Source organism: Terrapene carolina, unplaced genomic scaffold, assembly GCF_002925995.2.
Source record: "Terrapene carolina triunguis isolate 2854851 unplaced genomic scaffold, T_m_triunguis-2.0 Scaffold391, whole genome shotgun sequence".
Lineage (NCBI taxonomy): Eukaryota > Metazoa > Chordata > Testudines > Emydidae > Terrapene > Terrapene triunguis.
The window spans coordinates 1-57,605 of record NW_020664742.1 but is presented as its reverse complement, the minus strand read 5'-3'; the positions used below and the strand labels follow the sequence as shown (position 1 = coordinate 57,605).

The 57,605-nt window shown below is 52.1% G+C and overlaps 1 protein-coding gene across 3 annotated transcripts; it reads left to right on the top strand.

Annotated features, from left to right (window-relative positions):
* Positions 1 to 11,589: 11,589 nt before the first annotated feature.
* Positions 11,590 to 43,436, top strand: FTCD (formimidoyltransferase cyclodeaminase). 3 transcript variants are annotated; one of them, XM_024204075.3, is made up of 14 exons: positions 11,590 to 11,773; positions 16,640 to 16,823; positions 17,608 to 17,736; positions 18,581 to 18,669; positions 26,396 to 26,575; positions 30,575 to 30,712; positions 31,658 to 31,789; positions 33,993 to 34,054; positions 35,927 to 36,056; positions 37,782 to 37,943; positions 39,260 to 39,303; positions 39,855 to 39,993; positions 40,934 to 41,029; positions 43,266 to 43,436. In XM_024204075.3, the coding sequence occupies exons 1-14, from the start codon at positions 11,720 to 11,722 to the stop codon at positions 43,350 to 43,352; spliced, it is 1,626 nt and encodes a 541-aa protein (XP_024059843.1). In that variant the 5' UTR covers positions 11,590 to 11,719; the 3' UTR covers positions 43,353 to 43,436. The 3 variants fall into 3 exon arrangements, with proteins under 3 accessions (XP_024059843.1, XP_024059842.1, XP_024059844.1); XM_024204074.3 differs by having other exon boundaries at positions 16,557 to 16,823; XM_024204076.3 differs by lacking the exon at positions 37,782 to 37,943 and having other exon boundaries at positions 16,557 to 16,823.
* The last annotated feature ends 14,169 nt before the right edge of the window (positions 43,437 to 57,605 follow it).

Here is a 57,605-nt window from a genome sequence, read left to right as displayed (position 1 = left end):
AAGAAATGCTTCAAGGTCTTTGAAACCAAACAGTTTTAGTAAAGCTATGCTTTAAAAAATGTGGAGAGCACAATGTGTTCACACAAGGAAAACACAATTTGGTATACAACTGAACAATAAGCAACACAACACCGGTAACACAACTGTTGAATAATAACACAATGTGTTTTTTTATTTTAAAACAAAATAGTTGGCCAGCTTAGCCCACGATATTGTGTTTTCTATATTTTAGTGTAAAATCTGAATGTTTATGGTGTGTAAGTAAAGACCCAGCCCAGCTCTCTACTAATTAGGTCAAATATTGTAAATAAAAATATAAACCAACTTACAGACCAGGAGTCTTCCTAATGGCACAGGTGTGCCTGCTTCTCCTTGCACTTTTTCCCCATCTGGCAACATATGTGAGCAAGACTCAACCTGATCTCATCTTCAATTTTCAGCCAGCTCAGGGTGTAGACAGGGCCTATGTGCAGGCAGAGAGTAGTTCTGTGCCCCACAGCGTGGAAACCCCTGTACTACAGGCAGAGCGTATCTACCACAGTGTGAGGGGCTGGGTGCTCTGAATACAATTCTGCTGAAACCGTAGCTATGTATCCAGGGCGCCCGCCCTTCCTGCTGCTCACACGACTGTGGTGCCCCAGCTCGGGTATGTCTCCTCCAGCTCATAGCGTTGCTGTCCCCTTAGGAGTCGCCCCTTCCCACCTCCAGCGTATCAGATGGGGTACTTAGCAAAGGGGGCTTCCTTCTCCCTCCCTGGGGTGCTCTAGAGTTCTGCCTTGTTGCCTGTGCCAATGTCGCTTGGTGCTGGGAGCTGCCTCCTCTGAACATGCTGCAGGGCTGTCTGCTGGAGCTCTGTATAACTAGCCTGGTACGGCCTTGCTAAGCGCTGCCCCTGCTACGTGCCCTCTGGTCTGAGCTGCTGTCGGGCACGGGTGGAGCTGGTCCCCCCAGTGGCTCGCAGGGAAAAGGCAGGTACCTCGTTCACACTGATGATCTACGGAGCCCCCTCTCTCCCACCTATGGCCAAATACTACTACCAGTTAGCTCTGTTCTTCAGTCGCTCTCAAAGCGCTTTACACAGGAGGGCAGTGTCACTATCTGTGCTGCACAGCAGGGGGAAACTGAGGCCACATGACTTGCCCGAGGTCACCCCATGGGTCAGCTGGGACTAGAACCCAGGTTGCCAGAATCCCTGGCCAGTACGCTTTCCGCTTTCCACTGTCCACTGGGCCACGCTGCAGGTTCTGTAAGTTCAGGTTGTCTCTCTCCCACCTAACTATCCCTCAAGGGAGCAGGGTGGTGGCTAACCCGTGCGTCGTGCCGGGAGGCAGCCTGCTCGCTCTGTCCTTGAGACACACGGAGAAGAAGCTCCCGCAGGCACAGGCTGCCAGGGGTTCGGCTGAGCACGGAGGTATTTTTGGCATACTTTTCACCTTGAGGCAGCAGAGGCGTGTCAGTGAGTGGGAATGGCTGGCTGAGGATGGCTCCGTGGAAGACGAACATACTAATTGCATGGCTGTGCTGACTGCCTGCGCGGGTGAGCTCTGGCCCTGGGAGAGCTCCTGTCCGACGTCGTATCTGGTATGAGGTGTGGGATTGCGCCGTGAGCCAGTCCTGTGCTCTGAGCATGAGACTGTGCTCCCACCCTCAGCAGTGTCGGGCAGCATGAACAATCTCGTCCCGTTGCTGCTCTTGAATACTTGAATACTTCCTAACCGCCAGGGTGGTTAAGCACTGGAATTAATTGCCCAGGGAGGTTGTGGAATCTCCATCATCGGGGATGTTTAAGAGCAGGTTAGACAAACACCTGTCAGGGATGGTCTAGATAATATAGTCCTGCCCTGAGTGCAGGGGACTGGACTAGACCTCTTGAAGTCCCTCCAGTCCAATGACTGTGACTATGACTGTGGGGAGTGTGATCTGGGGGGAGGGGAGACAGGGACGACCTCTCCCCACTCTGCTAGCTGAACAGCGTTTGGGCACTGACCACGCTGCCCTCCTCAGAAAGGCTGCCAACCCTGAACCATCTAAAATCATGAGTTGTCCCCCTGCCCCCCGAAAGCCCCCATGAGATTGGCCCCCCCAAATCACGAGGCTTGTGAGAAAAGCTGACCCCATATTTATAGTCTGTCTCCTGATGTGTCACGTGCCCCTAGGCTGCCCTGATGTCTGAGAGACGGTTCAGTGAGTACAGCACTGTGGTCCCCGCTGCAGGAGCCCTCGCTAGCAGCCGGGGGACCGCTCTGTGCTAGGTGCTGTACGGACACAAGGGAAGCAGCAGTCCCCACCGTGCAGAGCTTAGACTCCAGAGCAGAGCGAAGGGGTGAGTTCGTCAGGTGGGAGCTGGCCCTGGCACTCCCCAGGCTCATCTCCCGGAGGGGCTCCCAGACTGCCACGAGACAGGTGGCTCTGGCCCAGCGGGGGTGTAACAGCTCGAGCAGCCGGCTGCTCTGTCTCCCCCCTGCAGGAGGAGGAGAGGCTCACAGCCGAGGGCGGCTGGGTGGAGAATTCAGAAGCAAACCCCCACCTGAAGAGTCAGGTGAGGCTGCGCAGGGCGAGCTACCCCCGACGTGGATTTAGCCCTGGGGCCGCTCTAGGAGGGCAGCAACCCAGGCTCGGCAGTCGCTGGCCAGGGCCGGCTGTATCTCTGCTGCTGGTCCCCAGGGCCAGGAGCCAGGGAGAGAGTCTGCTGCTCCGTTTCTCATTCAGGTAACAGCCCTGGCAATGCCCTGGGTGCTAACAAACCCTAAATGCACCCCCCAGCCCTGGGAATAGGGCCCCTGCCAAACACCCCCCATGGAGAAGTGGGGAGGGGCTGACAATCTGACCCCATGTCACCCCCCAGTGGGACTTGGGTCTAATCAGCAGGTCGTGGCCCAGCCAGAGCCTCCATGAGCAAAACTGGCCGACGTGCAGGGAGACGTGGCCTTGGTTCCCCCTGGAATGGCTCTGTTACCACGGCAATGGCTGAGGCGGTTTCAATCAGCCCTGGTGACAGGACTGCCTGGATCCCCCCAGCCGGCTCCAGCCAGAGTGGCTCCAGCCCGGAGCAGCATCGCCTGCTGGAAGAGGTGCGGACGTTCCCAGCACAGCTCGAGCAGGAGGTTTGGAAGATGCTGTGTGCCACGACCAGTCAGATTCCTACCAATGCTCTAGCCCCCGTCCATTCCCATTCACCTCCCTTAGCCCAGGGCGACCTGTAGGGCCAGCAGAGGGCTGAGACATAAGGCCCAGATCCTTGGCTGGTACAAACCAGCCTGCTCCCATTGAAGGCATGGAGTGAACCTGTCTTATGCCAGCTGTGGGAGGATCTGGCCTGTAGCCATGTTGCTAATCAAGGGGGAGTGTATGAAAGCATCGAGCGTTGCCGTGCGGTACAGGAGCGTCCACATGCAATCGCCAGCGTGTCCTGGCTCTGCTCAGCCTGCAGTCGGTAGGAGATGCTGTGACAGACGCTGGGCAAGGAAAGGAAACGCCCTGTACCCTGCACCTGTCTGACGGAAACAGCCAGCCAGTCTGGCGGGTACCAGAGCGAAGTTGGGCCTGTTGGGCCTGGGTCTTTGTGCACTAGGGTGACCAGATGACAGAGGTCAAAAAACGGGATGCGGGGGGAAGGGGAGCAAAACAAAAAAACAAAAAAAGCTGCCGTAGCACAGGAAAAACTGAGAAATCACGTGCAGCTCCACGCCCCGCCCACCAGCTTGCCTCTGCTCCGTCTCCACCTCCCCCCTTGGGGAGGGAGGGGGGCAGCACGCAGAGCCCCCCCCCACCAGAAGTACCTGCCAGGGGGCCAGGTGAGTCCCAGGCAGTGCTAGCCTTACCTGGAGCGGCTCCCAGGAAGCATCCAGCAGGCAGGTCCCGTCCCTCTGACTCCTAAAGTCACGCGGGTCGGGGGCGGGGGCAGGGGTGCTCGCTGCCGGCGCGGCTCGCTGCCGGCGCCTACAAGCCCCGCCCCTGCAGCACACAGTGGAGACCTACTCGCTGTCTCTGTGCGTGCCTGGGGAGTGGGGCTGCAGCACTCTGCAGGCTCCTGCCGGCCGGCGGGCGAGCGCCGGGAGTTCAGCTGCGCTGCCCCAGGCCCAGGAAGAAGAGGTGAGCGGCGCCGGCAGCACCGGCTTGTGTCCTCCACCAGACGGTCCCCCGATATCGGGACAAAGTGCATCCCGACCGATGTAAGGTCGGGATGCGGGACAAGTCCCCTAAAATCGGGACGTCTGGTCACCCTATCGTGCACTAACATTGTTTATACACTAAAAACACAGCGAGACACAAACACGAAGGTTTACGCGGAGCGAGAGGAACACGAGAGCACAGTTACACACAGAGAGAGAGAGAGGGAACATGCACACAAAGGGAGAAAAAGAGGGCCATGCACCAACAGGTATGCAAAGTGAGAGGGACACAATATACACAGGTCACAGGGAGCGAGAGGGACATGCACAGCCAGGGTCACAGGGAGAGTGAGAGGGACACGCACACACCCAGGGTCACAGGGAGCGAGAGGGACACAGAAAGGGTCACAGGGAGCGAGAGGGAGACGCACACACAGGGTTACAGGGAGTGAGAGGGAGAGGGACACAGAAAGGGTCACGGAGTGAGAGGAACATGCACATACACAGGGTTACAGGGAGAGAGAGGGAGACGCACACACACAGGGTCACGGAGTGAGAGGGACACGCACACACACAGGTTTACAGGGAGCGACAGGGACACAGAAAGGGTCACAGGGAGAGAGAGGGATATGCACACACAGGGTTACAGGGAGAGAGGGAGACACCTCCCACACCCCAACCCCCTGCCCCAGCCCAGAGCCTGCATCCAAACTTCCTCCCAGAGCCTGACCCCTGCGCCCCCTCCTGCACCCCAACCCCCTGCGCCAATATAGGAGGAGGATGAAGAAAAAAGAATGAAAAATGGGGGAGGGGGCGATAAGAGAGAATGGTCTTTTTCTTGGCTGGATCCCGAGGTGGGGACCCCAAAAATGAAGCTGCGCACAGGGCTCCACTAACTCTAAATCCGCCACTGCCTCAGGCTGTTCAAATTAACAATGATTTACACATGCAGGATTCGATGCCCACTGCCCGGCAATGCAACGAGCCATAATACATACTAGCCCTTTGAACCGGTTTCTGGCCCCACCAGAAACAATGAAATGAGCTTCCCACACTAGAGGGAAAAGATCACAACTCTAAAGCCAAAGGCAAACCTGTGACGCTTTGTGTGTGTGTCCCTCTCGCTCCCTGTGACGCTTTGTGTGTGTGTCCCTCTCTCTCCCTGTAAACCTAGGTGTGCGTCTCCCTCTTTCTCCCTATGACTCTTTCTATGCGTGTCCCTCTCTCTCCCTGTGACCCTGTGTGTGCGTATCTGTCTCCCTCTCTGTGACCCTTAGAATCATAGAAGATTAGGGTTGGAAGAGACCTCAGGAGGTCATCTAGTCCAACCCCCACCTCCCTAGATAACCCATTCCAGTCCTTCACCAGACTCCTAGTGAAAAAGTTTTTCCTAATATCCAACCTAGACCTCCCCCGCTTTGTGTGCTTCTCCCGCTCTCTCCCTGTGATGCTTTCTGTGCGTGTCCCTCTCTCTCCGTGTAACCCTGTGTGTGTGCGTGTCCGTCTCCCTCTCTGTGACCCTGTGTGCTTCTCCCTCTCTCTCCCTGTGACCCTGTGTGGGGTGAGGGGTGTGGGCTCTGGGAGGGAGTTTGGGTGCAGGCTCTGGGCTGGGGCAGGGGGTACAGGTGTGGGAGGGGGTGAGGGGTGCAGGCTCTGGGAGGGAGTTTGGGTGCGGGGTGCGGGCTCTGGGCCGGGGCAGGGGGTTGGGGTGTGGGAAAGGGTGAGGGGTGCGGGCTCTTGGAGGGAGTTTGGGTGAGGGGTGCGGGCTCGGCTGGGGCAGGGGGTTGGGGTGTGGGAGGAGGTGCGGGGTGCAGGCTCTGGGAGGGAGTTTGGGTGCGGGGTGTGGGCTCTGGGCTCAGGCAGGGGGTTGGGGTGTGGGAGGGGGTGAGGGCTCTGGGAGGAAGTTTGGGTGTGGGGTGTGGGCTCTGGGCTGGGGCAGGGGGTTAGGGTGTGGGAGGGGGTGAGGGGTGCGGGCTCTGGGAGGAAGTTTGGGGGCGGGGGGCGGGCTCTGGGCTGGGGCAGGGGGTTGGGGTGTGGGAGGGGCTGCACTTACCTCGGGCAGCGCGGCTCCCAAAGCGACTGGCACACACACCCCTCTGGCAGCGGCTCCTAGGCAGGGGGGCCAGGGGGTCTCTGTGCGTCACTGCCCGCAGGCGCCGCCCCTGCAGCTCCCATTGGCCACAGTTCCTGGCCAATGGGAGCTGTGGAGTCAACGCTCGGGGTGGGGGCAATGCGCAGACCCCCCCCCCCAGGGACCGCAGGGACATGCCGGCCGCTTTTGGGAGTGGCGCAGAGGGAGGGAGGCAACGTGGGCAGGGAGCCACCTTAGCTCTGCTGCTGGCATGTCTCTGCGCGCCCCTTGGGGGGAAGGGGGCAGCGGGTCTCCGTGCGTTGCCTAGGGTGGGGGCAGGGCGCAGAGCCGCTTCTCCCTGCCTGGGGCACACAGAGACGTGCCAGCAGCCGGCCGCTTCCGGGAGCGCGTGGGGCCACCGGGCACGGAATGCAGGCAGCCTGCCTGAGCCCTGCTGCACCGCTGGCTGGGACTCAGGGGCAGGTTTTCAGATGAGATTTGTCCTGCATTTTGGGAGGACATCCCCCTTGTCATTGGGGGCCCCGTGCCACCGCACTGTTCGTTTCATGGTAAATCTGCCTCTGGCCTGAGGCCTGTTAAAGATTTAGCCGGGATTAGGTAACATTTAACGATTAGTGTGTTTGCTCTTGGACAACTAGTGCAGTCAGCCCTGATCCCTGTCTCACATGAGTAGTCTTTACTCATGTGAGCAATCCCATTGGTCTGAATAAGGCTTACCCCATAGATAAGTGGGGGAGGAGGGGAAGCCTGGGCCGTTTACAGATGTGCTTTTTATCTTCTGTAGAGGAGTCAGCGTTAACTCTGTTTCCTCAGGAAGAGCCCTCAGCTTTTAGGGAGAAACACCAGCGCTGAGTTGCTGGGGCCTGGAGCAAGGGTGCTGAGATTCATAGATTCATTCATCAATTCCATGGCCAGAAGGGACCATTGTGACCATCTAGTCCAGGGGTGGGCAAACCTTTTGGCCTGAGGGCCACATCGGGGAATAGAAATTGTATGGCGGGCCATGAATGCCCACAGAATTGGGGTTGGGGTGCGGGAGGGGGTGAGGGCTCTGGTTGGGGGTGCAGGCTCTGGGGTGGGGCAGAGGATGAGGAGTTTGGGGTGTAGGAGGGTGCTCTGGGCTGGGACCGAGGGGTTCAGAGGGCGGGAGGTGGATCAGGGCTGGGGCAGGGGTGCGGGAAGGGATGCAGGTTCCAGCTGGGGGTGCGGGCTCTGAGGTGAGGCTGGGGATGAGAGGTTTGGGGTGCAGGAGGGTGCTCCGGTCTGGGATCGAGGGGTTTGGAGAGTGGGAGGGGGATCAGGGCTGGGGCAGGGGGTTGGGGCGTGGGGAGAGACCCACAGTTGCAGGATCCGAGCAGCGCTTACCTCAAGTGGCTTCCGGAAGCAGTGGCATGTCCCTTCTCCGGTTCCTACAGAGCGCCGGAGGGGGCCATTGGAGCACATGGGAGCCGGAGTGGGGCCATGCTGTGGCTTCTGGGAGCCGCATGGAGTGGCCCCCGACCCAGCGCCCCAGCTGGAGCGGGGCTGAGCTGCGTGGTGCGGTCCCTGACCCAGCGCCCCCGCTGGAGCGCCAGAGCAGGGCAAACCCCAGACCCCGCTCCCCAGCAGGAGCTCGCAGGCCAGCTTAAAACGGCTCACAGGCTGGATCTGGCCCACAGGCCGTAGTTTGCCCACCCTGGATCTAGTCAGACCTCCTGTACAGCACAGGCCAGAGACCTGCCCCACAATCATTGCTAGTGTAAGCGGGCGAATGGTCCCATTATTGTGGGGAACTTTCCTGGCTTCTGCACTACCCCGGTGAAATGGGCTAGCAGAAGGATCTGAGTCCTCGCTCCCACTCCCTTTACCCAGAGGCCTGCCTGCCCTCGAGGGCTCCCCTTCCACTCTCCTGGGGGGCAGAGTCCTCGCAACCCCTACAAGGCTAAGCACCGGAAACCTGAGGGGCTCAGCCCCCAATCTTGTTGTGGTCACTTAGGGCAGGGACTTGGGTGTCCCCACTCCAGGGTGCTCTCTGCACTGGGCACTTCCCTGGCCCACGGATCGTTACATACAGTTCAAAGCAAATACAATTTATTAAACAGCAATCCGTTTTTAAAAAATAAGGAAAACATGGGAAAGGTTAAAGGAAAACCTGTCACCCCGTTCTGTGGCACAGGGACACCACAACCAGCGTCTCTGGAATGTCAGGGCAGTTCACAGTCTGTTCCTCACACGTCCCAGGCCTCCTGCCCAGGCCCCGGCTGTGCTGCAGGTCGGACACTTGCTCTGGCGGTGGCCACACGCCCTCAGGCTCTAGGTGGCAGGACCCTTCTTCCCAGCGTCAGCCCCCCCTGTTGGGGTTACGATCCCCCTCCAAGTCTGGCCTGCAAGGCTTCTTGGCTGAGGGTTTCTTCCTGCACTGGGCCTGCTGCCCAGGGTCCCCCTCGCTCTGCCCAGCTGCTCCCCGCTCCTGGCTCCAGACTGCTCCAGCTCCACTCTGCCTCAGCACTGATGCTGCTGCTCTGCCTCCAGCCCCGGGCTGCTTTTCTGGCCCCTCTGCCTCTGGTTGCTGCACACACACAGCTCTCCTCCCAGCACAGGTCTGCTCTCTGGGCTGCTTCTGTGGCTCTGCTCCCAGCTCTGATCTGCTCCCTGGGCGGCTTCTCTCGTTGTTCTCTCTGGCTGGCACGACTCTGCTCCCCAGCTCAGCTCAGGCCCTGGCCCTGGCCCTGGTCTCTCCTTAGCTCAGCCCCACTCTGTCTGATCCAGGCAATTCCAGCTCACCCGGAGGATGGGACACTCCTGGCCTCCTGACTCCCTCATTGGCCTGCCCGCCATGTCAATCAGGCTGACCTGGGGCATTGGCCTCTCCCCATTCCCCCTGGGGACTGTCAGTCTCAGGGTCCTGATTTCCCATCGACCCTTCCCCTTTCTTTTGGCACTGGGAGCTAGCCAACCAAAAACCCCCACTGAGTTTTAGTAAGGGACCAACATTTCCAGTCTGTCCCGTGGGGCCCAGGGAACAGCTCTGCCTCTCCGCTCGAGCCAGTACTCTAATCAGCACAGCATTCTTCTTAGAGTGCCCATGACGGGTCATCCTCCTGGTTCCTTCTCCTGGCAACAGTAGCTCTTTCAGATCACTAATGATGTTCATCCCTAGAATCCCTGGGACTCCTCCCATATGGCTTCCTTCAGAGGCTTTGTCTTTCAGGATGAAGTTGCATTTTCCTGGCAGTGTCTGGCCCATGTAGTCTATGTCTGCTTTGAGGCATCCCACCACTGGGATTGCCAGTCCATTAACTGCTGTTAGAGGTACAAACTGTGTGTTGTGCATGGTCAGCTCCTTGTCCTTCAGATATTTTTGAAAATGTGACTCAGTAATGGTGGTGACTTCTGAGCCAGTATCTAACAAACATCTGGTCTTCACCCCTGCTATACATACTTCAGCAGTTGGACAGTCTCCAAATGCTCGCGTACAGAAGTCGCTAGATATGCTGGCGCTGCCCACGTTCCTCTCAACACTGTATGCAGAGTGATTTTCCACCAAGGACAGGCCTAGCAATCCTTCTGCCACTGCTTGGCCTTCTACAGTAGATGGACCACTCACTCCTGGCGCCCCATTGGTTTCGAGTGCCTGGGACTCTGCTCTCCTTCTCAGTGGACATTCTCGGCTAGTATGCCCTGGACTTTCACAAGTGTAACAAATGTACCTTCCCAGCTCGTCCTTCAGTGGGGATCTCCGAGATCCTGATGCCCTTGGTATTTTGGCATACTAATGGGATTTTTTTTCTTTTATCAACTAGGTCATCACTTTCAGCATCTTTTCCTGTTGGACCGCCTTTTGGACAGCTTCGCTTAAACTTTCCAATGTTAACTGTGTTTGGGGCAGGGTCTTTTCCCAGCTGTTGCATTCACTAGGCCCCCACTTTGTGTACGGGGGTTAGGCTTGGCCGTCTCTTCCACAGGAACTTCCTGTTCTTCCGACCACATAATGGCAGCCTGCGTGAGTTCATGGAACTTCTCACCACTCTCTTCCTTCAACCTTCTTTTAATTTCACGGCGGAGGGAATCATCCTGGAGCCCCGGACCAACTGCTCTTTTAGAACCGTATCTGGGTCTGGAACTCGTCGAGGGTCTCGTCGCTCCACTTTGCTCATTCTTTCCTGGAGATCATACGCATATGCAGGGAGTTTCACCGGGCTCCTGGTTTCTCTCAAAGAACTCCTTTAGTTGGGTTCCAATAGGTACCTTGTCTCCATACACTTCTAGGAGGAGTACAAACACCTTTTCCACATCTTTCTTGTCTGTCATTGCCATGAACTTTACTGTGGCCCTGGCCTGGCCCTTGAGGTGTTCCTCTATGAAGTCCACATGATCTTCTTCAGGTACTCTTACATGCAGAGCCGCCTTCACAGACTTGACCCACTCCTCTACCATAATGTCTCCTGGTCTAGTCAGGAAGTCACCAAACTCTGTGACCGTCTGTTCCCGTAGGACATAAATAGTAGGGGGTTTCTTAGCTTCTGATACCTGTTGGTCTATTACTGCCTTAGTCAGCGATAAGGCTTCTCTCTGTTCTGTTCTAGCTTGTTGTAATGCCTCAGCTTGGTCTGATAATCTGCGCTGAAGTTCAGCAAACTGGGCCCGTAGTTCTTCAATTCCAGCCATGGTAGGGTTCTCGACTAGGCCTGGACAGTGCTACTAGAACTCAACCAGTAAACCAAAGGGGTGGATCCTATGGATAGGATCCTGTTTGTGACGCCAATTATGTAAGCGGGGGAACGGTCCCGCTATTGTGGGGAACTTTCCTGGCTTATACACTACCCTGGTTAAAAGGGCTAGCGAAAGGATCTGAGTACTCGCTCCCACTCTATTTACCCAGAGGCCTGCCTGACCTCAAGGGCTCCCCTTCCACTCTCCTGGGGGGCAGAGTCCTCGTAACCTCAACAAGGCTGGGCCCAGGATACAAAAAAGAGGGGGGGGGAGAAGAGAGCCTATGAACTGGGGTAGAATTTGTGTCTTTTTCTGTTGTAACAGAAACATATGTTTGTATTTTATTTGTATTTTAGAACTACTGTTACACGGGTAAATAAGTATTGGCTGCTCTTAATGAAACTGAATCAGACAACAGCCTGACAACAGAGACTGAAGCCCAGGTTATAACAGAGCAAGACTTGCCCATTAACGTTCCAGGTACAAATGATCCGTGAGTGCAGGGGAGTCACTCCTGAGTGACACCAACGTAACAGACAGTAGACTCAGGCCAGTAACTAGAGGCCAGATGGGCTTCCCTGCCAAAAGTTTCCTCTTATTTGTTTAATTAAGAAACTCTCCTTCTATTGGCTGCAGTTTCGGGTAGTTAATGAGAAACCCTGGAGATTGGGAAAGGTCACTGGCTAGGCCGTATAAGGCTCCTGCTCTTCTAGTTCCATTTTTGCAGCCACACAGGTCAGAGCAAACACCCAGCATTACATAAACTGAACAACCCAGTGCGGCCAGGCCAAGGCACTCCCCTGGCAGGAACGAAACCAGCACGATGTCCAAACTGGTGGAGTGTGTCCCCAACTTTTCCGAGGGCAATAACAAAGAGGTAAGGGGCCGTGTGACTCGCTTTGTGGAGATAAACTGTGTGCAAGGGCCTTGGCTTGTTTGCTTTTCACCTGCCCTGGGTGCTGCTTTGTGTTGATTGCCTCTGGGCCGAAGCGATGGCGTTTGGGCCGGAGTTAATGCTTGTAACTTGTCCTCAGATGACAGCTCCTCCGGCACGTATCAGCGGCAGCTTACAGCGTGGCCCCCAGGGTGCAAGGCCCAAAGACCTCACCTCCCCCGGCGCCTCTCAAATGCTCCCATGGGAATCCGGGGTGAGACTCCCTGAGCTCCAGGGGTGGGGAGCAGGCCCTGCGGTGTGCATGTCACAGCCATGTGCTCCAGATCACCTCTGGGGAGACTTGCGGCTGTGGCTTGGGTCCCACATCATCCGAGCTGGGGCTGAGCGAGGATGCCATCCCATACCCCCTCCCCCGGAGCGCTCCTGGCTGGAGCAGGCTAATTTCCCCAGTGCCATGAGACCATCCAGCTCCAGGGGCTTTGGCACTGAGCAGCCTCGCTCCGGTTCTCCAGTGAGGGCAGGCTTGTGCGCTTGCCATGCCCTGCCCTTGCTCCATTGCTGCTGTTAGAGGTTTCCTTCGCCCGGCCAGTGCTGGAAAGGCCCAAGGCCAAGCTCACTGCCCTGCTCTTCCCGAAGAACAGCAGCTGGAATCCCCGCTCCCTCCTGCTGCCCTCTGGTCCCGGCGCAGTGCTGCGCCTCCTCCCTGAAGCTCCCAGCGTTAATTACAGGTGGGCCAGGGAGCACCGGCACTTCCCATTATAAGACCCCGATTCAGTTGCTTATAAGTTTGCCAAACTTTAACCATTTGAGCTGAAATGTTCCATGTTGTCCTCAGCCTGATCTTCAGTTTGACTTTTTTCACCCCGAACAGTTCAGTCGTTTCTGAGAAAATGGTCAGGGAAAAATACATCGGTTTGCCCATGTTAAAATATTCTGACCCCCTTTCTTATGAGGAGCTCCAGAGCCCCCGTGTTTGGAGAAGGCACTGGAAACGTGACGTTCCCGGCCATTGTGTCCGGAAGGTGCCTCTGCAATACCTCTAAAAATCCACCCCGATTTGGCCACCTCACAAGCTGCTGAAAAATCAGTTTGCGCACATGCAGCCTGAGTTCTAATGCCCTGCCGAGTCTGTCTGCACTGAGCATGCTCCACCCAGCGCTGGGCAGCCGTTTGAGGAGGAGACTGGGACACGGAGCCGGGCAGGGCACTGAGGCGGGATGGGGAAGCCAAGGAGACAGCCTGGGATGGGGAGCCAGCGTGTGTGGAAGTGACTGGAGAGCTAGACAGCTTGCACAAAGGGCTGGAAGAGGGAGAGCGGAGGAGTGGAGACTGGAACCGGCAAGGGGAGGAGAATTGGACTGGGATGAGGAGCCAGGTGTGGGGAAGAGGCAGGACTGGGACAAGGACAGGTTTCAGGGGATGGGGAAGAAGGGTCTGTGACCTCTAGAGAACATGTTCCCCTCCCCCCTCCCCCCCCCCGAGCCTGGGATCTCTGAGTCTCACCCTTCCTCTGCTGCCAGCAAAAATCTGTGAAACCCACTGGGTGTCTCGCCCCCCCAGTGCTCCCCTGGGCACCGAAAGAGGCAGGAGTCTGGTGGAAAAAATAGCATGTGATCATGTCATTGAAGGCGGTGCAATCCTGCGTGTTCACCAGGGGGCTCTGTTAATGGTCCACAGGCAACCTTGTTTCTGGCATTTCCGAACTTTTGAGTGTTTGACTTTGCAGCATTAGCATTTTTAGCATAGCTTTTGTGTGTAACTCTCATGTGTATTTGGAGGTGTATAAAAGGGGCATCAGGCCATTGCGCTAGGTGCCCCCACCATAAAGTTCAAAACCAGAAATAAAACTGTCAGCAGAAGACAAAAAAATATTGCTCAGGCATGCAGGAGTGAAATCAGGAAGGCCAAATCACACTTGGAGTTGCAGCTAGCAAGAGATGTTAAGAGTAACAAGAAGGGTTTTTTCAGGTATGTTAGCAACAAGAAGAAAGTCAAGGAAAGTGTGGGCCCCTTACTGAATGAGGGAGGCAACCTAGTGACAGAGGATGTGGAAAAAGCTAAAGTATTCAATGCTTTTTTTGCCTCTGTCTTCACAAACAAGGTCAGCTCCCAGACTACTGCACTGGGCAGCACAGTATGGGGAGGAGGTGACCAGCCCTCTGTGGAGAAAGAAGTGGTTCAGGACTATTTAGAAAAACTGGACGAGCACAAGTCCATGGGGCCAGATGCGCTGCATCCGAGGATGCTAAAGGAGTTGGCGGATGTGACTGCAGAGCCATTGGCCATTATCTTTGAAAACTCATGGCGATCGGGGGAGGTCCCAGATGACTGGAAAAAGGCTAATGCAGTTTCCATCTTTAAAAAAGGGAAGAAGGAGGATCCGGGGAACTACAGGCCAGTCAGCCTCACCTCAGTCCCTGGAAAAATCATGGAGCAGGTCCTCAAGGAATCAATTCTGAAGCACTTAGAGGAGTGGAAAGTGCTCAGGAACAGTCAGCATGGATTCACCAAGGGCAAGTCATGCCTGACTAACCTAATTGCCTTCTATGACGACATAACTGGCTCTGTGGATGAGGGGAAAGCAGTGGATGTGTTATTCCTTGACTTTAGCAAAGCTTTTGCTACGGTCTCCCATAGTATTCTTGCTGGCAAGTTAAAGACGTATGGGCTTGATGAATGGACTATAAGGTGGATAGAAAGCTGGCTAGATCGTCGGGCTCAACGGGTAGTGATCAATGGCTCCATGTCTAGTTGGCAGCCGGTATCAAGCGGAGTGCCCCAAGGGTCAGTCCTGGGGCCGGTGTTGTTCAATATCTTCATTAATGATCTGGAGGATGGCGTGGATTGCACCCTCAGCAAGTTTGCAGATGACACTAAACTGGGAGGAGTGGTAGATACACTGGAGGGTAGGGATAGGATACAGACCTAGATAAATTAGAGGATTGGGCCAAAAGAAATCTGATGAGGTTCAACAAGGACAAGTGCAGAGTCCTGCACTTAGGACGGAAAAATCCCATGCACTGCTACAGACTAGGGACCGAATGGCTAGGCAGCAGTTCTGCAGAAAAGGACCTAGGGGTTACAGTGGACGAGAAGCTGGATATGAGTCAACAGTGTGCCCTTGTTGCCAAGAAGGCTAACGGCATTTTGGGCTGTATAAGTAGGGGCACTGCCAGCAGATCGAGGGATGTGATCATTCCCCTCTATTCGACATTGGTGAGGCCTCATCTGGAGTACTTTGTCCAGTTTTGGGCCCCACATTACAAGAAGGATGTTGAAAAATTGGGAAGAGTCCAGCAGAGGGCAACAAAAATGATTAGGGGGCTGGAGCACATGATTTATGAGGAGAGGCTGAGGGAACTGGGATTGTTTAGTCTGCAGAAGAGAAGAATGAGGGGGGATTTGATAGCTGCTTTCAACTACCTGAAAGGGGGTTCCAAAGAGGATGGATCTAGACTGTTCTCAGTGGTACCAGATGACAGAACAAGGAGTAATGGTCTCAAGTTGCAGTGGGGGAGGTTTAGGTTGGATATTAGGAAAAAAAATTTCACTAGGAGGGTGGTGAAGCACTGGAATGGGTTACCTAGGGAGGTGGTGGAATCTCCTTCCTTAGAGGTTTTTAAGGTCAGGCTTGACAAAGCCCTGGCTGAGATGATTTAGTTGGGAACTGGTCCTGCTTTGAGCAGGGGGTTGGACTAGATACCTCCTGAGGTCCCTTCCAACCCTGATATTCTATGATTCTATGAGCAGCCAGCGAGCTACTGCTGCTCCTATGTTTAAAAAGTGGCCTGCTGGCTTCCTCCACCAGTCCTTCCGGCAGCCTGGCGGGCTCGTTAGGGTGTCAGGAGTACTGAGCAGACGCAGCTGAGAGCCTCACTCCTGACACAAGGCGGAGGAGGTAATGTCTTTTATTGGACCAATTTCTGTTGGGGAGAGAGCCACGTTTTCAAGCTGACACAGGTTGCATATGACCTACAATCTGATTGTCTTGAGAAAGTCCATAAACAACTTCCCTGAGTAATGCTCGTGCTGTAAAATATTGTTACTCTGTTTCTTTAATGCAGGTGACTGTATACCAGAATTTGTGCTTGATTTGAAAATTATCAGTATATTTCTAAGTGGACAACAACAAGGGTATTGAAAACTGAATTAACTCATACACTGACATAAAAATGTATGTGTCACGGACTCTCAGGCCCGGTGCTCTCTCGGCTCCGTACAGTCCCCGGGAATAACCTCCTTCAGTGTGACATCCTTTCATGAAGGTTGCACTCTCTGGGGTTAGGCCCTCTGGTCCCGTCGCTTCCCAGGACCGCACCTCTGAGCCTTCAGGACGCCTGTCTCTCACCATGGGCCACCTCCGGGAGTTCACTCGCTCTGGACCCTCAGGGCCTCCACCCCCAGAGGGAGCAATGCCACGTGATCTCTAGCCTGCCTAAATCAGAGGGGTTTATTGTATGTCTGGAACACAGCACAGACAGTTCTCAGGGCCTCGAGCACAGAAAGTCTCAGCACAGTCCTGCCTCAGCGCAGGGGACTGGACTAGATGACGTCTCAAGGTCCCTTCGGGTCCTACATTGCTCTGATTACACTGAGCAGCTACTTTTCAGTCCCCGGTGCAGGCTGTGATTTGGAGCTGGAGGGTGATGTTAGTGCTTTGAACGTGAATGATTCCTCTGCGAGCCAAAGTTTGGCTCTCGGCTCACTTTTGGGGGTGCATGTGAAGCATTAACAAACCCAGCCATGTCTCGGCTCCTTTCTTTAGCAGACTCCATGCTGGGCTGCCTATTGAGAGGAAGCGTTAATGGGCCTGGCGGAGCCCCCTTCTTCGGCTGTGCTCTCTTGCAGGTGATCAATGCCATTGGCGAGGCCATCTCTCAGACACCGGGGTGCGTCCTGCTGGATGTAGATGCCGGCCCGTCCACCAATCGGACGGTCTACACCTTTGTGGGGAGTCCAGACGCCGTCGTCGAGGGGGCTCTGTGTGCAGCCAGAGTAGCTTTTCAGCTCATTGACATGGGCAAGCACAGAGGTGATCAGAGTGGTGGTGGGGCAGGAGTAGGTGCTGCTTGGCGGGGCCCAGGGGAGTGAGCTGTGGCACAGCCTACTGCCGAAGGTCTCAGCTGTCAGGTCCAGCATGGATCTGGCTGAGGTGATTTGCCAAAGCCAACAGAGAGCAGCAACTTCAGGCCCATGAGGGCGGGCTGTGCTCGGGTCACGGGGTCTCCCTGGGAGCACTACTCAGATTGCTATTGGACGGCTCTCCCTCTCCGGTCTCATGACGTTAAGGATTTTTCCTCCCTGTGATGTACAATGGAAGCTGAGCGGCAGCTGTCAGGGGGAGCTGTGCGCTCCCTGCAGCTGGAGCTACATTGCACAATCACAAAGGGCAGTCACTTTTCAAACAGAGCCTCCCCATGTCCTGTGGGAGGCCAACCAATCTACCCGGGCAGGTGCAGGCTGTGATAGGAGCAGAGATTCCACATCTCCCTCTGACGACCCTGAACTTGTGGTCGTTTTCTTTTGGGCTGGAATAAACAAGGCGGACAGTTGAGCACATACAGTGTAATTGGTTAGTCCTGTGACGTCGATGGCCCTGACGCAGGAGGGGGGTTAGTCTAGTCCTGAGATCATAAGGAATGAATAAATAAAGTCCGGCCATATCTAAACTGGCTCATCCTCCCCTCCCCTCCCCTCCCCTTCCCCCCACACACCTCCACGCCCCTCCAGGCCTCTGTGCACATCTCTGGAATGTTGCTTATCCCCTTTAAAAGATTCCGTGTGCTTCTTATAAACATAACACTTTGCTTTCCTAGGAGAACATCCCCGGATGGGTGCCCTGGATGTCTGTCCTTTCATCCCAGTGAGGAATGTCACCATGGAAGAATGCATTCGCTGTGCCAGTCTGTTTGGGCAGCAATTGTCAGTGGAGCTGGGCGTGCCTGGTGAGTTGGTGATGGGGAGGGGAGAGAAGTCTGTCTGTATACACCTCTTTTCTGACCTCTTCAGTAATTCCACCATCTCCCCCGTGCTCACATAGACACAATACATTGTTCCGCTCCGATTCTGCACTGGGACTGTCCTGCCATGATAAAAACAAATAAACCCCTTTTAAAAGAGTTAATTTAGGCTAAAATGTCTGCCATTCAATTATCCCAGCAAGAGAAGTGTATGAGCTTTGAAATCTGTCACACATGAGCAAGGAGGGCCAAGGTTTCCCAAAATATCACAAGTGATTTGGGGAGCCCAACTTGAGAGACAATTGAGAGAGTCTGATGTAGAGGTGGGCTGCTCAGGCCTTTCAGAAGCTCAGCTCACTCGAAGAGTCTCAGGACTGGAGGCACCCAAAACCACTAGCCGCTTTTCAAATTTTAAGCCCTAATTAGTAGGCACTCTTGGGAGTACTAGTAAAAATGTATAGGCCCTGCTGAGAGCACGTCGTACGTTACCTCTGTTCTTGGTGGCAGGGAAAGTGCCGAATCGCTAACTCGTGACTTGGCTAAGCAAATGAAGGAGAAGCTGGTTTCAGTGTATATTTGTGATTTCCAGGCCTACACAAACATAGTTATTGATTTAGAACCCGAGAACTTTTATTGCTGTCCGTATGCGTGATTTCACTGGGGGCCGAATGTGGTGTTCATTGCCTTGGTGCATTATGTTAGAGCTGGCCTGTATTTGAACACCTTGGGAGCTATCCAGGGCTTTTCCCAGTTTCCGCACCCACACTAACATGCATGTGTTGGATGGCTCCAGGCCAGTGATCCGTCACGTATGAATTTTCTCTTGCAGTGTACCTGTACGGAGAAGCAGCGCAGAAGGAGAGCAGGAAATCTCTGCCAGCAATCCGAGCCGGGGAATACGAAGCCCTCCCTGAAAAGGTTAGAGTCCTCGTGGTGTCTAGGAACGGTGGGGAGGGAGCAGCACGCTGCACATGGAACCAAAGGGGTGCTGCTCACATTAGAGTGAGGGAGCCTCCGTGGATGCTCTGGGCGTTTTCACTGTTACACTTACAGTCTGCCAGCTGGGCGTCAGGTGGGCTTGTGCACTGGACCTGTCTTTGCCTAAGGAGGGGGTTTCGATAGTATCACAGTGTTAGGGACCAGACAGCTGCCTTCAATACACTTTTCATTCCAGGGAAAACACTTTATTAAGGCTGGGAGGAATGGCCGACCTTGGGCCTGGATGGGATGTTGACTAGAGAGTTTGACATCACCACCTGAATGGTGTTTTCCACTTGGCTCTGAAAATGCACAAGCCAAATACGGGTATTGTGACTGGAGGAGACTTTTACCTTAAAAACTTTCAAATTCCTTGGGGAAGGGGAAGGCCTGGGTCTTAGTTTGCATCCTGTACAGCGTCAGCACTCAGTTAGTGATGGTAATCACCTCCTCGATACTTTTCTCTTCTTGCTTCTGCTTTGGAAAGCTGTGGGAAATATGCATGTGCTGTTGTGTGTGAGAAAGTGGGCAGCTTCCCATTGCCTCACCTGAGCAGAGGAGAGGTGGGGGCTGGCTGGGTGATGTCTACCAGGGCTCCGAGACTCTGGAATTTGCTGCCTGCCTTCGTCCACAATACAGTGTCGCCAACACTTGTGATTTTGCAATGAGTGTCCTGGTATTTGGTGTGTCTGTTAAAGCCCCAGCTCCTGGAAGCATCTGATGAGGTGAGACTCTTGGCTTTTATTTCCTAAACAAAGGAAGTTTCTAGCTCTCTTGGTTACAGAGAAAAACAAACATGTGACCTGAGTGCAGCCGAGGTCTGAGAAGCCAGAGGGCAAATAGAAAGGACCTGACATTTCTTATTCAGTCTTTTTATTTTTAAGTCTCATGATTTTTAAGGCCTCTCACCATTTTGGGGGTCCCGACTCATGACTTTTAAAAGTTTGGGGCTAGCAATACTGACAGTAGCGTCCATATGGTGACTTTCTAGGCGTGCGGCAAAAGGGTGTTTGGAGGGCTGAGGTTGTCCTTCCTAGGCCATGCAGGGGTGGAAAGGAGTTTCTGGAGGTGGCCAGCGGAGCTGCTGCTGAGCTGATCCTGTTAATGCTGCTGAGATTGTGTTGTATTGTTAAGGTGTGTCGGGGCTTCTAGGGCCAGATTTTTACAAGTATTTAGGTGCCTAAATATGCAGAAGCGCCTAATGGGATTTTCAAATGAGCTTAGGTGTCTTTGGTGCCTAAATACATTTAACAAGCTGAGCCCTAGAGCCTTGCAAAGGCAGGTTATTGGTTATTTTAAAAATTGAAATGAATTTAAAAAGTCAGTGAACTTGATAAGCCTGAAGTGCTTGGTCTTTTTGAGCATAAAAGAGGTTCTTAAAAGTGCTGGACCAGCCCTGGAGCAAGTGGAAGATCAGCTATTTCTTGTGATATTTCTAGCACTTTAGACTGCTAAGAAAGGGTGAAATCCCATGCTGAAAGCTGGTGATTGGCTACCTTTTTCAGAGCTGTTTTTGCCTAATTGCAGTACCTGGAATTGGCATTAGGGGACAGTGTAACGATTCTCATTAGGGGCTGGCTGTGCTTTGTTAGGACATTTGATACAGTTCTTGAAGCAGTGAAAGCCCAGCTCCCACCCTGTGTGTGGCCATGGCTGTGATATGTACAGTATAACCTCAGTGCAACAGGCATGTAATCGTGCCCTGTGGGTTTGCCGGATTCGGATTACAGCTGTGTGAATAAGGGATTTTTCAGTTTGCCAGCCATTCCAAAAAATTGGGGGAAAAATTGGGTCGGTCCCAAACCAATTTTTTAAAAAAATTATCAATGAATTGAATATATATACACACACATGCATGCACACGTGCGCGCACACACACACACACACAGATCATTTTGGGCCAAACCAAACATTTTGTTCAACCTGAAACAAAACTTTTTGTCTTTGCTCAGTTTCATCTGCTATTAACAAGTGGAGATGAATAAGCCACTTCTCCAAGTGGTGGTACAAGCTCTGAGCCTGATTCTTCACTCTGACACCCCAGTTTCACCCAGGCATAACTGTCTTCATTCCAGTGGAGTTACATGGAGTAACACCTGGTGACGCATGCCACAGTGACCAAGAGATGTTCTGCCGGCAGTGCCTTCATTACTGCTGTGCAAATAACCAGGTTTTTGGTTCACTGACCAAACTGAAAAACTGGAGGGGAAATTTTGTTGAATTTTAGGTTTTATTCAAAGGTCTTCCACGTGGTACATCAACTCATCTAGATATTTGCCTAGTTTACAACAGGCTACATAAAAAGCACTAATGAAGTTAGTACAAACTAAAATTTCAAACAGACAATGACTTGTTTATACTGTGCTCTATATACTATACACTGACATGTAAATACAATATTTATATTCCCGTTGATTTATTTCATAATGATGTGGTAAAAATGAGAACGTCAGCAATTTGTCAGTAATAGCATGCTGGGTCACTTTTGTATTTTTATGTCTGATTCCGTAAGCAAATAGTTTTTAAGTGAGGTGAAACTTGGGGTAGGCAAAACAAATGAGGCTCCTGAAAGGGTACTGTAGTCTGGAAAGGTTGAGAGGCACTGGGCTAGATGGACCAGTGGTCTCACACAGTATAGCCATTCTTCTTAGTATGTTCTTATGAATTTGTTTGTTTTTTTCTATACAAATTTGCTAAATATTTTGGTCAACCCAAATTGGAATTTTTCAATGAAAAATGTATGTCTAACAATTTGTGGTACAATTGGCTTTACAAATCTCGCCCCTCAAGGCTGCGCCCCCTTCTGAGATGAGTCTAGTAAACCCAGGGGAGGAGCCTAACCCTGTGCCCAGTGAAGTCGTTGGCCAAACTCCTCCAGGAGCCAGGCTTGGCCCTGCCCCAGGACAGTGTTTTCCAGGGTGTGAGTGAAGGATTGTCTCTGTGCTGTGATGCTATCGCTGAGGTGCCCATTCATCGCCCAGGGCCAGGGTCTGAGCCCTATGCCCCCACATCCGCACAGCACCTCGCACAGCCAGAGGGCTGCCAGGATGCCTCAGCTCAGGCTCTGCCTCCCTGTGGGGGCATTTCTCCTCTTTTTGCAGTGCCCTCCTGCCTGGCACCAGCCAAGCTGGAGCCAGGATGATGGGACGAATGAGCAGGAGCTGGTGGCATCAGTGACTTGTTTCCAGAAAGCTGGGGAAGAAGGGAGACCCTGTGACAGGCCTCATCCCAACAACCCCCCGCCCCTCAGCTGCCACAGGCCTCATCCCAACCCCCTCCCACACTCCAAACCCCTCAGCCCCAGCCCCAGCCCAGATCCCCCTCCTGCACCCAGAACCCCTTATTTCTGGTCCCATCCTGGAACCCGCACCCCCTCCCACACCCCAACCCCCTGCCGCAACCTGGTGAAAATGAGCAAGTGAGTGAGGGTGGGGGAGAGCGAGCGACAGAGGAAGGGGGAATGGAGTGAAAGGGGGTGGAGCCTCAGAGAAGGGGCGGGGCAGGGACGGGGCATCTGGGAAGATCAGGGCAAGCGTGTTCGGTTTTGTGCAATTAGAAAGTTGGCAACCCTAGACAGGCCTCATCCCAACGACCCCCCCTGCCTCCCGGCTGCCACAGGCCTCATCCCAACCACCTCCCTGCCCTGCAGCTGCTACAGGCCTCATCCCAACGACCCCCTTGTCCCCCAGCTGCCACAGGCCTCATTAGGATTGCCAAACCCTTGACTTGCCCCTTCCCCGAGGCCCTGCCATGCCCCTGCCCTGACCCTTCTCTGAGGCCCCGCGCTTCTGCCTCCCTCCCTCCCCCCTCCCACCATCGTTCGCTGTCTCCCACCCTCACTCACTTTCTCCGGGCTGGGACAGGGGGTTTGGGTGTGGGAAGGGGTGCGGGCTCTGGGCTGGGGCCAAGGAGTTTGGAGTGTGGGAGGGGGCTTCAGACTGAGCCTGGGGCAGGGGTGCGGGGTGCAGGAAGGGGTGCGGGGTGCAAACTCTGGAAGGGAGTTTGGGTGCTGGAGGGGGCTCAGGACTGGGGGAGTGGGTTGGGGTGCGGGAGGGGGTGAGTGGGGCGGGCTCTGGGATGGAGTATGGGTGCAGAAGGGGGCTCACGGCTTAGGCAGGAGGTTGGGGTGCGGGAGGGGGTGAGGGGTGCGGGGTGCCGGCTCCGACTGGGTGGCTCTTACCTTGGGTGGGTCCCAGTCGGCAGCGCAGCTAGGTTAAGGCAGACTCCCTGCCTGTCCTGGCCTGGCAACGCTCCTGGAAGTGGCCGGCACGTCCCTACAGCCCCTGGCGGGTGGGAAGTGGGCTCCGTGCGCTACCCCTGCCTGCAGGCACTTCCCCCACGGATCCCATTGGGGGCAATTCCCGGCCAATGGGAGCTGTGGACTCGGTGCTCGGGGGGTGGGCAGCGCAAGGAGACCCCTGCCCCCCAGGGGCCACAGTGATGTACTGGCCGCTTCCAGGAGCGGCACGGGGCCAGGGCAGATAGGGAGCCTGCCTTAACCCAGCTGCGCCACCATACTTTTAGCACCCTAAAATCTCCCGGTTTGGCTGCAGTAGCCTCTGGGAGATAGAGCCCGATTCCGAGAGACTCCCAGCAAAACTGGGAGGGTTGCCAACCCTGGGCCTCATCCAACAATCACCCTGCCCCCCAGCTACCACAGGCCTCATCCCAACGACCACCTACCCCCAACTGCTACAGGCCTCATGCCAACAACCCCTCTGTCCCCCAGCTGTGACAGGCCTCATCCCAACAACCCTCCTGCCCCCAAGCTGCCCCAGGCCTCATCCCAACGACCCCCTGCCCCCAGATCCCACAGACCTCATCCCAATGACCCCCCTGAATCCCAGCTGTGACAGGCCTCATCCCAATGACCATCCTGCCCCCCAGCTGACACAGGCCTCATCCCAATGACCCCCTCCCACGCAGCTGGCACAAGCCTCATCCCAATGACCCCCCTGAATCCCAGCTGTGACAGGCCTCATCTCAATGACCCCACTGTCCCCCAGCTGCCACAGGCCTCATCCCAACAACCCTCCTGGCCCCAGCTGCCACAGGCCTCATCCCAACAACCCCCATGGCCCCAGCTGCCACAGGCCTCATGCCAATGACCCCCCAACCCCCTCCCCCGCTGCCACAGGCCTCATCCCAATAAACCCCTGGCCCCCCAGCTGCCAAAAGTCTCATCCCAACAGCCTCCCACCCCCCACTTGTGACAGGCCTCAAGCCAACGACCTCCCTACTCCCCAGCTACCAGAGGCCTCATCGCAACGACCCCCCTACCCCCCGGTTGCCACAGGCCTCATCCCAACACCCCCCCCCCCCCCAGTTGCCACAGGCCTCATCCCTCCCCCCCTCCCCCCCAGCTGCCACAGGCCTCATCCAAACAACCCCCTCCCGCCAGCTGTGACAGGCCTCATCCGAATGATCTCCTGGCCCACAGCTTCTACAGGCCTCATCCCAGAAATGTCTCCTAGTTGTCTCAGGCCCTCCCTCAATCCTTCTCCCATCTCCAACCAAGCCCCCTGGCTTCCTCCTCCAAAGTCAGTCTCTGACTCCCTGAAATCCCCTGGTCCTCAGTGGGAGAGCTGATATGGGACTCGATCAATACTGCTTTTGAGGACAGGGATATAATTACTGCCACTCAAGGCAGTGTTATGGAAATAGGTCATGTCAAACACACCTATTGTCGTTCTTTAAGGAGCTCACATGTTTGGTTGATGCAGGTAACTGTGTAGCTGTAGTAATACACTTTGACTTTTGGAAGGCCGTTGACTTTGTACCACACAACACTGTTTGAAATTAGCACTCTACAGCATCAATAGCGCCTGGTAATGGATGAAGGACCGGCTAATGGACAGATCGCCCAGGGTAGTTGTCAATGGGGAATCACCATCAAATGGGGCGGTTCTCAGCAGGGTTACATTGGGATCGGCACTAGGCCTGATGCTGCTCAACATTTCCATCATTGAGCTGGAAGTAGATATAAAATCACTGCTGAGCAAATTGGCAGATGATACAAGGATTGGTGGAGTGGTAAATAGTGAGGACAAGGCAGTCATACCGCGTGATCTGGATCACTTGGTAAGCTGGGCCCATTTAAACAAAATGCTTTTTAATACAGCCAAATACAAAGTTATATACATCTATGAAGAAGGGATGCCGACAGGGTGGGGCGCTGTGACCTGGAGAGCCGTGACGCTGAAAGGAGGGTGGAAAGCAACTCAACATGAGCTCCGGTGTGATGGTGATACAGAAAGGGCTAATGCGATCCTGGGATGTGTAGAGAGGGGAGTGTGGAGAAGTAGGGCCGGATTTACCTCTGTGCATGGCACTGGTGAGACAATGCTGGAATACTGTGCCCAGTTCTGGGGTCCCTGTTTTAAAAAGGATGTTGGAAAATTGGAGAGGGTGCAGAGAAGAGCCACAAAATGATCTGAGGCCTGAAGAAAATGCTGTTCAGTGGGAGATTAATGAGCTCAGTCTGTTTAGCTTATCAAAAAGAAAACTTTGCGGTGACTTGATACCCAGTATCTTCATTAGGAGAAAATACTGGGTACTAAAGGGCTCTTTAGTCTAGCAGAGCAAGGCAGAGCAAACAGCAATGGCTGGAAGCTAAAACCAGACAAATGCAAAGGAGAAGTATGGCACCGACTGTTAACAATGAAGGTGATTAGCCATTGGAGCCAACCACCAAGGGAAGTGGTGGATTCTTCATCTCCTGATGTCTTCCACTCCAGACTGGATGACTGTCGAAGAGATTGGCTTTAGCCAAGCACAAGTCATTGGGCTCAATATAGGGGTAACTGCGGGACTTCTTTGCCCAGGTCACACGAGATGATCTGATGGTCTCTTCTGGCCTTAAGCTCTATGGATCTGTGAATCAATGGCTCCCCATTCACTCTGGCTGCCCCATTCGCCAAGCGCCCCCTGCATCTCCCCAGTCCCCCATCACTACCTTCTCCATGGTGTGAGGGATGGCTTGTACCTCCCCACCAGACCTGTCCCACGGCCCGGGGTGCCCAGAGGGAGTCAGCAATGGTTGGTTGCTGGTAAGACATGTGGCCCACGGAGCTGTACAGAACTTGGCAGCTCTGTGAGCTCCTGTTTTCATTTCCTAATAGTTTCTTAGAGTCTCCCATAGGGGCTGAAATGTCTCTTGTTTGGTGTCAGCCAAGAGGGGGCATTGGGAGAAATTTGAGGAAAGGTTAATAAAGCTGGTTGTGCTGGGTCATGGGGAGAAGAGGGAGCACTTCTGAGTAGTTCAGGAATTTCCCAGATACTTTGTGTGCACTCAGAACGTGTTCTTTTGGCTAGGCAGCCGGTGTGCTGCACTGAGGCTGCTGCGGACTGTGCTCAGCATGGTGGTTCCATTGTGACCTTGTCCTTCCTCTCCACCCTAGTCATTTGTTTGAGCCAGATGTTGTTTTGCCTTGTGCTAAGATTGGGGCTCTTGGCTCCAGCGGAACACACACACTAACACACAGTACTGGAGACTGGGCGTGGAATAGCTCTGAGTGAGGAATGCACCATGTCTCCTGTGACAGTCTATGAATTCTGAATTAACTTGCAATCAGCTCTCTGGAGTGACAAATAAACCCGGCTGACCTTAAACGATGAGGAGTTTCTTTTCAATGGATTTCGTTCCTTTCTTTCACTCTCTTCTAAGCTCACAAAGGCCGAGTGGGTTCCTGATTTTGGCTCTGCGTCCTTTGTTCCAAGATGGGGAGCCACAGTCACTGGTGCGCGTACATTCCTCATTGCGTACAACATCAACCTCCTGTGCACAAAGGAGCTGGCGCATCGGATTGCTCTCAACATCCGGGAGCAGGGCCGTGCGAAGGACCAGGTAAGCCCATTAAGTTCCTTATTCAGAATAATCAGGCTTCAGTGGGAGAGGGCACTGGATAACTAGAGCGTTGGCTCAAAAATAAACAAATGAATAAATCCCTCTCCCACCCACTCCTAATTCCACAATTCTCCAGATTTGAGTTGTCCAACTTTGCTGTCCCAAAGTAAGGGAGACTGGTGCCAGTTTGTGTTACAGGCTACACCGGAATTGATCTGTACAAAAATTACAAACTGGGCTTGTACAGGTCTACTACCCCCCTCAGCTATTTTCATGCTGCTGAATTATGGTTCAAGGGGAGGAGGAATTTAGGGTCCTTAGATCAGAGTAAGCTGGGTAAATGCAACCTTTATTATAGCAACATTGGCTTGTTTGAGCAGGCAACAAATGACCTTTGAGGTGAAGAGCATATGAGGCTTTGATTAATGTAAGGTGGTTCCTATATTCCTTGACATATCTACCCATTTATAGTATATGATGGTGCTCTCTGGTTAAGGGCAGGCATGATGTCCCTGCAGGTGTGTACTTGGTTCCCGTCGGGGTGGTGTCTGTTCTGTTTCATCAAACTCTGTACATGGGAGTGGAGTATCCCATGTTCTAAGTGTGTCAGTTGAGTCATCCCCCAGGGCCATCCCAGAGCCTTGTCTGAGGACCCATCTACTGGATCTGGGAAAGAAGGGAAGCTGCTTATGACTCTCCGCAGCACCCAGAGCTACTTTGCACGTTATAGAACTGCCTTGTCAATCTCTCATGTGACCCAACAGCCTGAGAGCAGCAGGGGGCACTTGCCAAAGGGGGCCCAGCTGAGCTCACAGACAGGAAAGATTTCAGGATGGACTCCCTTGTCTGACCGTGGGAATCATGTGCTCCAAAGGATGGGAGTGTATCTGAGCAGGCGATTAGAGGGATCCATCTGGAAGGAGCTTGAGGGTGGGTTTCTGGGGCTGAGCAATGGAGGCTGGACGCCAAGGCTGTCATCATAAATAAAACAGGATGTGTTTGTTTGTTTGTTTGTTGTATTTTTTGTTGGGAGGAACGTTACTGGTTTCTGTGGCCACGTTGCTTTCAGCATAAAACACGTGTTTGCTGGAGCTAGGCTGTGGGTCTGTCTACACTGCAATCAGAGGGGTGACTGCAGCATGTGAGGACAAACCCAAGCTTCCTTTGATCTAGATAGGGTGGGTACCAATAGCAGTGTTGCTGAGCAGCATGGGTTAGTCACTGATATACACACACAGGGTCCCACATGGCCTTTACAGTCTGTGATGCTGCAACTTCACTGCTATTGTTCGCTAGCAAGATCAAAGCTGCCTCACACTTCCTAGTGCAGTGTGGAAATACCCTCAGTCAGTCTGGCAGGAGAGCTTACGGTCTTTGTTAGCATAACATGTGAAAATGCACTGCGGAGTATTGTACTGGAATGCATAGTATGGGCAGAGCAGGCATAACATGGAACCACTGACCCCAAATTAAAAAATATAGTGAGAGAACCAAAAAAGTGCCACCGTGGCTAAACAACAAAGTAAAAGAAGCAGTGAGAGGCAAAATGGCATCCTTTAAAAAGTGGAAGTTAAAGTCTACCGAGGAAAATAGAAAGGAGCATAAACTCTGGCAAATGAAGTGTTTAAATATAATTAGGAAGGCCAAAAAAGAATTTGAAGAACAGCTAGTTAAAGACTCAAAAAGTAATAGCAATTTTTTTGAAAAGTAAATGAGAAGTAGGAAGCCTGCTAAACAACCAGTGTGGCCATTGGACGATGGAGATGCTAAAGGAGCACTCAAGGACGATAAGGCCATTGCGGAGAAATTAAATGAATTCTTTGCATCAGTCTTCACGGCTGAGGATATGAGGGAGATTCTCAAACCTGAGCCATTCTGTTTAGGTGACAAATCTGAGGAACTGTCCCAGATTGAGGTATCATTAGAGGAGGTTTTGGACCAAATTGATAAACTAAACAGTAATAAGTCACGAGGACCAGATGGTATTCACCCAAGAGTTCTGAAGGAACTCAAATATGAAATTGCAGAACTACTATGTAACCTACCATTTAAATCAGTTTCTGTACCAAATGACTGGAGGATAGCTAATGTGATGCCAATTTTTAAAAAGGGCTCCAGAGATGATCCCGGCAATTACAGGCCGGTAAGCCTGACTTCAGTACTGGGCAAACTGGTTGAAATGATAGTAAAGAACAAAATTGTCAGACACATAGATGAACATAATTTTTTGAGGGAAAGTCAACATGGGTTTTGTAAAGGGAAATCATGCCTCACCAATCTACTAGAATTTTTTGAGTGGGGTCAATAAGCATGTGGACAAAGGAGGATCCAGTGGATATAGTGAACTTAGATTTTCAGAAAGCCTTTGACAAGATCTCTCACCAAAGGGTCTTAAGCAAAGTAAGCTGTCATGGGATACAGGGAAGGTTCTCTTATGGATTGGTAACTGGTTAAAAATAAGAAACAAAGGGTAGGAATAAATGGTCAGTTTCCAGAATGGAGAGAGGTAAATAGTGGTGTCCCCCAGGGTCTGTACTGGGACCAGTACTGTTCAACATATTCATAAATGATCTGGAAAAAGGGGTAAACAGAGAGTGGCAAAATTTGCAGATGATATAAAACTACTCAAGATAGTTAAGTCCCAGGCAGACTGTGAAGAGCTACAAAAGGATCTCTCAAAACTGGGTGACTGGGCAACAAACTGGCAGATGAAATTCAGTGTTGATATGTGCAAAGTAATGCATATTGGAAAACATAATCCCAACTATAGCTATAAAATGATGGGGTTACCACTGTTACCACTCAAGTAAGAGATCTTGGAATCATTGTGGATAGTTCTCTGAAAACATCCACTCAATGTGAAGTGGCAGTCAAAAAAGTGAACAGAATGTTGAGAATCATTAAGAAAGGGATAGATAATAAGACAGAAAATATCATATCACTTCTATATAAATCCATGGTATGCCCACATCTTGAATACTGCGTGCAGATGTGGTTGCCCCATCTAAAAAAGATATATTGGACTTGGAAAAGGTTCAGAAAAGGGCAACAAAAATTATTAGGGGTGTGGAACGGCTGCCATATGAGGAGAGATTAATAAGACTGGGACTTTTCAGCTTGGAAAAGAGACGACTAGGAGGAGATGATAGAGGTCTATAAAATCATGACTGGTGTGGAGAAAGTAAATAAGGAAGTGTTATTTACTCTTCATAACACAAGAACTAGGGGTCACCAAATGAAATTAATAGGCAACAGATTTAAAACAAACAAAAGGAAGTATTTTTTCATACAACACACTGTCAACCTGTGGAACTCCTTGCCAGAGGATGTTGTGAAGGCCAAGACCATAACAGGATTCAAAAAAGAACTAGATAAGTTCATGGAGGATAGGCCCATTAATGGCTATTAGCCAGGAGGACATGGATGGTGTCCCTAGCCTCTGTTTGCCAGAAGCTGGGAATGGGCAACAGGGGATGGATCATCTGTTCTGTTCATTCCCTCTGGGACACCTGGCATTGGCTACTGCCGGAAGTCAGGATACTGGGCTAGATGAACCTTTGGTCTGACCCAGTATGGCCATTCTTATGTTGTTATGTTCTTATCTGTGCCCACAGTCTTTAGCCTGTAAGTTCCTCAAGCAAGGGACCTGCCATTTCTATTAGTATGCAAGGCCCCATGCAACGAATGGAGCAGAACAAATAACTAGAGGGGAGTCGGTAAGGGGCATAGTCCCACTCCATTAAATCTGTACAAGTAAATATGAAGGCAACTTTATCCATTATCAGTATGGACTCTTCTTCCTTCACAGTACAATATCTGGCTGCTGCTACTTCTGGGTCATCAGCAAACCCGAATATTTACAGCTGTGGGCTAGTGACCTCCAGTTGTGTATCAGTCAGTTCCCCTCATCTGCAGAATGCTTTCTCTCTTGCAGGCTTATTCCCAGGGTTGAGTTGGCTCATCAGCCAACACAGCTCTGAAGTGTGTTGTTCTTTTCAGCCTGGGCGTTTGAAGAAGGTCCAAGGCATGGGCTGGTACTTGGATGAGGAGAATATTGCCCAGGTTTCTACAAACCTGCTGGACTTCGAAATCACCTCCCTCCACACGGTCTATGAGGAGGTCTGCAAAGATGCCCGGGTGAGTTGCACAGGTGCTATGCAAGTTTGAAGCAGCTTTAACCAGCGCAACCAGCCTCCTTCAGAGAAGTAAAATTACAGTCAAAGTGCCCGTGGCTGGTGGAGCAAGAGAAAGTCCTTATGCCTATGCCATAAGAGCTTGTCTTGTAGGAGGTGTGTATGTGAATACACAGGGAGCCACAACCTACCCTCCATACTTAAGGCATTAAGGGAGCAGGAATGTGTGCCTCATGAGACGTGCCAGCTGCTGCACAGTCCCCTCCGGACTGGCAGTCACGTGGTGTGGGACAGCGGCATGTCCAAGTTTGCTGGCTTAGGCTTAAGATCTATGAGCATATACAGGGAACACCCTGGACGCCAAGGTTATTTGTGGGGTCCCCTCTGCTTCTGTACCCTACCTTCAGTGCCTTTCGGGAGGGAGTCTAGATGGCCTCGTTTGGTGAGTTGCCAGCTATCCTCTCCTCCTCCCATGTTTTCAGGAGGCTGCTAAATGGCATACACCTACTTCTTATCCCTTAGGGAGCCAGCCAGCCAGCCCACTCCCTCCCACCTGTGTACGGCCTTCCATGGCATTTCTCCATAAGCACCAGGCACACTGGGATGTCTACCCCTCAGAGTGAGGGGCATGGTGGCAGCAGGCCCCCGTTGTGACATTAAGGTCTCACTGCTGTAGAACTGGGGGAGGGGAGGCAAGCAGGTGACCAGCTGTGCAGATCCTATGTGCTGCGAATGGGAGTGAGGGGTCAGTGGCTGGGCCCAAACAGCAGCAGGAAGGACCAGCAAAGTGAGATCTCTGACTATGAGTCCCAACCCCTAGAATGGGAAGGTCCTGCTCGAGTCCGGTGCACCCCTTGGTGCGGATCAGGAGTCGGGGGCAGTGGGAGAGGTGGCCAGGCTGTGGGACTGTAATGCTAGAGGCCTGTTAAATGCTAGTCCTTGTTTGCAGGAGCTGAGCCTGCCCGTGGTGGGCTCCCAGCTGGTGGGGCTTGTCCCCAAGAAGGCCATGCTTGATGCAGCGGAGTATTACATTCAGAAAGAAAACCTCTTCATCCTGGAGGAGGAACAGAAAATCAGACTGGTAAGGCCAGCGTCCATTGACATCCCTGCTCAGAAATCTTTCCCTGGAGGGAACTGCAAATCATAGCAGCTGAGCTGGCAGCTTCTTGCCTGTGGAAGGGTGTGACGGGTTTCCCCAGGGTGCAACCTGGAACTGGGGTATTGCTGAGCCCTCTGACATACCAATCCGGGCCCCTTCTCACACTGTGAGGCTATGAAAAGCTTCAGACCGCTCCCGGTCCTGCAGTCCCACAAACATCTACACAGGCAGGGACACACCCAGCTGCAGTTACATGAATGCTTCTCCTCAGCCATTCATGAATTAACAATAGAGAGGTTCCAGACAGCTCCCCACCAGCTCCACTGCCTAAGACCCCAGAGCTGTACCGTCTTGCCGTGGTCAAAGGCCTGACCAGTATAAGTTTATTACTCAGTCCTCCCCTCTCTCAGTGTGGAGAGGACCATGCACCAGTTTCTGTTCCAGAGCAGATTCCCCAAGCACTTCTAGCAAAACACACTGTTTTAGGTAAAAAAATATAAAACAAACTTATTAACTACAGAAAGATAGACTTTAAGTGATTATAAGTACTGAGTGTACAGATCAAAGCAGGTTACCTAAGAAATAAAACAAAACCGCAATCTAAGCTTTATAAACTAGATAGGATTTGAATCAAGCAGTGTCTCACCCTGTTAGCTAGTACAAGCAGGTTACAGCTTTTACATACACAGGCTGGAATTCTTCTGTCCCATGTGGGGCCTCCTTTCCCAGTTCAGTCTTTGTTCCTAAGGTGTTTCCAGGTGTTCAGGTGCAAGGGGAGTGAGGCCAAGTGATGATGTCACTTCCCCTCTTTTATAGCTTCTTCCAGCTTGCTGGGAAGATCTTTGCTCATGACATGGGGGTCTGCTCCCCTCTCCCCCTGCCCCTGGTCAAGAATCTTCCATTGCCCACGTGATCCCTCTGGGAAATCTCCATTGTAAACAATTCCTGAGATAGTCCCTGGGTGTGTAGATTCCCCTTAATGGGGCCATTAGTACTGTGTAGCTTCTTCATTGTTGTACCTGAAAGGCTGATTGTGGGTGTTCCCAGCCTCACAACATATTTCAGCAACACACACATAGCAAAACTTCATAACTTCACATACAATGACAGCACATACAACCAAACAGGATATTAAAGTTCAACAGATCAAGACTTTTAGAATGATACCTCACAAGACATACTTTGTACAAAACATAGCCTAATTGTATGACAGTGGTGAGTATGGGGGTGCCAGGGTGTTGTTTTGGGGCACAGAGGGTCACAGAGGGTCAGGCAAAAAGCAATGGAGCAAAATCAGATCTGTCTTGTCCTTTCCCACCAGAGAATATGAAAGATTTGGAAGTTCCTATTTATTCCCTTGCTCAGAAACCAAACCAAGGCCCTGAGGCAGATAAAACTCCCAATGACATTCTGAAGAAGGACTTATTCCTGCGAATGAGACAGCATTCATTGGGTTAGGTTCCAAAGGGATGTTCAGTGACTTGAGAGGTTGGAGAAGTGCTGTGTGGGAAAGCAACCTGCTTAATGCCCTTAAGGAAACTATTTCTGTATCTATTGGGTTCATTAAAACTCTACAGGAGCTTCCCAGAGCCTTACCCAAGAGGGAACTGTTTCCTTGGCCCATGGGATAATTCATTTCCCACGTGATAGGTATGATGATGTATGGGTGCCCCTCAAAAATAATATACAAAGGGAAAATGAATCAGCTTTGAGGGTTTTAAAGACACGATGATGTATTTCAAATGCCATGCCACACTTCGTTAGAACCAAAAAGGACCAGTTTTGTTTAGCTTGATATCACACTTAGGGTTAATGTTTTGCTAAGGCATTTTGAATAGGATGGGTGAAAAGCCCTAGATAAGAGTTAGTTAATTACGATGATGATGATGATGATGGTGACGGACAGCGTGGATGGATATCAGAACATACTCATGGCTGGAACCAATTGTAGGTTACTAGCTTTGATACTGTTCCTTGTAAAAACGTAACATTCATTTGTAGAAACGTGTACATGACCCAAGTGTCCCAAGTGAGGCCAGTCTTTTCTGGCTGGATATTTACATCAAATCACTCGCTCAGAATTCCTGGCCATCCGATGAGCCTTGGAACTGAATATTCTCCCCCAGAAGTGAGCAAGGCTAGTATGTCGACTCTGCCTTAATGAATTTGTCTTTCTTCATTTCAGGTAGTCAGCCGCCTGGGCCTGGATTCCTTGTCTCCATTTAACCCCCAGGAGCGCATTATTGAGTATGGCACCTTGTCCATTTTCTTTGTCACTCTCCTTGTTTGTACCACGCACGATTGAGGGAGCCCGGGTACCTGCTCATGAGTCTCTGAGAATAGCTGTTGACTCAATTTGCTGTTGCTCTGTCAGACCCCAAAGTAGCACATTCTTCCTGGGATGCCATTAGGAACTCATTTGTATTCCTACAGCGTTTAAAATGCTCCTGCCCAATGAAACGTTGATTTCAACAACATTTTTGATGGGAAAAAGTCGAAAAGAATCGCTTTGATTGTCTCATTTTGTTTCAATAACCCTGAAGTGTTTAATTTAGATAAGGTAAAAATGTTTTGGTTCAACTTTATCACTTTAATTTTGTTTTGACTTTAAGATTTTAATAAAATATAATGTATGTTACAGTTAATATTTGACATATTTATATATAACATATATTAAAAATAAAATGAAACACTGTCAAAATGACACATTTTTACCTTATCGAAACAAAACAATCTGACTTTATTGAAATAAAACTTTTCATTTCCCAAATCAAACTTTTTCAGAATTTTGAGTTCATGGGAAATTTCAAAATTTTGGCTTTTTGTTCCAATTCAGAACATTTCCCCCCCAAAATGTCAGAATTTCCCACGGAACAGAAATTCCAGTTTCTGCCCAGTTCTAGTACTGGACAATGAACTGCTGGGTTTAAACTGCACTATCAGGAGCACCCAGGGTTTGCTTAGTAATCAGCATACCTGGTTTAACATGCCACTGCATATCCAGCTGCTCTCCCACCTGCCGATCGCAGTGCAGACACACCTGCAGGGTTGTATACTGCTTCCCTTCACCATAGTATCTAGCACCTTCCATGTAAAGTCATTAGCAAGAGCAAAGTTCCTAGAGGACTTCCTGGAGTCTCTGGCTCATTGTGGAAGGGCTGTTTCCAAGATGAAGGGTTTGCAGTGTTTCCTAGAGCTGGTCAGACTCTGGAGGACTGTTCTGTAGCTGGATACCCTCCACTGGCCTCCCTCCCACCCTCACCCACCACTGGCCATTGCAGGCTGAGCCCAGCTGGTGGCTCTCCTCTGAGACGAGCAGCATGGCCATTCCCTGTGGGGTTGGGGAGGATGCCCTGGCAAGTGGCAGTGCCCAGTCCCTTCTCTGCCCCTGAGAGCAGCTCCTCTCATTCCACGACACTGCTGCCAGCTCCAGGATGCCTCTGCTCAGAGCAGTGGAGGGCATTTTTAAAGGGGAAGAGTAGGATTTTTGTGTGGATGGTTCATGCATTGCAGGAGAGAGGAACGATCCCTTCCTGCCAGAAATGTCCCCACTAAGGCAGGGGTTCTCAAACTTTTGTACTGGTGACCCTTTTCATACAGAGAGCCTCTGAGTGCGACCCCCCTTAGAAATTAAAAACACGTGTTTATATATTTAACACCATTATGAATGCTGGAGGTGAAGCGGGGTTTGGGGTGGAGGCTGACAGCTCACGACCCCCCCCATGTAATAACCTCACAACCCCCTGAGGGGTCATGACCCCAGTCTGAGAACCTCTGCACTAAGGGCTCCCCCACGCAGGCCCTGGAATAAGCAACTCTTCTTCAGGACAGGCTGCTGCTGGTTTCAATTTCCCAAACTGGGGTGGAGTTTCTCTCAGCAGATACAATCCCCAAAGGCCCAGTGAATTCAATGCGGCTCCTGGCTGTGATGGTCTAGGCCTGAGGGTGCCACACGGGACCCGGTTCAGGTTTCTGGTAAAGGAATTATCGGGGGCATGCTGGGAAGAGCCATGGGAGCATGGTTGGGGCTGCTCAGAGAGCCTGGCTTCCCTGCATTTGCTTGACACTAGCGGCCTGGAGCGGGACAGGGCTGAGCTCATCCTGATTTGCTGTTGGCAGATACCTGGTGCAGAGTGGCCAGGCAGACAGAGACTTGGTGTCCAAGTCACTCCACGCGTTCGTGCGTGCCGTTGGTGCGAGGTCAGCAGCTCCCGGGGGAGGATCGGTGTCTGCAGCAATGTCTGCTCTGGTAGGTTCACGCTTGGCTCTCCTGTGATACAGCAGGGTGATGGCTTCGCAGCGGGGTGGAGAGCCTGTGCTGGGTGGGGTGGGAGCCCACTCTGAGTCAAACCCTGACATTGTCCACAAGTGAGTAGTAGGAGAAACTGTAGCCCGTCTGCCAGGGGGCATTGGCAGCAACAGGGGTTTCTCTTAACAATGCACACCAGAACTGGCTCGAGCCCCCATCCAGAAAACTGCACACCGCCCCGGGTGACTTGAAGAGGCCATACCTCCCCTCTCGCAAGCCCCGAGTCTTTCCCCTCGACACACGTTTTCTTTTGTTATACGGAGGGATCACAGCACTAATTTAGGAAAACTCAGCAACAATGATTCAAAAGGATGCAAACAATGAGTAAACACCCACCTGCATACCTGGGCTGTGTATTTTGCCTCAGTTCCCATCCCTGCAGTGTGAAAGTCCAATGGATGAATGCCCCTTTAACACACTGCTGCCCTTTCCCCTCCATCGCACCCCCTTCCAGCTAGTTGTCTGAGGTCAGCAAAGTCCCAGAATTCTGGGGTGTGGTCACACAGTTCATCTCCCCCCCCCCCAGAAGGGGGATTGAGTACGGCCTCTGCTGCTGCTCACTTGCTGCTACTGTTGTCTCTGCTGCTTGCTGCCACCTTTGCCACTGTTCACCGCTGTCTCTGCTGCCTCCACCCCTGCAGCTTGCCCCTCGCTGCTCCCTCGAGCTGCTATGCCATGTTCTGCGGTTCCATCCCTTGGCCTGCTGCTTAGGGACTTCACCAGCTAGTGGGGAACCGCTCTCCAGCTGCAGCCCCTGCGTTGTCTTTCACCACAGCACTGTCCCCACATCGGGTCAAAGGCTCCGCCCCTAAACCTGCTCATCAAGGATTTCAGCTCTTGTGATCATCTGTTCCCACCTCCCTCTGACTTGGCTTTGGCATCACTACCTGTGCTTAGCATGTGAGGGTGACCCCCCCCTCAAGTAGGGCATATTAAGTGCTGTTTTGCTGCCCTTTACTCATACAATAAGGAGAACAACATTTCATTACCCCATGTCCAACACTAAATCCAAAACAGCCCAAATCAATCACTTTGGCAAAGCAGCTCCATCTGCCGAGCACCTTGGCTAGAGTAGGCGTGTCTATGCAAACGTGGCCTGCTCCTGAGGTCTTTTCCCCAGTCCATCACTAGATGGCAGGCGAGAGCTCATTCAGACCCTGGTGTTCATCGTCTTTGACAAATAATCCCTTTGCATTTGGGCCAGTGTAGCCACCTGGCTGAGGTCACTGAGGAAGCCCCACAAGCCAGGCGCCCCCTTCCAGCAGCTGTGGGGCAGTGCGGAGCGCACTCTGGGCTGGTGGGCTGCTTGGCAATGGCACGTGGCAAATCAGCCTCCTCGGTGGCCCAGTGAAAGTGATACGTGGCAACTGTTGGACTCACTCGCCTTTACTTCCCCTCTGCTCCTGGGATGGTCTCACTGCTGGCTTCACATTCAGCTCTCTTCCGAGTAGCATTTCCTGGCTGGTTCTTTAGTGCCCAAGTATCCTCGTCCTTTCTGGGAGTGTCTCGCTGCACTCTCCCTCGGCAGGTCGGGGCTCTTTGCCCAGTGGCGGGCATGGTGGCGTGTGTGTCGCGGGAGGAATGGCAATGGCAATCCACTTGGGTTAATGTCTCTTGTGCTGGAGGAGAGCACGCGCATGGAGCTTTCGCCATGTCTCCTTGCAGGGGGCAGCTCTGGGCTGCATGGTGGGGCTGATGTCCTACGGGAAGCGTCAGTTTGAGGCGCTGGAATTGGTCATGAGGAAGCTGATCCCTCCATTCCATCAGGCCATGAATGAGCTGATTGTCATGGTGGACACGGACTCGCTTGCTTTCAGCAGTTACATGGTGAGTGAGGTTTGTAAGCACTGCACAAGCTGCACGTCACTCCATTTCTCACCCCTTTGTGTCTGCGGACTGCTCGCAAGCCTGCTCTCTCTGGTCATTCCCATAGCGTGTAATACTAATCACTGATGCTCTGGGGAAAGCTAAGGAGGTGTGCTGGGACTCTCGGCAAAATGTTGGCTGCCTTGATAGTTGCCTGTGGTAGATTTCCTACTTCGCCCTGCTTAGGTGGAGGGCTGAGCTTGCCAGTGTCTCTTGTGCATAGACACGATGACAGGTAGATCCTTAGCTAATGTGAATCCCTGCAGCTCCATTGAGATCAGTGAGCCTGGGCAGATTTCAACCAGCTGAGGGCATGGCCCCGAATTCTGAAATCAAACAATGCGATAAGCCAGAGTTCCGGAAAGGTGCATTGTATCTAACTAAAAACAGCCCCAAAGCCAAATGAATACAATAAACCGAATCCATCCGGATGCCATTCCAGTGACCTTACAGGATACACCAAAGGCGGATCCTAAAATCTCTCCCGATGTAGCTGTCCTGTCTGTGCCGAGAGATCAGCTCCATGGATCAGGCTGTGAGGAGAGAGGCAAGCAAAGGACCCCTCCTGCACAGAGATCCGTCCAGGGCATACCAGGGTAGAGACCCACGACAGAACAAACGAGCACAAACCAGTTGAATGGAAGGGTGACGTGGGCCGGGACGAGGGGCAGAGAAAGCACCGCACAGCATTTGAGCCTGCCCCTTACAGATCCACAGCGTGCTTGAGCTCCGGTGCCCAGAGCTGCTCCCGGGGCCCTGCCCCCCTGGTTTTGCACTCTGGCTCCCCAGGATGGCATCGCAGGATCGCACTGTGCCATCCGTTCCCACGGGTGCTAGGCTGAGAGTCACAGCAAAGAGTGACCGGAAGAGGGACACACCAAGGAATGTCCTCACACGCCCAGTGGGACAGATTCCCTCTGGCACCAGCACTTGGCAGGTGGAAGAGCAAGGAGAAGGCGGCACCAGGGAGGCTGTTCTGTCTCCTTCATTCCAACTCCAAGGGTCTGCCCCACCCTTGATGTGACTAAGCAACCGCCGGGCAACTTTATTGTGCACCACAGGGCAGTGTCCTCAGTGGAGGGTGTCTGGCGTGTCACTTCCGCCAGCGGTGTGATATAAACACACCACCCTGATGGGAACATTCCCCCTTCGGGCAGACAGGCCCATGCTGGGGTCAGGCAGTAGGGAAGGAGGCTCAAGGAGCTGAACTTTATCTGGAATAGTTCTTCCATCTCCAGCATCCTCGGTTTGATGCCTGCTTGTTTGTTTCTCAACAGGACGCAATGAAGCTGCCTAAGAACACGCCTGAAGAGAGAGAAAAGTTTGTATTGTGTGAAGAGCTGAAACACTAACACTGGTGTTGATCCCCTGGGGTAGCCCATGATATCGCTGGAATGAGCTGAAGGTCAATGGCCTGACCCAGAGCTACTGAAGTCAATGGACGGGCTCTCATTGGCTTCAGTGGGCGATGGCTCAGGCCCTAATTTTGTGTGTGTGTGTGAGAGAGAGAGAGGAGATCTTCACACCATACTGCAAAGCTAAAGTTTGGTTTTCCTCAGGCTTCTTATGGGAGCAGCAGGCTCAGTGTGTTGCCCTGAGTGGCGGGCGTTTGGGTGGATTTTTTTGGACATTTGTCCTACTTTCAGTGTTTGTTAATCATTCTTTGTGTGTGCCCCATATGTTTTGGAAAGGCATATTGTTAACTCATCACAGAGTGGATCACTTCTGGATGAGCAAATAGACCCTAAAACCAATGTATTTGCACGGTGGTTTGGCCAGCCCAGTGTCTATGGTGCGATATCACCCCTTCCCACAATGGTTTCCTTGCTTGCCTTTTGCAGTCAGGTTGACTGTGTGTCTCGCCTTTTGCAGGCGCACAGCTGCTATGCAGCAGGGGCTGAAGAAGGCTGTAGGTGTCCCCTTCTCGCTGGCAGAGAAAGTGAACGCCTTGTGGCCCATGTTAAAAGAGATGGCTCAGTACGGGAACGTCGCCTGCAAATCAGATCTCCAGGTACTGGCCTAGGCGCTGGCAGCGGGCTCAGAGTCTTTTGCAGCTCTTTAAGAAGTTTGGCCCTGGAGTGCAGAATGGAAGAAATCTGCCTTTGAGCACTGGGAGGACTTGTACAGATTCTCATTTATATTGTTAGGAAGCAAAGGTCTGTTAATCGCAGGTACTTGTGTGACTCCCCTCACCAGACTGTCTGAGCACTTACAATCCTCACCTCCCCCCTGGAAGGTTTACCACCATGGTTCAGGAGGGGAACTCAGGTCTAGAGAGACTAAGTGACCTGCCCAAGAAATCTGTGGCTGAGCAGGGAACCGAGTCTAGGTCTCCCAATCCCAGGCAAGCGCCCTGACCATTGGCCTATCCACTTCTCTGCCCAAGCAGTGGAAAAATCCTGGTGGTGGCCGTAACTTTTCTGACTTGCCATAGAAGTGCAGTGCCCCAGAGTCTGTCCCACATCCCCAGCTGTCTTGCACCAGCAAGGTCCAGTGGACAGGCTGCCGGAATGAGAGGTGGAGGAGCTGCCAGTGACTCATTGTGTGAGTTTGGGCAAGTCACTTCAGCCAACGGGTTCAAAGTTACCCACTGATTTTAGCTGCCTACATTTTTGGCAGGATCTGATGGCCAAAACCAGTGGCACTTTTAGAAAATGTTGATTGTAGCGCTCTTTGCCTCAGTTTCCCCAGCCATCAGAAGGGGACAATAATGCTTCCCCTCCTTTGAGATCTACAGGTGACAAGTGCCACCTCATGGGAAGTTTGGAGTGTTGGTCTGAGTATCAGTATCTGGACACGATCCACTTCCTGGGCCAGGTCTTTGTGGGTGTAAAGGCCTCAGGCTGTTGAGGTTGGAGGAGCCGTGCCACTTTACAGCAAGGAAGGGGCAGCCAGGCATACGTAAGCTATACAGGTAGTTCCTCACACATGCCTTTAACACTTGCATTCAGGTGGCGGCTAAAGCGCTGGAAGCAGGAGTGTTTGGTGCCTATTTCAACATGGTGACCAACCTGAAAGATGTAACGGATGAAGCCTTCAGGATGGAGGTAGGTTGCCCCTCCAGTCATCCCCCGGGCCCTCGCTGGGGACACGCGGTCCTGAGGAGGCGTGATGTGTCTGAACCTTCACCTGCCCCTGGGCTGTCGCCTGGTGGGGGAGAGAGGTGTCAGGCGATGGCACTGCAGGCTAGAATTACTCCCTGTGCCCTGGTTCATCCCTGCTCCAGGGGGAAGCCCAGCATAGGGCCCCCTACTCTGAGGCCTAACCTTGTGTCTGGCTGCCGGTGTGTTGTAGTCCTTATGGCAGCCCAGGAATAGCTTGGATGTAGGAACAGGCCGTCTCTTGTCCCCAGCACCCACTCTCCTGCCCCCTGGCCTGCCTGGGAGCTCCTGCTGGGGATTACAAAGTAGTTCTTTGCTCTGAAGGGGGAAACAGCCCGCTTAGCCCCGTGTATGACGTTCACACTGAGAGTCTGTCCCTCAGCCTCCCAGCCTCCCAGCGAGAGCCCAGGGAGTAATTCCCAGTGCCACGCCAGTGCAGTCTGGTCACTGCCTCTGCCGCCTGTAGGACACAGGCTCTTCCGCTGCTCCCCTGCCCTCTCAGCAATTTAAAATAATGGGCAAGTTCAAGAGTCTGAGAGAAGCACAGTTAGTACACTCCAACCAACCAACCTTGCGCCATCCCAGTGAAACACCGGCCCCTTCTCAGAGCCGCCCCGCCTGGCTGTGTCACTGGTGTGACCTTTGGGTATCCGGTGCATCTCAGGGCGTCATAGCAATCAGGAGCCTCCCGAAGCCGGATCAGGGAGCTCAGACAAATGCTGTATCTCTCGCCATTGCTGGTTGGGACATCCAGCACATCAGCTCCATTGCCCTGCTGCCTGGGAAACGACTTGTATGCCAGCCCCCCCGTGACGCTCCCTGCTGCAAGGATCAGAGGATACTCTGTGTCCTTGTGGAGGGACAGGGTTTTTTTTCTCCTTTCCAATCTCACTTGTTCCGGTGCTGGTCCACTGTGCGCTGGGCTCCTTGCACGGGAAAGCTGAGACCTGCAGGACGGGAAGAGAGAAACGAGCCCGGGGCTGCAGAAAGAGACAAGCTGTTGAGCCGCTAGGCACAAGTTTCAAAAGTGCCCAAGTGACTTAGGAGTGTAAATCCTGAGCCATAGGCTCCTAAGTCACTTAAGTGCTTTGGAAAATGTTACCTACTGCTGGGACCATCAGAAGCCCTGGGCTTCTGAGCCCCTTTTGGGGCCAGAAATGAGGGGTTCAGGGTGCAGGAGGGGGCTCTGGGCTGGAGCAGGGGGTTGGGGTGTGGGGGTTAGGGTTCCAGCTGTGGGTGCGGGCTCTGGGGTGGGAGCAGGGTCTGGGGTGGGGCCAGAAATGAGGGGTTCAGGGTGCAGGAGGGGGCTCCGGGCTGGGGCAGGGGGTTGGGGTGCAGGGCTGAGGACTCCAGCTGGGAGTGCGGGCTCTGGGGTGGGGGCAGGGTCTGGGGTGCAGGAGGGGGCTCAGGGCTGGGGCAGGGAGTTGGGTGCAGGCTCCAGGCAGCGCTTACCTCAGGTGGCTCCCAGGAAGCTGCCAACATCTCCCTCCGGTTCCTAAGCAGAGGCGCGATCACATGGCTCTCTGCACTGCCCGCGCCTTCAGGCACTGCCCCCTGAGCTCCATTGGACGTGGTTCCTGGCCAATAGGAGCAGCTGAGCTGGCGCTGGGGGCAGGGGCAGCGCACAGAGCCCCCGTAGCTGTCCCTCCGTCTAGGAACCAGAGGGAGATGCTGGCAGCTTCCTGGGAGTTGTACAGACCCGGGTAGGGAGCCTGCCTTAACCCCACTGCGCCGACTGGACTTTTAACAACCCGGTCAGTGGTGCTGACCGGAGCCGCCAGGGTCCCTTTTCGACCGGGCGTTCCAGTCGAAAACTGGACACCTGGCAACCCTACACGTAACTGACATCACGGCTGAGCTTGTCCTAAAGCACGACCATTAACTGCCAGGGGAGCCTGCTGGGAGAGGCTGCTGGCCCATTCAGCTGTTACAGAGGATTGGGCGGGAAGCTCCTCTTTGGCCTGTGGGTTCTCACTCCTCAGGCTGGGAGCGCGGGGCAGGCGCTGGAAATGTCGCTCACCTGGTGCCGCATCCACATCTGACAAGGGACCCCGCAGGGGACGAGGGGCCCTACGGGTATATACACAGTGTAAGGGGGGACCCCCGGGACGGGGGCTGGGGAAGAGGAAATACTTCCGCTGTCCTTTCAGTGGGAAATGATTCGCTTTCTTTTTACACACAGATGCACGGCAGAGTCTCCAGCTTCTTGGCGGAGGCCCAGCAGAGTGCGGCGTTGGTGCTGGAGCTGCTGGAGAGCCGGGGGCGGTGAGAGAGGGGGGCGCTCGTCGGCAGTGTTAGCACTGGGGCCTGGCTTGCCTGGGTCCTGCTGCCCAGAATACAAACCTGAAATGTTCTCGCTTCTCTTGTGGTCTCGTTAGGAGGTAGCTGCCCTTGCTCAGACAGACAGTGCTCTCTGGTCCCATAACAGGCCCACGGCTGCGGCCATCCGGCTCCGGTGCTGCCGCACCCAGTGCAGACGTCACCTATGGCCGGTGGCCAGTACTCTGGGTCAGTGCTTGTGGTGCGAAGGGACGTCATCCATGGAGGGGAGCAGATCAGTGGGGAACTCGAAGCTGCCCCGAGGCTCCCTGTGGGGTGCCTTTCCCTCTGCCTACTGCCTGCCCTGCCCATCCCAACAGCATGGCTCCTATGCAGTGGCATGGCTCCTATGCAGTGGCATTGCACCAGCCTTCCCCCTGCTGCAGCTGTGGGGTGGATTTCCACCCGTTCCCCCATGGAGCAGGCAGCACAGAGTGGCTGTCCCCTGCCCTACCCCTTCCCACCCCATCCCGCACCCCAAAGCTGTGGAGTCTCCATCATCTGCACAGGTGAGGGCTTGGAGGGCCAAAAAGATGGGACTGGGCAATGGCGCCACAGCTCTCCCCCTCCCTGCCTGGGGCCCGTCGGCCTGGTTTGCCTTCTGGAGGGGGAGGGGCTGCAGCAGTGAGGCTGGGCTCCGGGGGAATAGGCTCATTTCTCCCCCTGTGACCTCATAGGCTGCATTTTAGGGCTTTTCCGGGGGGGAGAGTCTCCCATGCAGCACGTGGGCTCTGCCGTGCCAGGGCAGCAGCTCTAGCATTGGCAGAGGCCAGGTGGTATCTCTGGCTGTTCCCGTACACATGGGGCACCACCACCAGTGTGGCCGGGATCCTCCTGTGCGGGGCGACCTTGGGTGCTCGGCTGGTGAGGAAAGGCCTGGCAGCACAACTCCAAAGAGCCAGACTGCCAGCGAGCCAGGGGCGACCAGCACCCAGAACCTCCACAGACGGGCTGATGCAACTCCCGGGGAACTGCTGGCTTTGCAGACAGGCCCTGTGGTCTGTTTGTGGGGCAAATCCATCCCACCATTGGAGCAATTTGGAAGGAAAACCTCATGCCCCCCTCCCCCCTTACCCCTTCCATCAGGGCTTTCCACAGGAGAGAGTGATCCGGCTCAGCACTTCCTGTCCCGGACCGGATCTCAGTGAGGACAAAGATAACACAGCCAGCCCTTGCCAATTGGGCATGGTCCGGTGACTGGTAGGAAGTATTACAAAGAATGAAACGCCTCCTTTCTTCTTTCAGCTTCTTGTAACTCAGAGCTGCCCTGTTGTCTGACAACAGCCAACTTCCCCCAAAGTTTGGGGAGGTGTTTTGAAGAAGGAAGAGCTGGGGACAATAACCACGCATCCAATGGATACTCTTTCACTGCCTTAGCGATTTGGTTTCACTTTACTTTCCATAGACCCCTCGCTTTCATGGAGTTCGTCATGGTTGCAGATAACTTTGAAAAGAATGACCCAGTGCACCATTGTGCTATAATGTAAGGCACTTACTTCAGAGCGGCCATACGGGGTCAGATCAATGGTCCATCTAGCCCATTATCCTGTCTTCTGGCAGTGGCCAATGCCAGGTGCTTCAGAGGGAATGAAGAGAACAGGGAATTTATCGAGTGATCCACCCCCTATCGTCCACTCCCAACTTCTGGCAGTCAGAGGTTTAGGGACACCCAGCGCATGGGGTTGTGTCTCTGCTGCCCATCCTGGCTAGTAGCCATTGATGGACCCAACCTCTATGAACTTATCTAATTCTTTTTTGAACCCCATTATAGTTCTGGCCTTCACAACATCCCCTGGCAACTGGTTCCACGGGTTGACTGTGCGTTGTGTGAAGAAATACTTCCTTGTGTTTGTTTTAAATCTCCTGCCTATTAATTTCATTGGGTGGCCCCTAGTTCTTATTGTTATGAGAAGGAGTAAATAACCCTCCTTATTCACTTTCTCCACACTAGTCACAATTTTATAGACCTCTATCGTAATCCCTCTTACTCATCTCTTTTTCAACCTGAAATGTCCCAGGCTTATTAATCTCTTCTCATATGGAAGCTGTTTCATACCCCTAATAATTTTTGTTGTCCTTCTCTGTACCTTTACCAATTCCAATAGATCTTTTTTTGAGATGGGGTGACCAGAACTACACGCAGTATTCAAGATGTGGGCATACCATGGATTTATATAGCGGCAATATGATATTTTCTGTCTTATTATCTATCACTGTCTTTATGATTCCCAACATTCTGTTTTGACTGCCGCTGCACATTGAGTGGATGTTTTCAGAGAACTACCCACAATGACTCCAAAAGCTCTTTCTTGAGTGGTAACAGCTAATTTAGACCCCATCATTTTATATGTAGCGTTTGGAGAACATAATCCCATGTGCATTACGTTGTATTTTTCAAGAGTGAATTTCACCTGCCATTTTGTTGCCCAGACCCATGGGTCCGATACATGCCTATCACAACACATGGTGTACCTCTTCCAGTGTCCTAACTGCCCCAATAACAACGGTGTGGGTGCAACCAGACAATCACTGCACTCTTGGATGAACTCTCCCATCACCTGTGGGTGAACACTTCTCACAAAGCGATCACTAGATCCAACCTCTGAGTCCTCGTCCTCAAAGGAAACCTGTACAGCACTTTCCAAAGACACGCCTGGAACTTACATTCAGCATTTTGCTAGACTCTAAAAAACATGGTCTTAATAAAGACACTGGATTTATGGCTTATTACAACAATCTGTAACCCCCTAAAGCCCTCTTTTTGTCCTATGACTACCGGGGTGTTAACGTGTTACTCCACCTCGAACGGTCCTTTAGAATATGTGCTAACTACTTATGCTAAACTATCTGTTCCACCTTCTGCTTAGCTGTGACACTGGGAGCACCTTTCCCAGACCTGAAGAAGAGCTCCGTGTAGCTTGAAAGCGTGTCTCTCTCACCAGCAGAAGTTGGTCCAATAAAAGATATTCCCTCACCCACCTTGTCTCTCTAATATCCGGGGACCGACATGGCTACAACAACACTGAATACATTTTGTTGCCCAGTCACCCAGGTTAGGGAGATCCCTTTGTAGCTCTGCACAGTCAGTTTTGGACTTAACTATCTTGAGTAGTTTTGTATCATCTACAAACTTTGCCACCTCACTGCTTACCCCTTTTTCCAGATCATTTATGAATATGTTGAATAGGAATGGGCCCAGTCCAGACCCCTGGGGGACAGCACTATTTACTTCTCTCCATTCTGAAAACTGACTATGTATTCCTACCCTGTGTTTCCTGTCTTTTAACCAGTTACCAATCCATGAGAGGACCTTCCCTCTTATCCCATGACAGCTTCTTTTGCTTAAGAGCCTCTGGTGAAGGACCTTGTCAAAGGCTTTCTGAAAGTCCAAGTACACAATACACTGGCTCACCCTTATCCACATTTGCTGACCCCCTCAAAGAATTCTAATAGATTGGTGAGACGTGATTTCCCTTTACAAAACACCATGTGAGGCCTTGGAGGGCCAAAGAGATGGGACTGGACATGATCACCTATGTGTGAAGAAAAATGCGTTCATCTATGTGTCTGATAATTCTGTTCTTTACTATAGTTTGAGCCAATTTGTCTGGTACTGAAGTTACTCTTACTGGCCTTTAATTGTCGGGATCGCCTCTGGAGCCTTTTTTAAAAATTGGCATCACATTAGCTATCCTCCAGTCATCTGGTACAGGAGCTGATTTAAGGTTACATACCACAGTTAGTAGTTCTGCAATTTCCCATTTGCATTCCTTCAGAATTCTCGGGTGAATACCATCTGGTCCTGGTGACTTTTCACTGTTTAATGTATCAATTGTTCCCAAACCTCCTTTACTGATATCTTAGTCTGAGACAGTTCCTCAGATTTGTCACCTGAAAAGAATGGCTCAGGCGTGGGAAGCTCCCTCACATACTCTGCAATGAAGACTAATGCAAAGAATTCATTTAAGTTCTCTGCAATGGCCTTATCTTCCTTGAATGATTCTTTAGCGCCTCTATTGACCAGTGGCCTCACTGATTGTTTGACAGGCTTCCTGCTTTGGATGTACTTAATTTTTTTTCTTTTATTAGTTTCTGATTCTTTGTCTAGTTGCTCTTTAAATTCTTTTTTGGCCTGCCTAATTATACTTTTACTCTTGAATTGCCAGAGTTTATGCTCCTTTCTATTTTCCTCAGTAGGCTTTGACTTCCAGTTTTTAAAGGATGCCTTTTTTGCTTCTAACCACTTCTTTTATTTTGTTGTTCAGCCATGATGGTGGTTTTTGGCCATTTTACTAATTTTTTTAAATTTGGGGTATGCAGTTAATTTGCGTCTCTATTATGGTGTTTTTAAAAAGTTTCCATGCAGCTTTCAGGCATTTCACTCTTGTGATTGTTCCTTTTAATTTCCATTTATCTAGTTTCCTTGCTGTTATGTAGTTCCCCTTTTTGAAATTAAATGCTACTGAGCTGAGCTGCTTTGGTATTCCCCCACCCCCACCCCAGGGTGTTAAATTTAATTACATTATGGGTGCTATTGCCAAGTGGTTAGGCTATATTCACCTCTTGGACCCAGACCCTGTGCTCCACTTAGGACTAGATCAATAATTGCCTCTCCCCTTGTGGATTCCAGAACTAGCTGCTCCAAGAAGCAGTCATTTAAGGTGTCTAGAAATTGTATCTCTGCATCACATCCTGAGGTGACATGTACCCAGTCAATATGGGGTTAGTTGTAATCGCCCATTATTATTGAGGTTTCTATTTTTATGACCTCGCTAGTCTCACTGAGCATTTCACAGTCACTACCACCATCCTGGTCGGGTGGTCGGTAGTATATTCTTACTTCTATTCTCTCATTATTCGAGCATGGAATTTCTATCCATAGAGATTCTGTGGTAAAGTTTGAGTAACTTAAGATTTTTTACTATATTTCCTCTATGCTTTCTTTTATGTACAGTGCCACTTCCCCAGCAGCGTGACCTACTCTGTCATTCCGATATATTTTGACCCCTGGTATTACTGTCTCCCATTGATTGTGAATTACTATGTCCCATTGATTATCAGTCTGTTTGCACAATGTTGTTTTTGAGTAGAGGTGAGCACTAAACAATGAAGACTTCAAGATCGGTAGGGGTTTTTTGATATATTTTCTTCAGAAATCTCCTAACTCAAAAATAGTTTGTCAGACAACCCCCCGAATCCACTGCTGGCCTTGAGTAAGCAGGTGAAGGATCATGCAGAAAGGAGCTTGAATTAGAAAGTTGGTGGGAAGGGTGTTCAAAACAAGGCTTGTCATGGAAACTTTTGCAAAACTTTAGAATGGATTGACTCTGGCTGGAGATTGTCAGACACTGTACTGCTATATACCGCCCGGCATTAGAACACTGTCTGCCCAGCTGGCACCTGTGAACTCCACCTGACCTTCGGGAGGACCCATGCAGGAGTGATCAGTGCAATGATCTCAACCACAGCAGTTAGGCACCGAGCCTCTGTCTGATTGGTGGGGTGTTTGAAAATCCATTTTATATTGCAGCTGAAAAATCAGTTTCATCCCCTTCCTGCTCAGATAAGAGATTATTGTATAACCTGGGCTAACCCAATTTATTATAGAAAACAAGAGGGTGTGTTGTACTGTAGTGACCCCAGGTAACAGTAGTTTGTACATATTCACCAGCTGTAACTGGCTAGAATCACTCTGGCAGGGGGTGTGCATCTGTGTGTATTAATTTTGATGGAATAAAGGGGCCCAAGGGTGTTAACATAACCCAGTCACAGAGCAATGTTAAAGAGTTTTTAACAACATTCCCGGTTTGGGACACAGAGACCTCAGCCTGCTTAGCACCATGGCAAACGCACCCTGAAAAATCCTTTCAAGCTTTTATTAAAGATATAGAAAAGAAGGAAAAAGAGTTATATCATTTGAAATGGAAAGTACGTCTTTCATTTTAAAATCATCGCTTGTTCCCTTGCCCTTTAGCTGTGGAGAATTTATGAAGGAATGCCCATTCCCTCCACACCCCCTCCGGTCTGACACACCAATTTGAAGAACAGCTAGCCAAAGATTCAAAAAGTAACAGCAAATTTTTTTAAACTATGTCAGAAGAACGAATCCTGCTAAATAACATGAGGGGCAAAGGAGTCCAGGAGAGCTGCTGTATTTTAAAGAATCCTTATTGACGTTGCAGGAACAAACCATCCTGATGTGTAGAAAGAATAGTAAACATGGCAGGCGACCAGCTTGGCTTAACAGTGAAATCCTTGCTGATCTTAAACGCAAAAAAGAAGCTTACAAGAAGTGGAAGATTGAACAAATGACCATGGAGGAGTATAAAAATATTGCTCAGTCATGCAGGAGTGAAATCAGGAAGGCCAAATCACACTTGGAGTTGCAGCTAGCAAGGGATGTTAAGAGTAACAAGAAGGGTTTCTTCAGGTATGTTAGCAACAAGAAGAAAGTCAAGGAAAGTGTGGGCCCCTTATTGAATGAGAGAGGCAACTTAGTGACAGAGGATGTGGAAAAAGCTAATGTACTCAATGCTTTTTTTGCCTCTGTCTTCACGAACAAGGTCAGCTCCCAGACTACTGCACTGGGCAGCACAGCATGGGGAGGAGGTGACCAGCCCTCTGTGGAGAAAGAAATGGTTCGGGACTATTTAGAAAAGCTGGACGAGCACAAGTCCATGGGGCCGGATGCACTGCATCAGAGGGTGCTAAAGGAGTTGGCGGATGTGACTGCAGAGCCATTGGCCATCATCTTTGAAAACTCATGGCGATCCGGGGAGGTCCTGGATGACTGGAAAAAGGCTAATGTAGTGCCCATCTTTAAAAAAGGGAAGGAGGAGGATCCGGGGAACTACAGGCCAGTCAGCCTCACCTCAGTCCCTGGAAAAATCATGGAGCAGGTCCTCAAGGAATCAATTCTGAAGCACTTAGAGGAAAGGAAAATGATCAGGAACAGTCAGCATGGATTCACCAAGGGCAAGTCATGTCTGACTAACATAATTGCCTTCTATGAGGAGATAACTGGCTCTGTGGATTAGGGGAAAGCAGTGGATGTGTTATTCCTTGACTTTAGCAAAGCTTTTGATACGGTCTCCCACAGTATTCTTGCTGCCAAGTTAAAGAAGTATGGGCTGGATGAATGGACTATAAGGTGGATAGAAAGCTGACTAGATCGTCGGGCTCAACGGGTAGTGATCAATGGCTCCATGTCTAGTTGGCAGCCGGTATCAAGCGGAGTGCCCCAAGGGTCGGTCCTGGGGCTGGTTTTGTTCAATATCTTCATTAATGATCTGGAGGATGGCGTGGATTGCACCCTCAGCAAGTTTGCAGATAACACTAAACTGGGAGGAGTGGTAGATACGCTGGAGGGTAGGGATAGGATACTGAGGGACCTAGACAAATTAGAGGATTGGGCCAAAAGAAACCTGATGAGGTTCAACAAGGACAAGTGCAGAGTCCTGCACTTAGGATGGAAGAATCCCATGCACTGCTACATACTAGGGACCGAATGGCTAGGCAGCAGTTCCACAGAAAAGGACCTAGGGGTTACAGTGGATGAGAAGCCGGATATGAATCATAGAATCATAGAATATCAGGGTTGGAAGGGACCTCAGGAGGTCATCTAGTCCAACCCCCTGCTCAAAGCAGGACCAATTCCCAACTAAATCATCCCAGCCAGGGCTTTGTCAAGCCTGACCTTAAAAACCTGTAAGGAAGGAGATTCCACCACCTCCCTAGGCAACCCATTCCAGTTGACAGTGTGCCCTTGTTGCCAAGAAGGCTTACGGCATTTTGGGCTGTATAAGTAGGGGCATTGCCAGCAGATCGAGGGAAGTGACATTGGTGAGGCCTCCTCTGGAGTACTGTGTCCAGTTTTGGGCCCCACACTACAAGAAGGATGTGGAAAAATTGGGAAGAGTCCAGCAGAGGGCAACAAAAATGATTAGGGGGCTGGAGCACATGATTTATGAGGAGAGGCTGAGGGAACTGGGATTGTTTAGTCTGCAGAAGAGAAGAATGAGTGGGGATTTGATAGCTGCTTTCAACTACCTGAAAGGGGGTTCCAAAGAGGATGGATCTAGACTGTTCTCAGTGGTACCAGATGACAGAACAAGGAGTAATGGTTTCAAGTTGCAGTGGGGGAGGTTTAGGTTGGATATTAGGAAACACTTTTTCACTAGGAGGGTGTTGAAGCACTGGAACATGTTACCTAGGGAGGTGGTGGAATCTCCTTCCTTAGAGATTTTTAAGGTCAGGCTTGACAAAGCCCTGGCTGGGATGATTTAGTTGGGAATTGGTCCTGCTTTGAGCAGGGGGTTGGACTAGATGACCTCCTGAGGTCCCTTCCAACCCTGATATTCTATGAGTCTATGATTCTATGATCGTGGAGAAGCTAAATGAATCCTTTGCATCGCTCTTCACTGCTGAGGATGTGAGGGAGATTCCCAAACCTGAACCATTGGTTTTAGGTGACAAATCTGAGGAACTGCCCCAGATTGAGGTGTCATTAAAGGAGGTTTTGGAACAAGTTGATAAATTAAACAGTAATAAGTCACCAGGATCAGATGGGATTCAGCCATGAGTTCTGAAGGCACTCACATGTGAAATTGCAGAACTGCTAACTCTAGTATGTAACCTATCACTTAAATCAGCTTCTGTACCAGATAACTGGAGGGTAGCTAATGTGACACCAATTTTAAAAAAAGGCTCCAGAGGCGGTCCTGTCAATTACAAGCCTAACTTCAGTACTGGGCAAATTGGTTGAAACTATAATAAAGAACAGAATTATCAGATACATAGATTAACACAATTTGTTGGGGAAGAGTCAACATGGTGTTTTGTAAACAGGGCCAGCTCCAGGCACCAGCCTACCAGGCATGTGCTTGCGGCGGCACCCGGAGGGGGGCGGCGCTCAGGCCCGAGAGCGGAGCCGCGGCGGGCTCGCCGCCCTCCTCCCGGTGCTCCGGCCGGTCGGGGAGAGCGGGGTCCCGGCCGGGCTCTCCGCCCTCCTCGCGGCGCTCCTGCCGCCGGGGAGAGCGGAGCTGCGGCGGGTTCGCCGCCCTCCCCCCGGCGCTCCGGCCGATTGGGGAGAGCGGGGCCCGCAGCGGGCTCGCTGCCCTCCCCCCTCCCCGGCACTCCTGCCGCCGGGGAGAGCGGAGCCGCGGCGGGCTCGCCGCCCTCCTCCCGGCGCTCCAGCCGGTCGGGGAGAGCGGGGCCCGTGGCGGGTTCGCCACCCTCCCCCCTCCCCGGCGCTCCTGCCGCCGGGGAGAGCGGAGCTGCGGCCGGGCTCTCCGCCCTCCTTCCGGCGCTCCTGCCGCCGGGGAGAGTGGAGCCGCGGCGGGCTCGCCGCCCTCCCCCCTCCCCGGCGCTCCTGCCGCTGGGGAGAGCGGAGCCACGGCGGGCTCGCCGCCCTCCCCCTTCCCCGGTGCTCCGGCCAGTCGGGGAGAGCGGGGCCGCGGCCGGGCTCGGTGCCCTCCCCTGCCGCGCTCCCCGCCGGGGGGCGGGGGGGGCGGCGGGAGGCTTTTTTGCCTGGGGCGGCAAAAAAGCCAGAGCCGGCCCTGTTTGTAAAGGACAATCATGCCTCACCACTCTACTAGAATTCATTGAGGGGGTCAACAAGCATATGGACAAGGGTGATCCAGTGGATATAGTGTACGTGGACTTTCAGAAAGCCTTTGATAATGTCCCTCGCCAAAGGCTTTTAAGCAAAGTAAGCTGTCATGGGATAAGAGGGACAGTCCTCTCCTGGCTCAGTAACTGGTTAAAAGACAGGAAGCAAAGAGTAGGACTAAATGGTCAGTTTTCAGAATGGAGAGAGGTAAACAGTGCTTTCCTCCAGGGATCTGTACTGGGACCAGTGCTGTTCAATGTATTCATAAATGATCTGGACAAAGAGGTAAACAGTGAGGTGACAAAATCTGCAGATGATATAAAACTACTCAAGATAGTAAAGTCTAAAGCAGAATGCAAAGAGCTACAAAGGGATCTCACAAAACTGGGTGACTGGGCAACAAAATGGCAGATGAAATTCAATGTTGATAAATGCAAAGTAATGCACATTGGAAAGCATAACCCCAACTATACATATAAAATGATGGGGTCTAAATTAGCTATTACCACTCAAGAAAGATCTTGGCATCATTGTGGACAGTTCTCTGAAAATATCCACTCAATGTGCAGCGTCAGTCAAAAAAGCTAACAGAGTGTTAAGAATCATTAGGAAAAGGATACATAATAAAACAGAAAATATATCTATCTATCTATATAAATCCACAGTAGCCCACATCTTGAATACTGTGTGCAGATCTGGTTGCCCCATCTCAAAAAAATATATTGGAATTGGAAAAGGTACAGAAAAGGGCAACAAAAATGTCTAGGGGTATGGAACAGGAGAGATTAATAAGACTGGGACTTTTCAGCTTGGAAAAGAGCCAACTAAGGGAGGATATGATAGAGGTCTATAAAATCATGACTGGTGCGGAGAAAGTAAATAAGGAAATGTTATTTACTCCTTCTCATAACACAAGATGGGCGGGGATGGTGTCTATAGCCTCTGTTTGCCAGATGCTGTGAGTGGACAACAGAGGATGGATCACTTGATGATTACCTGTTTTGTTCATTCCCTCTGAAGCACCTGGCATTGGCCACTGTCGGAAGACAGGATACTGGGCTAGATGACCTTTGGTCTGACCCAGTATGGCTGCTCTTATGTTCTTACCAAGTTTGGTTCATACATTTTCAGTCTCACACTGTTCTGGTTTACCCAGCATGATCTTAATACACTCTTTGAATGACAGCTGTAGGCCACTTTGGTCTAATTCAGTCTGTCTCCCTTTCGTACCTTTTCCCATAAACATTGATTGTTGTAGGTTATTGCGACTTGTTACGTCTCGAGTGGCTCACAGTCAGGGCACAAATCCCAAATTGGTTGTGTGTTCTAGACTTAGATTTCTCCAACCAAGTATCAAGTGTGAACTCAAGCACTAGAGCAGACTTACCATGGAGTCACAGACAGCCCCCTCGGGCAATCCAGTCTATCTTGCCCCCCAGCTGAGCCTGCCGTTGTGACAGATGGTCCCTTACACCAAAAGTCACAACAATAGTCTGGTTACTCCCACTCACAAAGGACCAGTCACTTACCCCAGCCCAACTGTACCTCAGATCCCTCCCCAAAGACAACGCTTGTACCCAATCCTATACTAAACTAACTAAAGATTTATTAGCTGAGAAAAAGAACTGAGAGTTATTAACTAGGTTAAAGCAGGTAAACACACACACACAAATGAGCTACAGTCTTAAGTTCCAAAAGGCAATAGAAACTGCTGTGATGTGCAAGCTTTCTATGGCCTCTAGAGCGAACCCAAGCTACGCAGTGTGGGGATCCCTGGCTTATGCTTAGAAATATTGCCCCCTCCAAATTCCACGCAGCATTGTGAGATCCAGTGTGTTGTCAGGCATTTTAATTCCTTCCCCCAGAGTTCCAGCTGATGGGACGAGCTCACACGCAGGTCCCCTCTTCATGGGTGCGGGGGGGGGGGGAGCAATTCACAGTCGTTGTCCTTTGATGTTTCACAATGGCTCATTTGGTTTCAATGAGCATTCCTGTGGGCAGGAGCAGCTCGTTACACTAATTTAATGCTGCTGTCCTGTTGGGAGAGTTACACAGTTACAGAGCTTTACAATGCAAACACTCATTATAACTTTACACCATGGGCTACAGAGGTCACTACATGCAGCAGCCAACAAGTGTTTCCTCACGTCTAAACACGAAACATGTTTTTAGCAACATACCATCTGTTTTAACAATGCTCACACACAGGTGAGCCAGACTGGCTCCAGCTACGCGCATGTTAGCGGTTGGTGAGGCATGGGGCTTGGCATGAACTGGCACCTGGTCTGCCAGCGTCACATTATGAACTGATACTCACTTGTTACACCTGAGCTCACTTAGGGTAGCAGTTAGCACACCAGTGTAGGTGCAGTTAGCACACCAGTGTCCCATGGCTTGTCAGCAGGGCCTCGCACAGGAACAACATCAGAGGAAAAAATACCCCTTCACCCAGTGTCCAGCACAAGCCCACATGAGTCATACACCCGTAGGGTTACCAGATAGCAACTGTGAAAAAAACGGGATGGGGGTGGGGGGTAATAGGTGCCTATATAAGAAAAAGTCCCAAAAAACTGGACTGTCCCTTTAAAAATGGGACATCTGGTCACCCTATACACCCGGCATGTCTTCCCAGTCAGTGTCACAGTGCAGTCATCTGACTCTGGACACGTTCCCGGTGACACGCCTGACAGGAGCGTGCTGAGAGCCATGTCTGCTGCTTTTAGTCACCCGCCGGGTAATATCGCACCCCTGGATTTCTTCACCTCGCTAGGGGCACTGCACTGAGCTAGCCTCGCCGAGTACCACAGGGGCACCCTGCCCGCGGACTCAGCTCACTGCGGAGTGCTGCTCACACTCTGCCCCCATAGGTGCTGGCCATAGAGGGGCTGGCGGGGCTGCGGCAGCCCCTGGCTTGAAGTGGTTTCCACCATGTCCAGGGTTTACAGTTTGGTTCAAGGGCTCTCATCCCCACACCGTACAAACTGTTCCAGCGCCCCTGTCGCCCCCCCTGAGCAGCTGCCCTTTCCCCAAGCAACGATTGGCACCACTGCCCCTGCCCCACATACCCCCAGCACCCCTCCCTCGTGCCCCCCAGTCCCTCAGGACTTACACCTTTAAACTCAGGAGATTTAAATACCCTCTATTTTGCTGTGACCTTTGACATCTGACCCCCCCCCCGGCCAGGGGAGGGTGGAGGTGTGTGTGTGACAGTCACCGTGCTGCCAGCTCGCTGGGACTCTCCTGGCTGTTGGACAGGACAGAGCTTCCAGCTTCACCCTGTGCCGCATCCTTAGTCATTAACTCTGAGCCCCCCCACAGCCGCCCCTCCCTCACCCAGTAGGAACTAAGCACCTTCCCAGCCCCTCAGCAGTTCTGCCCCTGAGCCCCACACCTGCCCCTCCAGGGGCTCTTCACCCCTCCCCCCACCCCAGGGCTGGTGCTGCATGGCGGGGGAGAGTAGGGGCAGAATTGAGGGAGCAGCTCGACCCAATGCTCATGGGGGGGGGGAGGGGGAGATGGGGTCAGACTGACCCATTGGGCACAGGAGGGAGCAGACTGTCAGGAAGGGGGGGAGGGGTGGGGCTGCCCTGAGGAGCTCCCCGTCCCCCAAATTCCTCTGGATCCTGGGTGGAGGGGGTGCTGCCTGCCTCCTGCAGCAGCGCTGATTGGCTGCCATCCCCACTGCCCCACCTCCTGGGGAAGAGCAGCCAATCAGAGGGGGTATCCCAGACAGGGCTGTAAGTTCAGTCATGTCAGAAGGGTGGGAGTCTCGTGTGGCGATGATGTGATGGCAACTGGGGGGAGCCTGCCTTGGCAATGATGTCATGGCAGACGGGATGAAGTCCATGGAGGTGATGATGTCATTGTGAGAGCTGGCTGTCCTGCCCCTCCCCCTCTGCAAAGACTCTCCAGGCTCCTCCCCATGGCCAGCCCCCTGCCCTGTGTGCCCCAGGCCCTGCCCCTCTGCAGGCAGGGGGGGAGATGCTGTGGGGTCCCCTGGCCTGTCGGGGCCTTGCCCTCCCCTCCAGGCCCTGCCGGTAGGGGAGGGCTGGTACCTGCTGTCTGGAGAGAGCAGCTGCAGCACCTCCTCCCTGGGCCATGCCCTATGGGAGGGGCAGGGGGAGCCTGGTTCTGTTTGCCATCTGCAGGCCCCAGGGGCAGAATGCACAGTCTCGGGAGCCCATCCGCAGGCCCCTGGGGCTGCACGCACGTTCCCAACCCCACATCATATTTACCCTTATGCCCAGTTTAGGGGGCCAGAGCAGAAAGGAGAGCCTGCCCCTAAGGTCCAGGCCTATGTCCATGGCAGTCACGGGGGTTGGCTCTGATGACAGCGGGGACGCGGGAAAGTCCCATGCCCAAGAGCAATCGGAATAAGTAGGACTCGTCCCTCAGCTGATCACTTATCACTGCTGAGCCGTGAGAGGAAGTGACCACCCTGCCCCTCCAGCCTCGGCACCTACCTAGAGCCCTGCGCGGGACTAGTGTAGAGCACTGCAGCGGGATTAAACAAAGTCCCACGCAGGGCTCTGCGCCAGCCCTTCTCAGCCCAGTGCGACCTTCGCGCTTCACCTGGGAGTGGAGTATTGACGT

Coding starts and splice junctions, on each gene's coding strand:
- FTCD (XM_024204074.3), top strand. CDS start 16,565: ATGCTGGGCTGCCTATTGAGAGGAAGCGTTAATGGGCCTGGCGGAGCC. Junction 17,737..18,580: donor AGTGGAGCTGGGCGTGCCTG/GTGAGTTGGTGA, acceptor TTTCTCTTGCAG/TGTACCTGTACGGAGAAGCA. Junction 31,790..33,992: donor AGGAACAGAAAATCAGACTG/GTAAGGCCAGCG, acceptor TCTTCATTTCAG/GTAGTCAGCCGCCTGGGCCT.